The following is a 60,001-nucleotide window of genomic DNA, read 5'->3' as shown; positions in this document are numbered from 1 at the left end:
CACGTAATTTCAAGAAACGCCTAATATAAGTTTACACCATTTCCTCGAACTAAAAACGTCTGCCTCGTTTTTGTTTTTGTTTTTTCACTTTATGGAAGTATTATGCTTTGTAGTCGTTCTTTGAAATGCAAAAATAAGATTGCGTGGTTAGCACTGCGTGCGTATATGAAAGAGCCAGCTACGACTCCAATTATATTTTATATTGCCCTGCAATTATTTCGCAAGAGTGTTACGGGCGTAATTCACCGAAAGTATACACAGTACCAGTTAAAGTCGTGACACTGAAAGAAGTTCCTAAAACAATCTCTAGAAAATATCTTGTGTGCGGCAGGTATCTTCACAATAACCGAAGGTGGGACAGTGCCTCCTTTATGCTCAAGGCATAACTAGCTGAAACGGGCCGGGCCCAAACCTTTCGGGCCCGGGCCGGGTACGGGCCACATTTAAGAACACCGGGCCGGGCTCGGGCGGGTCGGAGCATGGCGTTTTCGGGCCGGGCCGGGCCCGGGCCGGAAAAATCGTCCCGTGCAGTGCTGTAAGGCACACACACCACGCACTCGCACACTCACTCACGAAAAAACAATAAATAGGTAGAATTGTACTGCATACGCTAAGAAAACGCGTTTAACAGCACAATAGAATGTGATCTCGAGATATGATAATAAGATTTCCTTATATCCCACGTCGCCATCCCACATTACTCTTTAATCAGTACCGTGGTATGGCTGGGAAGGCCCCCCTACAACAGCCATTACAGAATCGTTTACTAACCTCTAGTCCCTTTGGTTAGCCTCTGGACGCCTTCCAGCAACATGGGCGTGTCGTCGAGGCTTCTGTCTCGCTACCCCGGGCCTTACAAGGTCCTACGACACCTCAATGTGGTCACGTACGAGATCGCCCTTTCGGTCTAGTAGCTCGTTACTTTCTCTGCACTCTAGTGACATCGTCCGCATCTCCCGTCTTAAGCCCTACTTCACCGGGCACGATTTAAGCGCCGAGACGTGGCTCCCACCGGAGTGGGTTATGTTGCAAGTCATTCCAGCGCATTGAAGAACGTGTCATCCCCCAACATAATGGAATGCACAAGCAGGGCGACGAAAACGACGATGGAAGTGGAGCTCGTGTTGTTGTTCTTACGCCTTCTTGCTTGCAGCTGCCTCTCTGCACACAATTTGCAAATACATTTCTTGCTCACCTTTGACTACTCATATCATCTGCTACTCCTCCGTAATACATCGCGCATCAGTGTTTGTCATCAAGCACACAATATGCTTCAAAGGCGTCTCTGGCAAGTGGCCCTACAGCGAAGAACTCAGCGGTAGCCTCCTCCGAAATGATGACGCGCAATCTATCGAAGCGTCGCGCCAGTGGCTCCTTGGAACAGCGACTATGAACATCCATATCAAGAAGCAAGAAGATGAAAAGAACCACCGCTGCGAAAAAGGAAAGCTATCACTCGCCATGTAAAAGCATTAGTGATGCTTTGTCGTTGTATGCACTTGTCATAATTGCAAAGCTAGTTTTCCCGTGACTCAGTTTAGCCAGCTAATTTAGTCGTGGGTATTTCTTCAAACAACGTGCGCTTCAAACAACGTGTACAAGCGCTCTTAGCTTGCGCTCTGACGCGGGAAATGTAGACTCGGCTTTCGCGATATACGCATGCATAATATAACCCACATTTCAACTAGAACATTGTTTTTATTTGAACCATATGACTGATGTTGGCCAACAGTTTGGCGATTGTGCAGTGCAGAGAAGCGCACTTGCGTATAATAAAGAACATCTACGCGTATTGCATATAGAGATAGGAGTCTGCGTGCATAAAAAAAATTCGTACGCGTCTATTGTTCGCGAGAGAAATTTCCAGCCAATCGGGACGATGAAAATGTCATCACTGAAAGTGCCCAGCCAATAGGAAACAAGAATTACAAAATAAATGCTTCGTGATTTCGGCCTCCAGCTGTTTTGGCGCTGATATGTGGAGACGTGACGGGAAAGCGTTTCGATTTCCACCTAGCAGATGGGCGCTACAGAGTTAGCGTTATGCCGGAAATGACAGCATGATCTGAAAGCCTGGCCCTGTATTCGCAAAGCATCGTTACGCTAGTAAAGTTCGTACGTAGAGAAAGCGTTCAACACCGGGCGGGAATACAGCTGAGGCCGCCGTTCTTAAGGACTGAGGGAACCACAAACTGCAGGACCGAGAAGCTATAAGTAGGACTGATAACTGGGCGATTTGGTACGGATTCATTATTATGAAAGCCGATGCGGCGGAAACAGACGAAAATACTGAAAACACACGGACGCAAGCAGCGAACCGAAATTTTATTGAAAAGCGCAGAACATAAGGTATGTTCACCCACGCCATGGCTACACACAACAAAGCAAAAACCAAGCATCCAATAAAAACAAACAAAAGAAACATTTGCCCAATAAGATACGAGATTTCTTTCCGCTGCAACGCGACCAATGGAAAACTGGCGCAGGAATTTTTCTTATTCTGAATAAAGAAAGATGCATGCATCGGCGTTTGTGTTCGTGTGCTTTCAGTCTTTTCGTCTCTTTCCGTGGCGCCGCTTTTCATAATAACGAGAAGCTATATACCCAAGATGGCTTATATCGCGTGCTATTTACATAGTTTATTTTGCCTGTACACTTTTAAAAACTTCACATTTTTTTTAAAATTAAAGGAGAGAGAGAGAGAGAGTGAGGTACGCAGAACGGCACTGCTGTCGGACAAGAGCGCATTCCGCTGCTTACTGTGCCTAAAATTCGTTAATTATAGAGAAAAACCTTCTGTTGAAACTACAAACTTTTCCAGTGTTTTCGCATGCAATGCAAATGTCATGAATCTCAGTGCCGATTCTTCCATTATATCGCACAGGTCGGAGCCGGGGCCGTCGGCTGTGAGTTGCTCAAAAACTTCGCCATGATGGGCATCGGGGCGTCCAGCGGCTCTATCCGCGTCGCGGACATGGACGTAGTCGAGAGGTCCAACCTGAACAGGCAATTCCTTTTTCGGGCCGAGGACGTCGGTGTGAGTTGCACCTATCGCCGTTACCTTCGTGTGTATGTCGATCCATTGCGAGGCATCTTATAACCGACAAGAGATAGCGGGACAATGGGGGTTTATCAGAGAGCCAACAAAGCTCTTCGCCTATGGAGGTAGAGCCTTCCTAGTCGAGGAATCTGTTGGACCCTGACCATGTCCTGAGCACGGTACTACATCTCTCGCTAGTCTTGCGGACACGGGTACTGCTGTCGGATTTTCCACTACTCTTCGCCCATATGTCCTGGGTGCTTATGTCTCTGGGTTTTTCGAAGGAGGCGAAAACCAAGAGGCCTGTGTACTGTGAGATGTCTGTGCACCTCAAAGAACACCTGATGATCGAAATTTTCGGGGCCCTCCACCACGGCATGGCTCATAATAATTTCGGTGTTTTGACACGTGAAACCCCACAAATGGTTATTATGACGCTTAATTTCTCACTGCATTACCACACCATTGCATATAGGGGCACGTTGTGGAGTATAATATACAGAAAGCAGAAAGCGCAAAAGTAAAAAAAAAAAAAAACTGGGGTTTGACGTGCCAAATTTACGGTATAACTACGAGGCACGTCGTAGCCGGGGACTCTGAGTCAGCTTTGACCTCCTGAAGTCCATTAATGTGCACCTTAACCTATAAGTACGAGTGTGTTCTTGCATTTAGCTCCCATCATTTCCAATATCCTAGAGCTCAGCAGTGCGCCACGTTGCCTGCCAGGTACTACGACTGGTCAAAGTGTAGGAGGAAATTTGGCGAGTGAGATATGATTTAGTATAGGACGCGGTGCACGATGCGCAAGTGCGAAGATTTGTTAATTAATTGCAGGTCAGTCGCCGTTCCCTTCAGGTTTATGCTGACCGCACAGGTGCTTGTTAAATTGTGAAATTGGCAAATGCGTCGACTTATGAGTTTATTGCATGTTTAAACGAACCAGGAATGGTATAGTATATAGCGCCCAGATCTTCACTCGTTCGTTGGCGTGTGGGGCAAAGACGAAAGCGGAGGGGGGAGAGACTTTCACTGAGTGAGGACCTACTTTCTGCAAGCTTTCGTTATTTTTGATGACTTGTGCTTCGATATTGTCAGGTGGCACACCCTCATCTATGTTCTTGCTGTACGTCGTACCACAGCAGCCATACATAGCCAGACACTGTGCATTTCCTAAGGTTGCAGGTTCGGTCCCTGCCGGCAGCAAATTGTCTCAAAAGGTGTCATAGCGCTCGCAGTCACGGACGAGGAAGACACAACGGGACAAGCGCTAACATTGAACAGTTGAAGGTTCGCGTCCCGTTGTGTCCCGTTGCGTCTTCCTCACCCATGTCTGGATGGAAGGATGGATGCTATGAGCATCCCCTTTACGACGGGGCGGTGACATGTCTGCCACCAAGCTCGAAGAAAAAAGAAAAAAAAAACTTTCTTGTTTCATGTTGGCCTAATACCTTATCTACATTGATTAAATCTATGTTATTATACAAAAGAAATATAAATTCACGGTCCATCTCTCTGCCTCTTACGGCAGAATGACCCTATTTTTCCTCATTATTTATTTTTGTACTTTATCTCTACTTTTCTGCCACCAATACTCTAACCGTCTCTTACTTATTTCTATCGCGGACGTGTTCAGCTTTCCATTGTTGTCCCTAAAACCCAAGGCTTCATGTAGACTCGTGCCCACACGTATACCTGGGTGAATATCGCCACATTCAATTAGTACATGTTCCATCGTTTCCTTAGTTCCCCCGCAGCATGTACATTGTTCTTCTTCGTTACTGAATCTCGCTTTATAACTACGCGTTCTAAGGCAGCCCGACCTTGCTTCAAACAGTAAGGCGCTTCCCCTTGAATTATTATAAAACCTTTCCCTCCTTATTTCGTTTTTTCCCTTTCGGTAGTTACTCAGAGCCGGCTTCTTTTCCATCGCTGCCATTCAATAAGTCCTCTCCGCCTCTCTGACCTTCCGCTTAATGCTCCTTGTTGCCATATCGCCCGCACTGCTAGCCGCATATTTACTGGTGAGCCTCCTCGTTCTTTTTCTCCACTGCGTGTCAACGCTTTTTCTATACAAATACCTGAAAACCTTCTCTGCCCATCTACTCTTCTTCATTTTCCTCAGCCTCTCTTCGAATCTCATTTTGCTCTGCGCTTCCCTCACTTCAAAGCCTGTCCATCCCATATCACCCTTTACCGCCTCATTTGTCGTCTTCCCGTGAGCGCCAAACGCGAGGCGGCCCATCGTCCTTTGATTTACATCCATTCCTGATTGCACCTATGACTTCATGCACACCACTGAGTTCCCAAATGTAAGCCCCGGAACCATCACACCCTTCCACAGCCCTCGAAGCACCTCGTACCTATTGTATCCCCATAAAGCTCAGTGCTTCATAATTGCAGCATTCCTCTTTCCCTTTGCTACCGATGCTTTCTCTTGTACCTCCACATATCTATCCCCCTCATTTACTCATACTCCGAGGTACTTGTACTCACTTACCCTCGGTATTTTTTGGCCCTGTATTAAGACCGCAAGGTCTTCGTGATCATTGAATACCATCAATCCACATTTTGTTGCACTAAATCCTATTCCTAGAGCCTCACATTCCCTTCCGCATATATCTGCCAGTTCGCTGCATATCATCTTGACTGTCCGCAAATAAGAAAATATTATCAGCATCAAATAGACCTGGAAGCTTCTGCTCAACCATCGTGCCGACCTGTTTGTGTGACAAATTAAATCCAATGTTGCTACCTTCTAGCGCTTTTTCCATCCTCACCATGTACAGCATGAATAACAGCGGGGACAAAGGACATCCCTGTCCCAGCCCCTTGCTAATTTCAACGCTGTCTTTGCTACTTATTCCTTCCCATTCTATACAAACTGTATTTTCTCGGTATATTTCCCTCAAAAGCTGTATACAGTCGTCACCTATGGCCACTTCTTTCAATATATCCCACAAAATTTCCTGATTAACGTTGTCATACGCCCCGGTGATATCTAGATAAGCTACATATAAGGGCCTGTTTTTTATTTTTGATATTTCTATACACTGGGTAAGAACAAACAGATTATCGTCTAACCGCCTGTCGATTCGAAATCCATTCTGAAGTTCTCCCAAAATATCATTTTGTTCTACCCACGCTTCTATTTTTAATTTTACTGCCTGCATCGCCAACCTGTATAGCACCGATGTAATGTCGGTGCTATACAGGTTGCGTGATTGTCGTGAGTGTCGTGTGTGTTCCTCGGGTGGATGAGTGAGTGTTTGTGTGAGTGTTTGCGGGAGTCAAGAATGTTATCCTTTTCTCCCCTGCCTTTATAGATTAAGTTCATTCTACTTTTTCGCCAACTGTCTGGTATTTCCCTCTCCTGTAAGCACTTTTCTACGGCTTTCAGCAGTGCTTCTTTGGTGTTATGTCCGAGTTCGTTAATGAGGCTGACGAACCCCATCTAAGCCCGGAGTAGCGCGCTTAGGAATTTTTCCTTCGGCCTTCTTCCAATTGAAATTCTCTAGTAGTACATCTTCGTCGGTTGCACTCCTTTGCGTACTTTTACTCACCGGGGGAATACCCTGGGCGACCTTTTTAAACGAATCGGCTGTTATCTTTCGGATGTAACCTAGCGCTTCATACCCTTCCAATTGATTTCCTCTTTCATCTACCATATGTTGTTCCATTGTGACAGACTTTCTACCCAGCGCTTTTAGGTGGCTCCAAAATATCCTAGGCGCGGCCTTCTTCTTTTCGCGAATCTCTGTCATCCAGCGTTCACTTTCACCTTTAATTTTTGCCTCGACTAATTTCTGCACAATGGATTTTTGCTCTAAATATATTTCCCATATTTGGTTGACTTCGTCCTGTGGCCGCTTCTCCTTTTTTGCCTGTCTGTGCTCGCGTGATGCCTCACGTCGCTTCTTGATCGCCTCCCGGATTTCTTTGTTCCACCAACTTTTTGGATTTCTCTTTCCTTTCCAACAAATAGTTTTCTTCTCTTTTTCCATTTATTTCGTGATTACATGTAGCAGCTCACTATACTTCCAGTCTTTGCCTGGTAGTTCGTCTACTTTTTCCTCGACTCTTGCGGCTATATTTGTTATTTGTTTGTCATTTAGATACAAGCTGCCAAACTTTGATTCTACGTTCTTATTTTCAGTTTTATATCCCATTTGTAATATTATGCGTTTATGATCACTACCCAAGCTGTTAATGCCTTCCTCGTCTATTCTCATCTCTCTAAGTTTGTCATATATTCCTTCTGTCATGAGACAATAATCAATGCTCGATTGCCTGTATCCGACTTCCCACGTGATCTGCCCCTCACACTTAGGCCCCACGTTAACTATCTCAAGACTATGTTGCACGCAGAGATCTAGCAATAACTTGCCATTGGTGTCTGAATATCCGTCAAGGTCATGAATGTGAGCGTTCATGTCCCCTAGAAGGATTATTTCGGCATCATGACCAAATTCTTTATTATCGGCGCTTATGCATTTCACTATCTCCAGATTCTTTTCTCTGCAGTTATTCCCCGTCCACAAGTAAGCTACACCTAGCCACGTTTTCTTTCCACCTACTGTGCCCGAAACCCACATGTGCTATGAACACGTTTGTTTCACTCTATCCAATTTTGTTCTGCTATGGATTAGCATTCCAACACCCGCACCTCTCCTTTCTGATGTGATCCTGTTACATCCTTCCCAAATATAATTGTCAATATCTTGTGGCTCTTCCAAGTCTCTAAGGTGTGTTTCTGTAACCGCATAAACACCTATCTGTTCCTTGTTTAACTGCTCCTCAATCTCTAACCATTTTGCCTTTTTTCTGCCACCCTGCATGTTTATGCAACTAATTGAAACACGCGCCTTCTCCCTTCTTTTACCTTTTCTCTGGTTTTTCGCAATACTGCCTGTCAAAGAGTCCCCCTGGTTTTTTGCTCATTACAAGCTACCCTGGGCACCGAAGGGCCCGCGTGCCCCCCAAAAAAGCTACTGCGCGTCCTGCCAGTCACCAGCCCACCTCACGACCAAGCCTCTTATCGAAGTGAATTCTGTCTCTTTGGAAACCGCCTCACCTGTACACTTCCCTGTTTATATCCACTACCTCGAAGCCCTTCTCACGACTAATTCGCCATATCTCTTTGTTTGCGTCGACAACCGCTCTTTGCAAGTTGATATTTCGCACTGGTACTTCCGGTATTGTGCATACCACTATCTGCACCTGAGGGGAAATGGAGCGCATGTCATCGACCCCTTTCGCCAATGTGATCGCTAGTTCGGCTGATTCTTCATTCAAGACGTCGTTTAGACCTCCCGCGATTATCACGAGGTTACGTCCATTAGCCTTAGTTGCGAGTTTTGCGCTAGCTTGTCTCATCACTGAGTTTTAATAGGGAACTTCCCTATTAAAACTCGTTTGTCGCCTCTCACCCTTTCCTTGACTGCTTCTGCGCATCTAACTAAATTCGAGTCCCCGGCGATTATCACGTGCTCCGACTTTTCTGCTGGACTGTCCCACACCTGGCCACTGCCTCGATTACTAGCGCGTGCCACTGCTGCTTTTTTGTCCCCTCCCCTTCCCAAAACTACTTCGCGGAAGGTGGGTCTTGTGACCCTTGCACCTGTCTTTTCCAAACCTGTTTCTCCCTTCGCGTCTACCACTGTGGGGGTCGATGCCCCGCTGTTCCCGCTGTCGCTTGCTTCCTTGTTCACCATGACTACCTCTGCTAACCCCTCCTCGGCTGACTTAAGCCTTTCCCCCATAGCCATCGTTTTTTCCCGCTCTGTCGCCAACGCATTCTCCAGCTCGACGATTCTTACCATGAGCTCATTCTGGGCAGCCATCATTATTTCCATTTTCGCCTCTAACTCGCATTGCTTACACTTGGCGTCAGCTCCCTCTGTCTTCTCATCCGTACAAACCTCTATGTTCCATCTCATTCCGCACCCTGAACACTTTACGGTCTTTTTGACCATGCTAGATCGTTCACACGGCGGATTGGATACACTTAAAGTCAAATGGTATCACAAAACTCCGCAAGTATGCTACACTTCAAAGCACATGTGTGCCTTTCAGCCACGTGGTGGCCGAACAAACAAATAAAAAAAAAACCCAGGCGACTGTCACACAGGAAACAGTACAAAGTTGTAAGCCCTATTAAGCTTCAATCTAGTGGCTTATGTACTCATATAACTAAAAAAACAAGCTCGAATCATGAAAAAAAAAAGAAACTTATGTGACGCTGTCATTCCGGAGCCCACGAGAAACACGTCCGTCCTTTAGCAGAACCCTGCTAGCAGAACCCTGCTAGCGTTATATAGCGACACCTTTTGACGCATTAGGCAACTAGCCCAAGAAGCTATTTTGGCAAATTCTCTTTTCGTACACTTTAATGTCTTCACATTTATATCATTACTACAATTCAGTTAAGAGACTACAAATAACGTCTCCTATACCTTCCTTGCTTTCACTGTCTGCTGGTTTTCATTAAGGTTGCGTCATACAGAGTAGTGCACGCCGTACTACAGCAGCCAGACATACCCACACACTATGCATTGAAAGAGAATCGTGGTAATTCAATTGGTTCACTCCCCTTATAGCAGTGCGCAGATACGAAGCATAGACCTGTAGCGACCGCCCGTCGCTTATTTCTCTCTCAGGAGTCAAGTGCCAGTCACCATAACCCCAACGAACCAGCGTTCTCTTAGCAACTTAAGGGCAACTCGTGCGAAACCTTTCGGGTTCGATATAACCCTAATCTGTGGGTTCAATAGCTCTGAACGTTAGCCGGCCTTTTATTTTATTTTATCTGTCGCACCCCTCTCAGCGTATGAAGTCGACCGCTGCCGCGGAAGCTGTGGCGCGGATGAATCCGGAGATCAACATCATTGCTTACGAGGACAGGGTCGGACCAGAGACGCAGAGTGTCTACGACGACAAGTTCTTCGAGAGCCTCAACGGTGTGGCCAGCGCCTTGGACAACGTCGAAGGGCGTGAGTATAAGCGTTTGATTACTACGTAATAAAGCGAAAGCCTTATAAATATCATGAGTCGAAGAAGTTTTCGCGATTTGGCGAGACCTGACTATGATTCGCAAAACCGGCGTCGGCGTCAACAAGAATGGCGCACAAAAAAAAAGAGACTACGTAATAAATGTCGGTCAAAAGTCGCGTGATACTCAAATTAACGTGTGTGTGCAGTCGGCGTACCAAGTCACATGACCTCAGTGTAGCATGACGCCATCAATGACGCCACTCTGTGACGCCACCACAACGTCACGGATAGCAAGAACTTGTGACGTCATTAGGACGTCCGATGTTACTTGGTGACGTCATCATGTAACGTCATGTAACGCCGTCGTCATGATGACGGCGTTACATGATGACGTCAATGCACGACGTCTTCGCTTGGTCAAAGGCGGACGATCATGGAGGGTGTGCAAAACCGCGTGAGGCGCAGAAACTTGCAGTGCCTCAGATCCCGGAGGCAGTGCAAAACCACGTTAGGTGCAGCAAACTTACAGGAGAGGCGGGGGATCAATACAATACTCAGATAAAAAAGAACCAGAAAAAGAAGATGGCTTTCGCCTTCCAGTCGTCTTAGGCAAATGCGTATCATAGTCGTCTTAGGCAAATGCATATCATAGTCGTCTTAGACAAATGCAATCGTCTTAGGCAAATGCAATCTCATAGACCACGCCAACCGCGCAGGCTACATAAGGCATTTCGTGCTTCATGCCACACACCCCAGGACTCTTCTTAGCCGAAGGTATTTTCTGGCAGAGCTTTACCAGCTTGCGCGGGGCTGCAAAAACCATCGGCACATCGTGCCTGCCCACAACCTTCTTCACATTGTGAGAAGTGCGGTGAATGCAGGGCAATAATACAGGGCGGCTCCTGGATTGCGGCCCTGGTGTCTTACCGGAACGGGGTGCTTTTGACTCTCGCAGGAGAGCCTCTGCGACTGGCGTAACGAACGTGCAAGGGTACCCGGCTTCCAACACTCGTCGTACTTGATTTCTAAAGCTGTCCTGCATAGCATGTGGGCATGGCTTTCCAAGCGCAGACCCCAGACAAATCTTCACTATCGCCCGCTTAACTAGTTTCGACTGAGCTGAATCATATGACAGCAGTCCCTTCTGCGCAAGTGGGCTGTAAGACCAGCACACGTGAGTGCTTAAACAAAGCATTAAATCTAAAAATTGCGACGAGTTATTGCAAGGGATTTCATGGGTAAAGGTCAAACCCTTCCCGCACTGCTGAAACGCGTCAAGGATAGAATGAACGGACTTGTCAAGATTAAAATCAATGGGTTTCTTTAAAAGCATTAAAAAGCGTCTACATATCTAAAAACTTTGATAACGTTAGTTGTCTCTAGGATGCTAGACAAAGAATTATCCACGTCCGCTAAAAATGTTACACAAAGCAGGTGCCACACAGGACCCGATGCAAATACCTTGTCGCTGCAGATAAAACCGGTTCTCGTAGGCTACTCGTTGCAATAACTCGTTGCAATTTTTAGATTTAAGGCTTTGTTTAAGCACTCACGTGTGCTGGTAGTACAGCCCACGAGCGCAGAAGGGACTGCTGCCATATGATTCAGCGCAGTCGAAACTAGTTAAGCGGGCCATAGTGAACCTTTGTCTGAGGTCTGCGCTTGGAAAGTCATGCCCACATGCTATGCATGACAGCTTTAGAAATCAAGTACGACGAGTGTTGGAAGCCGGGTACCCTTGCACGCTCGTTACGGCAGTCGCAGAGAGGCTCTCCTGCGAGAGTCAAAAGCACCCCGTTCCGGTAAGACACCAGGGCCGCAATCCAGGAGCCGCCATGTAGTGTTGCTCTACATTCACCGCACTTCTCACAATCTGAAGAAGGTTGCGGGCTGGCAAAGCTCTGCCCGAAAATATCTTCGGCTAAGAAGAGTCCTGGAGTGTGTGGCATGAAGCGCGAAGTGCCTTATGTAGCCTGCGCGGTTGGCGTGGTCTATGAGATTCCGCTTTCATGTGGAAAGTCTTATGTCGGGCAGACCGGAAAGTGCACCAACGTTCGTGCAAGGGAACATGAATTGACCATAATTAATAAAGAGAACGCGCATTTATACCAGCGCATGTCCGACATTGCATGTGCGTGCCGAATTTCCGAGCGATCCGAGTTTTGGGCCGAAGCCAAGATAGCACCGCACGGGAACTTTTGAAAGCCTTTTTTATCTCAGCTAGAGGAAACGCGTGCGTTAGCCAGTCTTCTGTTTCCTTATTGCATGGTGAAAAGGAATTCTTGCGTGGCTCTTGTGAACTGACAGTGAACATGCGATTAGCGTTGTGACCACGTGATTGATGGCATATATTGTTGACACGACGAAAAATAAAGGTAGTTGAAAGTTTGCGCTCGTCCGAGTCTCCTGAGTCCGTGTTTTATGTGTGTGCGCATCAATATTTTTTCCTTCCCTGTGATTCTTTTTACTGTGGGATGGCTTCAGTACTAGTTCATACCTTTTTTTCCCCTCTAAGCAGCGCGACGCGCCTCGGCATAAACCGAGACGGTGAAATTGACCTCGAATTCACTTGGTATCCACCTGTCATGGGCTGGTGTCAAAGCGGAAGGGCTGCTGAGAATACAACGCCTATAGCTATTTGAGCAATATAGTCGTACATTTACCATCGCTTGAACACCGCTGTCAATGAACCGCATGCAAGCCCTGTCCTTACCTATGCGCCATGCGCAATTAGCAATGGCGCAAGTGTTCCAGACTTGCACGCACTCAGTTATTCTAATTGATTTGTAATCACTTTTACTTACCTATATTTTCGTAACTGATCGACCTCTTTTTTTTTTACTCGCGAAATGTCACTGTACTCGTGATTCAGTTACTTTTTTCCGTAATCAGTTACATGTACTCGGTTTGCCTCATTTGCAAGACACGATTATGTATTTTTTGTTATGATTATCTTAGTTAGGAATACTGCCAATCTCTTCAGAAATTATTGCAGGGAAGGCGCAAAAAAACATATTATTTGTTTACACGATATCATACATGGTTAACGTTATACATTACTACATAAGAGCGAAGCAGCTTTTCGCGATTGTACTTGGCACGAGAAACTGCAGCGTGTCTGCAGCCGTAAATCTCGACAGCCTGATGGATGCGCCTGTTTCAACCTTCCAACCTGATCGCTCTGAATTCGCTTCCTCCTCTTGAAGGGGTAATCACGAAAGGGACCTCCCTTTAAGAGGACCTCCTCACAAAGCGAGGTCCTCCTAAATAGAGGTGATGACACGAAGGCGCGTTCTACGTGCTTATTCAACTTCAGCAATGTAGCAAGTAGCGCAATTCAACACGCTACTGTAGTAACGGTTGCCCAAACGGCGCCTTCTTTGGGATCACTCGCGCATTCGAATTACCCCGGGGTATAGCAGTTGGTGACACGCTGCCAGCAGTCGGCGACAGCGTGTGTCGTTACAAGCGTACAGAACGTCGTGCAGGGCGGTACATAGACCGGCGGTGCGTGCACTACTGTAAGCCGCTGCTCGAGTCCGGCACCATGGGCGCCAAGGGCAACGTCCAGGTGATAATCCCGTTCATGACCGAGTCCTACTCGTGCTCCCAGGACCCACCCGAGACGTCTGTGCCCGTCTGCACCATCACGCACTTTCCCTACAGAATAGAGCACACTCTCGAGGTATGCTCCTCTCACTCTTCAAGGCAAAATAAAGCGAACCACTGAATTAGTTTGGACTGAAAGACTACTCTATCGCCGTTAGTTTCGGCGACAAGGGGGCAACTTAGTTCTCAATTGTTCTACTTAATTATACACCACATCATATCACACGTACTGCCAGTATTTTATATGTGAATCCCGCCATCTACGTAAATGAAACATTAAAGCAAGAGGTTCGCACAAAGATTTGCCTTCCTCTTTATGCTCCACCGAGCCCGGCCCTGACCTACTTTTCGCTCCTCGTTGGTTCCCCTTTTTTCTGGAGCCTAGCTCACACCCCTCTCGGCGAGGCAGTCTGTACCCCTTTCCACTGAGCCCCTCTCGGTGCAGCCATTTCCTCTTTCCGCCGAGCCACACTCTCGCCCCTCTAGTCACATGACCAGCGATACGCCAGTGACGTCAACGGCACAGGGTCGATCAAAACGGCTTCGCTGTAAAATACTAACGGCTACTGAACTGTACTTGGAACATTATGACCCAGGTTTCCTTCGCGTAACACAGTTTCTCATGTTTAAAATATTCGTACTCGATAGCTTGGGCACCCTGTAGAAATATGCAGGACCTAGCAGAGGCCATCACAAGCTATGACGTCACGGCGTGTCGGTGCGCGGAATTAAGGGCGGCGTGGCCACCTGCATTTTCATTTCGCGCGTTTTCTCGCTTACCAAGCGCCTTCTCGCGCAGAGCCACGGTGGTTCTTTCGGTATTGCGAAAGCGTAATTCGCTACCACGAGAGAAATTCCTTTTTCTTCTTAGTATCTAATACTACGCGTCGTTTGCTTACGCCATGCACTTCTCGAGGCCGTCAATAAGCTCAGGCTGCCTCGCTAAACACTCCACGACAGAAATGCGTAGCCGTACTTCATAGCAGTTCGGTATGAAAAAATCAACAACATCAGTTTCGCCGCAAGAGCGAAGCAATGCGATAGCAGCATTTTCGGAATGTTATACGAAGTAAGGCTAGGAGCTAACTCTCTTGTATCCTATGTCGCGTAACTCAACAAAACGCTGGTTGATGGGAATACGGCCGCTCATCGAACCGAAGCGGTTTATCGTGCTATCAGTCCTCTAAACGCGAAACGTTGAGAGCACAGAAAATTTACTAACCGTGTCCTGATGTCTGTCGAGATAGGGCACGCGCCCGCCGGCTCGCGGCTCTCGCCAACACCTTCAGCTCTCGCTGACCGACGAAGAGGGGTGCGCGGGAGCGGAGAGCAAGCCGACACTGCGCATGTCAGTTGCTATGGCAACACACGTATGAGGAGAAAGATGGGAAAATTGTCGTTGGCTGAGCTTCAAGGTCAAACACATGCACAAAGTCGTTTTCTGCGTATGTACCTGGATAAATAGATCTATTGCTCTAAGCAGACAAATGTCGTTGACACGCGCAGGGCGATGGTGAAAAAAAAAAAACATGTCTGCACAGAGCCTGTTTCTAGACACTCGCACGCATGTACCCTCATAATATATTTGCCGATGCGACATCGCCTATATCAGACGCAGTGATGTTTGTCCTAACATATGCGGACATTTCGCGCGATCGCTCTACGTACAACTCGCCGTGAAAGAAAGACAGCTAAAAGGAACGAAAGAAAGAGCAGTGAAAACGAAGAAAAGTGAAAATTGAAATTAATGGTTGTTGTTTTTTTTTTTCCAGTGGGCCCGTGACGAGTTTGAAGGCCTCTTCAAGATGAGTGCGGCGAATGCTGTCAAGTACTTGAAGTGAGTGAAATGCCTCCTGGCTAGCATCACGTTGTGGCTTGAAGCTGTTCTTTGTTACAGGCTTTGAGCACCTTTGGAAAGCGAACTGACACAATTCCGTTCGTATGTAGCATAATTTAATTAGAATGTAGCACCTGGAACTCAAACGAAGTCAAAAAAAAAGAAAAAGGTGTCGCAAGCAAGCAAGCCGCGAGCTACTGTACTGGTCAATGTTGGGATCCATATTAGACTTTTGTGACGTGACCGTTGTTTTACGCCTTGTCTGTATAGGGTGTTTTTTGTTTAGGCAATACTGAACTCTCGAAAATCTTCTGTGACAGATAAGCATTATTGCAGTCCTAGAAATCGATTACTGGAAGCGGCGTAACTGCAGCTTTGCTTGCACGAAAGGTCGAAATATATAATCAAATGGTTAATGTTCACCACTTTCTTCTTCATTATTTGCATTACGCCACATGTTTAATTGACAAATTGTGATCGAAGGTTTGTCAAGGCACATACACGAAATGAAGTCGGGTGGTAACGCAAATTTAGAGATATGCGCAATGAAATTCGCGGTAAAGATGCACTATTCTGCTAATTATTTTTCTCTCATCGGTATTTTTACTATTTATTCAGAGCAGGGGTCTCAAACTCACCTCAGGTAGCAGGCGGCAGTCACAAAATTTGGTTCCGCGAGGGTCTGGACAGCGAAGAATGTTGGAGCGGGAGCAGGGGGAGGGAGGGGTGAACAAAATGCCAACTACTGTTTGAAAGAAGGCCTTTCCCATAGCTCATATATGGTTCATTTCTGAAGGGGATACTTGCGTCAGGATTCGAGATACGTATCGATACCTGTCTCCAGAATGACTCAAACTGGACTCTGATTCTGATTTATCGAGCCTTTGTTCCATGGTTATGTTTCAAGACATGGTGACGGCATGAGCTGACTCTCGAGCAAATGCTTCAGAACAAGCGGTAAATGCTTCAGAACAGTCACATCTGCGTAGCGTATCCGCACGAACCGTTATTATTCGCAATAGGGGCGAAAACTATGCTAGTACCATATAACAATGTCACAAAACTTCTGTCACAAAGTAATAAAAAATAAGGGACGAACAGAATTATGTGTGGGCCGGGCCGCTAACGAAAGATCAGCGGGTCGCATGCAGCCCACGTGTTTGAGACCCCTGCTATACAATCGCTTACTTCTCTGATACGAATGCACCATAGCATGTATTCTCTTTTAATGTGAGCAATATCGGTGTATTTCGCCTTGTGATCCACCGTACTGCCTTGCCGTTTTAGAGCGCAGCTCTTAGGCGCCCGTTCCTGCGTTGAGCGGCGTCGCCGTCGCCGTCGCCGTCGGTGGCGTAACCGATAGACATCAAAAACTAACCGATAGACATGAAAAAATAAAATGAAAAAATGCTACCCAGGATAGAATGGGATTTGAATCCGGACGCTCTGCGTGGCAGTCGAGTATTTATAACGTACAGCCACGCTGGTGCTTGAATCTAATTTGCAAAAATACTCCATACAGGCGTCATGTTGGGCCAGTAATTACGTTAGCCTATGTGATATAGCGTGGCAGAAGAGTAAAATAACAACCAGTCATCACACAACGCTAATTGCGCAACGAGTCTGTGGTTTAATTCTTCCCACCCACTGCAAAGTGCTCAGCCATAATTCATCGTCATCAGCTACATGCAGCATCAACAAAGTGCACATACCTTACAGATGTGTAGCGGGTACCTCGCTTATCCGCAGAAAGACGAATAATAGCGTAGAGGGTGCTGTCCTACTTCACAGAAATTGATTTATGGCGTACAGTCGATACCTTGCGGGAGGAGGGGAGAGGGGAGTGGAGAGGGAGAGGAGGTGTGTGGAGAGGGCTTGCGCATGCGCAATAAGGGTGGTCACGCCGCACACCACCACCGGATTGAACTCCGCTATAAGATGCTTCATATCTAATAGACAGTATTGTCTAAATAGAAATGCGCCAGACACGGTTCCGCATGCTCGCATAGCTCGTACTGCTCGACAGTAGACATAGCAACAGGGGCATATGTCTGACGGACATAAAATAAACGAGCCTATAAAAATGGACCATTTGTAAGTTCGTCCGCCACTTCTCTGTAGGTGTTTATTTTTCCCAGCAACGTGCTGGCGAATAAGCAACTGCTGGGATGAAGGACGCCATGTGCCTGTCGCGTCGTCCCATGCCACACGCAGGCGCTTCGGAAATTAGAAGGGGAAGGGGGATAGTCAGGACATCCGGACGTGACCCCCCACCCCTTCCAACGGGGATTATCTTGATGTCTTGAACCCTCATTGGATCCACGTTCGTGAGCACCAATTTATGGTTGACATTAGCACTCAGTTACTACTTGCGTTTACTGTACGAAGCTAGTTAACTTCCCATATGTTACGCTTGGCTTCTGCGTCTGTATGTAATTATAGTACAGTTGCGCGTTAAGAAAATCAGCCTTTCAATTTCATGTGATACTTCTGAAATCTTTAAACATGGCCTGATTGATCTCCGAGTCGGGCTTGGATTCCGCTGCTGCCTGCGGCGTTTTGTGACGGGCCCTATAAACACGACGAATAAAAATTTAGGTCGGCACTGAAGTCGACACTTCAGCAAATTAATACGGCACACTAAAGAAATTGAGCATCCTTGATGTGCGTTTCCTTCTTTTACTGGCGTCGTATTCACACAAACATCTTACGATAAAAATATTCGTGAGAGAATAGTTTCTGCCAGTCTTGACGCTGGACACGACTAGCGGAGCCGTCCAGCCAGTGGCAATTTAAATTTACATGGGTTGCCAGGTTTCTCTACTTTGCGCCAATTTGGCTACGTTTTTAGGCCGGTGGCCGGCAGAAAAAACGTCTTGGCTACTTGGCTACTTTTTGGCTAGTTTCGGTGTTGTCTCTATTCGAACCAAATTATCAATATCTTGGGACGTCCAGTAAAACTTGCTGCTGGGCGAGTTGGTTCATACTTGCAAAAGAAAAATGGATGCGCACAAACTGTAGACAAGGACGCAGAAGACACCGGGAGCAGTCGGTGTCTTCTGCGTCCTTGTCTATAGTTTGTGCGCATCTATTTTTCCCTTGCTTGGGACGTCGCAGCCGCTGGCGTTCGAGTATGCGCTGTCAAGACATGGTGACGATGGTGTGCTTTTAACTCCCAAAATTGAATTTGGCGCTGGCATTTCACAAAAAAAAAATCACAGCATATCCACGGAGTGAATGATGATGAGTGGGCGAAGCTGCGGAGGTTCATCGGTAAACCGTGAATCTTCCGTGAATTCTGCCCAGTACATCATCACCGACGTGAGATAGGGCGCGTTTATACTAAAGGTTCGATGAGTTATGACGACTTGCAGCTCACTTTAATTTTACATGTACGCTGTGAATTTTCATTGTTTAGAAAACCATTGCTTTAGAAAACATCTGGCGTCTTTCGTTAAGTAGCTGGCGTCTTTTCCTCTTGCTTTAGAAACATCTGGCGTCTTTCGTTGGTTTATTTCATCAATCAACAGCGTTTTGAACAAAATTGTTATTGATTAATCACGCACAGGAGAAATCTCACCAGGCACTACCTTGGAGGTAAAGAATGGCTGCTAATGGGAATGAGAGACAGAAGTAGTCGGCTTTTAGCTACCGCTGCGAATTTTTTATTGTTCAACAACGCACAGGAAAAATCTCCCACCGGCACCACCTTGGAGGTCAAAGCGTAAGACTGGTTACGGACTACGACTACGACTACGAGGGACGAACGGGTGCCGCCTTAAGGAGCTTCGCCCCTAAAAAAAAGCCGGCAGATCCCACGCACTGTGGGAATCGATGTAATGCGAAGCAGCCAGCAAAGAGCTGCATACATCGTCTTGTATGTCATTGAGGAAAATGCGTGTCATGGTTTTCATGTTAACTCCTATTATTTATGTTCGTCACACAGTAACGTCGCGTAATACCAACTTCGGGGTCGATCAAGCTAGAGAAACGGCCTCCAGCGCCCCATGAGCGTGGCACGCAAGTCATGCTGTACATGACATGCGTGTGATGATTTTCATGTTAACTCGTGTTTTTATGTTCGCCAGGCAGTCACGTCGCGCAATACCAATTTCGGGGTAGAGCAAGCTAGCGAAACGGCCGCCAGCTCTCCGTGAGCGTGGCACGTAAGTCATGCTGTACATGACATGCGTGTCATGATTTTCATGTTAACTCGTGTTATTTATGTTCGTTACACAGTCACGTCACAAGATACCAATTTTGGTGTATATAAATCTAGCGAAACCGCCGCCAGCGCCCCATGAGCGTGGCATGTAAGTCATGCTGTACATGACATGCGTGTCATTATTTTCATGTTAACTCGTATTATGTTCGTTACACAGTCACGTCGCAAGATACCTATTTTGGTGTATATAAATCTAGCGAAACCGCCGCCAGCGCCCCATGAGCGTGGCACGTAAGTCATGCTGTCCATGACATGCGTGTCATGATTGTCATGTTAACTCGTGTTTTTATGTTCGTCACACAGTCACGTCGCGCAATACCAATTTCGTGGTAGATCAAGCTAGCGAAACGGCCCGCCAGCGCTCCATGAGCGTGGCACGCAAGTCATGCTGTACATGACATGCGTGTCATAATTTTCATGTTAACTCGAGTTTTTATGTTCGTCACACAGTCACGTCGTGCAATACCAATTTCGGGGTAGATCAAGCTAGCGAAACGGCCGCCAGCGCACCATGAGCGTGGCACGTAAGTCATGCTGTGCATGACATGCGTGTCATGATTTTCATGTTAACTCGTGTTATTTATGTTCTTCACACAGGCACGTCGCAAGATACCCATTTTGGTGTATATCAAACTAGCGAAACGGCCGCCAGCGCACCATGAGCGTAGCATGTAAATCATGCTCTACATGACATGCGTGTCATGATTTTCATGTTATGACTTGTCATTTATGTTCGTCATACAGTCATGTTACGCCATACCAATTTTGGTGCACATTCGATGAACCAAGCGACCAGGAGAGCACAAAGTCGTAGGCGGCTAGATAGATAGATAGATAGATAGATAGATAGATAGATAGATAGATAGATAGATAGATAGATAGATAGATAGATAGATAGATAGATAGATAGATAGATAGATAGATACGCTCAAAGTCGCAGAAGTTCGCTAAGAAATGCTTCGCATTTAAAAACACTTTTGGATAAGTGGCTGGGACTCTGGGGGAAAACTTGCGTGGCGCCTCCTTTTGCAGACCACCTATTGCTGAAGGTGACTTCAAACTGTAACTGAAAGTCAGTAGGACAACAGAAAGCGTTTCGCATCAAGGACGCTCTGCATTCATCGACATTAGAAATCGCACATCTAACGAATTGCTTGAGCTGTTTCTTAGCATTAGATTCGGGCTTATACTCGATAATATTAATTGCTCGGATTTGTCATCACCCGAGAAACGATTGCGGTAGTGACTACAATTTACGCTTCAATTACAACAACTGTGATTTCGAGCACACTCATGCAGTACTCATTTTTTATTGTCACTCGTACTTCTAGCCCTTTTAAGAAAAGTCACGCATGAACAGTATGTCATTTCTGCAACAGCGCAGGAAACTTCGTCATCGTTCACAAAACGATTGCTAAAGTCAACAATTTATGCTTCTATCTCAGACATTATGATTTTAAATGGTTTTTGCTGTACTTATTTACATTTACAGCTTGAATTCAGTCACTTGAATAACAACGTCGCATGAGTTAGGCGCGTGGCTACCTTTGGCTACTTTTGCTACCCTTAGCTCAAGTTGGCTACTTTTTGGCTAGTTTTCCTGATTTCTTGGCTATTTTTTGTCTTTTCGACCTGGCAACCCTCATGGCAAAGAACACTTACGAAAGACAAGTTTTATGAATTCGGCGCCTGGTCTTCCGCCTTTTTTTTTGCACTGGCTTAAATGGGCCCTGCAACACTTTTCCTAGTAATCGTCCAATCGCTTCATTAAGAGAGCTTATTGCGTTACGAATTGAGTGCCGCAAATTTTTTTTTAGAATCCGTGAACTACGAGTGGATTTACAAAATTTTTTAAGGGGAAGCTGAAGAGCTTTTATAATTCTATAAAACTTCGTGGTTAGCATGAACCGATATTACTGTCGACGACGTGGTAATTCTTTCCGCGGTTGTTGCAGCAGGAGCTTTATAATACGCGAACGAAAAGACTGATCTTGCTCCGCCCACGCGAGCGTGCCTAAAGTGTGGGTGTGGAAACCTATACGTCATCTTCGGTTCCCTTGGCGGCGCCGTGCTGCACTCCGGCGGAAGGATCCCGCCGCTCACTGATCCGAACTGCGAGAGCTCTGTTCATGTGACGATCGCACAAATTAATATAGCGAAGCGGAAAGTTCTACAGCTGGATTAAAATACCTGGAGTAACAACAAACAGCCGAGCGATACGTATCTTCAACCTCTCGTATCTTCAACCGTGGCCTTCGTGACTAACTCAAGACGTGCCGTTCTCGGAGACAATTGAGGAGGCTACGCTTCAGCAGTGCTTCTGTTGCAGATAACGCGACATGTACCGAAGAGGACGTCACGGCGCTCGCTCAACATCTCAAGAAGCCCTGCGACCAGCAGCCTCTGTTTTTTGCCGAAAAGTGCTATTTGCGTTCACATTTGAAAACTCTCACATCGCTTTTCGAATACAGTGGGGATCCAACCGTCCTTACACGCTCCAAAGAAATTATTTTTTAAGTGCTTCAGCTTCCCTTTTAGCGCTTTCTCTCACCTTTCGTGCTAGCGAGCCGCGCTGAAAGATAGGCAAGGAGGGGGATGACAAAGGGGGCAAGGAGATGCATCCCTTCGTCAGCGCGCGTCACCACCTTTAGCACTTTCCTTTCATTTTTTTTTCTTCAAACGCGCGGCTTACTTTGAGTGTGATCGCGAGCACGTGCGTGGGCACGTGGCGGCATGCCGCGGCATCCACGGTAACTATGCAGCACACGATGCTCAAATCAGCCAACGACCGTGGACATTGGATATACGGCGCAGTAATTGGGGTTTATCGCACCATTTGTAGAGATAGGAGGGAGTGATTTCTAGCCGACTGTGAGAATTAATTTATAAATTCCAGGCCGCGTCCTGCGCTGTAATGTTTGGCTCGCGTGTTCTCGGGAGCCTCGACTACCAATCGGCAGCGTTTTCTGACCATGCTCAAAAAGTGTTGCAGGGCCCCTTCAAATATCTAAGTGTTTCGGGACGAAGACGCATAGGAAAGAAATAGAGAGCGCCTAAGCGTGAGTGAGTCGAAAGATCTGGCGTGTTTTCCTTACGCCATTTACTCGCTGATCATTTCCAGAGACTCCAATTTTCTGCCCGAGGCGCTGGAGACGCTGCCACTCAACCAAAAGGTAGGAAATTAAAAAAAAAACAGCCAAAGTAAGCTTTTTTTAAGACAAACATTCCCAGGGCCTCTCATTATGTAAACGGGTGGATATTTCTGACATAAATGATGCACCACATTTATTCGCACACTACCAGAATTGGTCAGCGTGGCATAATTTAGTAATATAGGCTAAATGATGGGGCTAAGTAATGTTTTCTTGTGCCAAACAAAGAGGACTAAATGATTGCTGATGTTGTGCAGGAAGTTTTCTAATTATAATGGCAAATATATGCATAGTAGCATTGCTTGACGATGACTATGCAAGGATGGCTAAAGGTTGCAAAGGCTACACGCTGGCATTAGAGCAGCATTGTATTCAGCCAATCTATATCCAATTATTGATTTTATCTACTAAACTTCACATTTAATTTTCGTGATATCGCAGGCCGTACAACCGGACGTGATAAATGCAATATGCGCTTCAAGCATACGCTGTCGATTATGCGAAGTGTACGACACGGATATGTGCGGTTGATCTCAAGCCTTCGATGTAGACAAAAGCTGAATATGACTGTGACAGGGGCTGGTTGTTGGCTGTTCATTATATTTTCTTCTTGGGCTATGTACGGGGGCACAGGAACAGGAAAACGCGGATGAAGAAATAGCACCGCCACATTTTTAAACATAACGTGACCTCTGTTACAAGCACTGTACATTATTGTCCCGAATATATTTGCATTTACCGTAAATTCTTTTTTTTTTCTCGCTTCTTTTTTACTGTGATCGGATCTTTAGAGGTCTGCTAAAGTCCTGTCTCACAATGCACCCATTTTATCTGCGTATTTTTGCGCGAGATGTACTGTGCAGTACAGTATGTGATAAACTAAAACTAAAGTATCGCCGAATCTTTTGAGGCGACAGCGCAGGAAGGGGTCGTAAATACAGCGCTAAAACGAAGACTCAAACACTTGGGAAGGTAAGCACACGAAGACGCACTTATTCGTGTCTTTACCATCCTGTGTGTTTTGCGCCTCAGTTTTTGCGCTCCATTTGCGATGAATTCGTACCAGCTGACCTAGCTTACTACACCTCTAAAGGAATGTGTCCTGTAAACACATTCTAAGTGCATGCATACGAGGCAATGTCAAAATTCCGGACCTGCCCACATGCTCATTGGTAGTTGAAAATGAATAGAAAAGGAATGAAATATAGATTGGCAGACTAACTGAGCAATAAAACATTATACGTTCTTTACTAAATTTATTTATAGGGTCCTGCATACCAAAAGCACCGTATAAATATGAGGTGCACCGTAGCGAACGACTCTAGAATCATATCGACCACTTGGAGTGCTTAGCCTATACACCTTGGTGTACAGTGCTCGGTCATTGGAACACGATACTCGAAGCGCGTGGCTGCTGGCGGTTAGGTTTACGCTGAAGGCTAGAGCGATCGTGGCACAAGGTGACTGCATCCGGTAGGCAGTCATTCAGTCTGTAGTACTCGGTGGCGCCAGCGGAGCGCTGCAGTCCTTCGAGACGCCCCGCCACGGTGGTCTAGTGGTTATGGCGCTCGACTGCTGACCCGAAGGTCGCGGGATCGAATCCCGGCCGCGGCGGCTGCATTTTCGATGGAGGCGAAAATATTTGAGGCCCGTGTACTTAGATTTAGGTGCACGCTAAAGAACCCCAGGTGGTCCAAATTTCCGTAGCCCTCCAATACGGCGTCTCTCATAATCATATCGTGGTTTTGGGACGTTACACCCCAGATATTATTATTATTAGTTGTACTACTTCGAAACGCACGCCTGCCAGCTCCAGCCGATTCGCGCGGCCCGGCACGTAGCGCCAGTGGCGTTGCAGGGGAGGGGGTCGGAGGTTGGAGGACCTATCTATCTATCTATCTATCTATCTATCTATCTATCTATCTATCTATCTATCTATCTATCTATCTATCTATCTATCTATCTATCTATCTATCTATCTATCTATCTATCTACGTGCATGCGCGGTTTCCTTCGTCTCGTCTATGTTTTGCGTTTTCACCGAAATGCAACCACCGTGGCCAATAGTTAATTAATTGTGGCCTGCTTTTCAGCAATAGAACGCATGACTGTGAGGAACTCTGCGACCGCGCCTCCATTGCAGGTAGTCTTGCTGGAAGAACTCAAGAAGATTCTCGTGGACGAACGGCCGGCTGTCTTCGACGATTGCGTTGACTTCGCAAGGCACCGCTTTCAAGAGCAGTACAACACCGCCATCAGACAGCTACTGCGATCTCATCCCGAGGAACAGGTGCGCATAATCCGGCTATTGTGAATTCCCAAGTTCGTAAATATCAAAGTCAGTGGACACAACCACAATACAAACCAGCAGATAATGAAGTCAAGGAAGGTATAGGGGACGGAATTTCAGCAGCCGTTAAATAAGTGGTAATGCACCTTGCGCGTCAATGCGGCGATTATGGGCTGGACTTCCATCTGCGGCAACTCATTTTTTTTCTCTTGGTCGACACTGGTTTTCTCTTATGTCACGGTTACTACACCTCACTTAAGTGCTACAAATAACGTCAGCTATGCTTTCCATGGCTTTGTTAACGGTCAGTTCAATATGGTTGCCTCTTGCAAAGACGGCACTTGGATCATCCCCCGTATTATTCCTTTCATGTATTTAACAATCTTAAGAGCGCAATCTTTTTACTGGAGATCTTCGATTTCCGGACTTCTGGCAGTTCGCTGGCAGCCAGTGCTAGCCAGAGGGTCAGCCGGCTAGTTCCGGTCGGGACAGGAAACAGCATCTTGGTCACGTGTGTGGGAAGCCCGAGACAACCCGAAGCTGCCCGAAGATTGCAAAATCGAACGCTGGGACAGCCAGCGTAAACGTAAAAAAACGCTACCGCCGTGGCAGCAAACGAAACCTTGCGCCGCGTGCGCGTTGTTTTTTTCTGCATTGCCCGCTTGAAAATATGTGGCTAGGTTTGCTGAAGAGCTGAACTGACATTCTCGGGCATACGCATTTGGGATACGATCACGTATGTTCGCAAGATCATGCGCAACTCGCCCCGTCCGCGAAAACAGAAAGCTGGCGCACGGCGCCACGAAAACGATGCAAGGTGAGTTGCCGCGTTGCTAGCGGCTTAACCAGCTCATGTCTGCTTAGTACATGTAACAGTCGCTGCACAACACGACGCGAAAATCTCGAGAAAATGATCGTGTCCCCAAAAGAGCTCGAGGATCTATCGCGTACTGTGTCGCACACACGCGTTGACCAGCTTGCGTTTTGTCATAACTTGAGACATGCGGCGGTATCGGTACCACGAGTGCGCGTTATATCTAAATTAAGCTTCTGTGTGACGCGTGTCGACTCGTTTTGACAGATGTTGCCTGAGCCTCTTTTTCAGTCCTAAGTGGCACTCCAAAAATCTCACGTAGCTCAGCTTTTATTTGAGCTACTAGGTGATAACCGCGTACATACTGCATGGCATTAATACTAAGAGGTGGAAAAAGACAGAAGGATGAATACATTTCTGAACTCATCTCCGTTTTTTCACATCGACGCGTCGTAGCATAACATAATGCCATACCTTATATATACTGGCCCGTATATCGAAGTACGCTCGCACGCCGTTCGCGACCAACCAGCATCACACAAAAAACAATGTCGCGACCGCTTTTATTCAATCAGTGCATGTTATCAACAACGAAGAGCTAGTTGAAACAATTAGGTTCTGACGGGGTTCACGCACGCAAACATACGGCGGAGCGAAATAGCTAGTTCCATCACAATCGTCTTCGCTAAGTGCACAGAAAGCACACGCGACACCACAATCGAATAATACTAGGAAAAGATAAACTCGAAAGGGGTCTCCATGCGTGCGTACGAACGTGTACATAACTTTTGGGACATGTGCACGACGCAGTTAGAACGCGACAGTTCGCCGCGTTGTTCACGGGACACATAAGAAAAGCAACAATTAGCTCTAAATGTTCACCGCCACTCGTAATCGCGCGATCTCGCTCGGCGGAACGGCGCCGAGCGTAAGGACAAGCGCATGGTGTAGTCCCCAAGCGCCCGCACTGCAATCCGTCCATTCCTCACAAAGATGGCGGCGAGCGCGTATCGTCTCTTTTCGGCGTCTGCTAGCCCGAAACCTTCCAGAGAGCTTCCACAAGTAAATTGTCCTGGAAGCTTCTGGCGACCCTCGGGCTCTCCGCGGGTCGCCAGGACCGTCCAACCAGAGAAAAAAATTACACCATCTTCCGCTAAAGGGGACCATGAGGCGACGCGAAGCCGGAGCACTTGCACGATAGCGTTCCGTTGGTGTTCGTCGGGTATGCTACCGACCTCGGGCATGCTACAGACCTCGTGGAACGCAAAGAGGTGCCTTCGCTCTAGCCTGGCCGTTAATTCTCACAGGGCGAGCGGGGAACGCGGTCGACAGGCGCGCGAGAGGAGGGCAGCGTAGGTGAGGAGAGAGAGGGGGAGGGGACGCGCATGCGCTGGCGCTCATCGCGGCGTTGCGCAGGAGAGAATTTCGGCATGTCAAGCTCGCATTTCAGAGGAGTCAACCGAAGCAAGCGCTGGACTGAACGCGCGCAGTGCTCTACCACTTGAAGGAGAGGAGACTAGAGGAGGAGAGTACGCAGGAGAAGCGCAAGCAGGTGCTGGGAGAGAAGTGGAGAGAGTAACGCGCAGCTGTTAGAGAGAGGGAAGAGTTGCGCATGCGTAGTGTGAGTGCGGACGCCCACGCCGTGGGACATACCCCAGAGCAAGAGATGCTTCGCATCTAAAACGAACGCCAACCGCAAGTGCGCCGCGGGGGGGGGGGGGGGGGGGTCGGAGCAACCCGAGAAAAACGAGCGCGCTCTCGCTGGCTCTGGCAGCCCGCGGGCAGCCAGAAGTGGAAAATCGAAGAGCCCCACTGTATCCGAATTCGACTATACAAGCGCTTGTAATTGAACCTTATTGCTTAAAAGTTAAACGTTCAATTTGTGTTCTTCGGCGGACTTTGTTCCTCCGCTTTTTGATCGCCTCACTCAATTCACCGTTTTATTTAAAAGAAGCCCTTGGGTTAGCGCCATGGTTGGCCCCTATGACGTCGGGTAATCCTCCGTTACAAAGTGATAGACTCTACCAGGGTTCTCAAACTTCTTTATTTACAGCTCACCGCTACGGGTATGCCTTTCTGGTCTGGAACGAAGCGCTGCCCCCATCCGATCGAGTTCGACCCTAACAACGTAAGGATTCGCACGCGCAGTGCAGACGCCTTTTGCACGCGACACGGATCTGCATTATACGTTGCTATCTCGGCAACGGCATTGATTGTTTCGTATTTTCATGCTGAAGATGATAACTTAGGCGCAAGTCTTAGATGCCTCATGAAACCTTCAATGTGGCCGTCGGCTGGGTTGGGGTAAAAGAATAATGGTACAACAAAAAGAAAGTCACACACATGGCTCTATGCGAGTGTACAAAGGTGACTTCATGATAACGTAATCTGTGATCTGTGACGTCGTGATGACGTCATTACATGATTGCATGATATCATATCAGAACGTAATCGCATCACATCGTCGCTTGGTCAAAGGCGTGCCGATCACGGAGGTAGTGCAGCAGCACGTAAGGCGCAGGGGTGCTATGCAGGATGGCCCGAGTTTGGCGAAACTCGGAATCTCTCCGAGCTCTGGCGACATCTCCTTTTGAAGGAACTGATAGTACGAAGAGCTCAAATCCAGCCCTCGGCACGCACCGCGTTCAATTGGTTACTGTGTGACGTGGCGTAACGTCAAGGGCGGTGTAAGAAACTTTTACTGGTTATATTTTTTAGAGGTACGGACTGCGTAAATTCATTTTCAAGCGTTTATTGCTTGCACTAAATATTCTTTCAAATATTTAATACCGTGTTCTCCGAGATTAGCTCCAGCCGAGCGCCCTTCACCAGCGCGCGGCCGGAGCTGATCGCTGAGGCCACGTGTAGTCTTTAGCTTTTGGCAATTTACCGCTATGGAACGCAACGAATGTGCAATCAGCCAGCTAGATAACATGGTGGTGTTTTAGATGCGAAGTATCTTAAGGCGCAGCTCAATCCGGTGGTGGTGGTGTGCGGCGTGACCACCCTTACTGCGCGTGCGCATACCCTCTCCACACACCTCTCCACTTCCCCTCTCCCCTCCTCCTTTCCACTCTTTCTGTGAAACGCGGGCTAGACATGCCGAAATTCTCTCCTGCGCAACGCCGCGACGAGCTCGAGCGCATGCGCGTCCCCTCCCCTTCTCTCTCCACTCCTACGCTGCCCCCCTCTCGCCCGCCTGTCGACCGCGTTCCCCGCTCGCCCTGTGAGAATTAACAGCAAGGCTAGATGGAAGATATAACGCGCGTAGCGTCCCTCTTCGCGTTCCACGACGCGAGGTCGGTAGCATGCCCAACGAACGCCAACGGAACGCGATCGTGCAAGTTCTCCGGCTTCGCATCGCGTCATGGTCCCCTTTAGCGGGAGATGGTGTAATTTTTTAAATAGAGTGAACAAAGCAAAGGTTTCATGGAACAAAGTGAAAAAGCGCAATGTTAGCAATACGGAAGCGGGCAATAGAATTCCCAATGAGGCTAGTGAAGCCAAGCTCCGGAGAATACTAATTACTACTTGCAGAGTCGAGCCTAACTAAGCCTAACTAATCCAAATTATGCTTTTAGTGCTAATTAAGAGAAATCATAACTAAGACTAAGCTGAGTGAGATCGAATCGATCCCGCCCGAAATACTTCAGTTTCATGCAGCCTAATTATGATAATTAATCCTAATTAAGCTGTGCCAAGGTAAGTGTAGTTAACTCGTATTAATCACGCTTGTGCGTGTTATCACCCAATTAAGGCAAGCATATAAAAGTTTAGTTAAGCTTAATTAATTCAAACTATCGAAGTCGAATTTCCAATTAGGCTACTGAAGCCAAGCTCAGGAAGATACCTATTACTACTGAACGAGTCGAGCATAATTAAGCACAATTAAGTCTAATTGACGCTAATTAAGACTGCGACTAATTATAACATGTTAAATTGAATGCAATCAACCAATCCCACCTGGGATACTTAAGTTTCACGTGACCAAATAATGCTAATTAAGCCTAACTGATATTGAGCCAAACCACCAGCTGAAACAATGCAATCGACCGAAAACAAGGCAAACTAATGCATGCCTCTCATACTTGCTCGCTATAGTTCAACTGCATTACCAAATGTGCGGCCGTCTTTCGCCTTCAAGTGCCAACTTTTTTATTCATCCTGATGTCTGTCGCATCTCGCTGTAGACGCTGCACATGGACTACATCGTCGCCGCGGCCAACCTGCGGGCTGCCATGTTCGGCATCCCGAAAAACACGGACCGCGAAGCGATTGCCCGGATGCTCGAAGACGTCGAGGTTCCAGTCTACGTTCCGCCGACAGACGATGACGCTGTCGCCAACGATGACGCCTCCAGGCCGCCTGACGGTAAGTTAGTAAAAATAAGATCAGCGAAGCTAAATAATGTAACAAGAGCACAAAAAACAATGTGCACTAAAGGTCGAGCAATAGAAGAAGAACAAAAAAAAAAAAACGCAAGTGAGACTTGGTGGTTATTGTGGCAGAGAAACTTCACACTTGACAGATCGAAACTTCATTGTTTGGCTAAGCATGCACGCGCTGGCCTGAAATTTATTGTCGCGGTGTAAGTGGGTAAGGGCGCTGATATAGGGTGAGCTGATAGCGTTCAGATTTCTACAGGCTTTTTGCGCACAAGCTTTTTAAAGACTGCGCGTGGGTAGCTAAGCAGGCTAACCGACTAACGAGGGAGATAACTGACGCTGCACAAATGAATCACCTGGAGAGAAAATGCATCATTGTGGAATATCAACAGGCTCATCGCTAAAGAGTTGAACTATCCATCACAGCGTTGGAGGTTAAAAAACCTAAGGCTATGGCCGCGAGATGTGAGGATGTGTAAGTGGTTGCTGCATGTACTACCGTATTTACAGGATTGTAAGTAGAGTCGAAGGTAGGTCGCCCCCCCCCCCTGAAATCGCAGGGAAAAAGCGAGACCTCATTTCTTAAAGGAAATTCATTTACAATGTCGCTGAAGAAAACAAACTGGAATACCGGTATTCAAAGGTGGCTTCACGGCAGTGTTTTACAAATAGAAAAGCTAGCTTCGCGGACATACACCGGGGATCATTTTTAGGAAGCTTTCCGCGAAAGTTTTCTCAAGAAAGTTTTCAGAAGGTGCGGGTTATGCACCAGCAAATACGGTATGTGTTACAGGTACAGCCGGCACGTAAACATAATATCGTAACCATGCGCAGCGTGCCTGATGTCCCGTTTGTGTCGGTTTCGGTTATAAGTCAACCTTACCACCGAAACTAGTTGAGGTTTCGATTGTAAGTCCACCCCCATCCCCCATTTGGATTTCAAATTCAGATAAAATGGGTCGACCCAGAAGCGTGTAATTACAGTAACTTTTGTAATCCTCTTCACCTGTTACTATACTTATTGCATTATATTTTCCGTTTGGAACACGGAAACACGTCACACACCATCTACGTGCAATATGCCTACATACAATTCAGTCGAGAGTTAGCGCTCGTGTCTGTCTGCTCTCCGATTTTTGTTGTCCTACATGCGTGCAGGAAGTCTTCAGTTGTCGTTGAGGGCTGTAGGCTTACTGTTATGCTTGCCACAATTTATCGTCGCCTTCACCCATCTACCTCTCGCCTTAACTTTCACTCTAAGAAAAAAGAGTATTTGGGGAGTACCTCTGGCACACAGCTATAATCGTCACCTGGCTTTCTTGCGTTTCTTTTCTTGAAAACGCGGCTCTCGCCATTTTCCTGTCAAGAATGCTATGTAACGATGATAACGCGCACGCCGTTATCATCGTGTACGCGAGGTAAATGGCGATTACAGTTGTGTGGCAGAAATGCTCCCCAAATACTCGCTTTTTTTCTTAGAGGGGCACAGGTGCCCCAAATGTAAAACTGAGCGCGCGAGCTGTGGCCGAACTGGGCAAAACTGCATGCCGGCGTGCTCTATCAGCAGATGCGCTGTAGATAGCGACACTGCATCGAAACATCCGGCTGACCCATCCCAACATTCTGATGCTCGCGCTATCACGGGTACGAGCAAAGCCGCCCTGCTACCATCACTGCTCGTCAGGGGCGAAAATGATCAGGCCCATTCCGAGCGAAGCAGAAAGCGTACGCCTCCGAAGTTTTCTTCGCGGCGCGGGCAGACAAATGCATAAAGCCTTGAAAACGCCCCTGACGAGCAGTGATGGCAGCAGCACGGCTTCTCTCGTAGCGGCGATAGCGCGAGCATCAGAATGTTGGGATGGGTCAGCCGGGTGTGCCGATGCACTCTCGCTATTTGCGGCGCATCTGCTGATAGAGCGCGCTGGCATGCAGTTCTGCCCAGTTCGGCCACAGCTCGCGTGCTCGGTATTACTTTTGGGGCACCTGTACATTACATGGCAAATTCCGCGCAAACTTCACCAAGACTGCCACAAGGAACACGAGGCACAGGCGGTGTGAAGGTGTGCGCTGTATTTACCTTGCGACGACTGGAGAACCAACTAACTCGAGATGGGTTATTCACTTATGCAGACGAGCAGCGCATGCGCAAGCTACTGGAGGAGCTTCCGGATCCAAAGGATCTCGACGGCTTGGCCCTGACGGTGCTCGAGTTCGAGAAGGACGATGAGTCCAACTTCCACATGGACTTCATCGTGGCCGCCTCGAACCTGCGCGCTTCCAACTACGACATTCAGCCGGCCGATCGGCTCACGAGCAAACTGGTCGCGGGCAGGATCATTCCTGCCATCGCCACCACCACGTCGCTCGTGGCAGGCCTCGCCTGCCTCGAACTATACAAGGTGAAGAGTGCAGCGCTATATTGCGAGGTCACACCGTCTTCGCTGAAACGGACGTATACGCTACAGAACTGCTCGCACGAGGAAATCCCAGCCAATCGGGATGCCTAAATATGCCTTATTGTCTCGCTTATAACCCGCATGCACAAAAACGAGGAAAATTCGGAGCTAATGTCGTAGTGCGAGTAATATGTAAATTTTGGTGTACGAGGAGGCTTCACGGCAGTGCTTTGCAGCGAGTACGGAAAGATAGCTTGCTGCAATACACGGGGACCTTCCTCTTTCTTTATTTTAATTACGCTGTTTGTGTTGGGAGTGACGAGTCATAAGTGAGAGATTACAGCACTGTTAGCGAAGGTCACCGGCCAATGAGAAAGCGCTAGTACTTGTGCATGAAGAGTTTCGTGAATTTGGTCCCTGCTTCACTTGCGAGAGCATGTGTAGCCTACCCTAACGGCTTAATGTTTCGTATTTGCTGTTATAAAAATGTAACAATACATGTTTATTGACTACAATGCCCTTGCTTCACTCTGTGAAATGCTTCCCACGTCACAACAGTTACGTTTAAGTGTTTCTCCAATTATGTTTGCCTCTTTCGTATTTCTGATTTAATTTTTTTTAATGTGGACAGTCTGTTTTTAAAGTGTATCACGAACATTTCGAACTCCCCGATTGCCTTATCGGAAAATCAAGCGACAGTCGCAATGTGACATCGTCTCCCTGCTTTCCGTTCGCAGCTAGTTCAAGATCACGACAGGCTCGAGCTCTACAGGAACAGCTTCGTCAACTTGGCTCTGCCGTTCGTCGGTTTCTCAGAGCCCATTCCACCTGTTAAGAAGAAGGTGCGCTTCCACTTCGTTGCTTTTTTTTTTGTGACAGCGTATCATAGAATATACAGCCCCGCAATTTGTGAATGAGTGGTGAACGGTAAAAGGCGAAAGACAGCGGCGACGGGCGGAGACCTGAATTGTAACAATTACTCGCGTTCTACCAGCATTGGTTAGACTGAATATTGTCAACTAGTGATGGCTAAATGCAAGCTTTGGCTAAGGTAGGTTACGCCGCTGTCATAACAGTGACACTGTGCTCACTCAATTTCACTCCAGTGAAGCTCTCGCACAGATGACCTCAGCATGTTCTGCCTGAATAATGTGTTCAATGCGACAGTGCTTTAAAAGGACACAAGCAGACAATCCTTCCAGACGTCGACGCTTATTCAAGTAAGCCTAACCTAACCTAACCTAACCTAACCTAAAGGACATAGGTGGTGCAGATACCGATATTGTCATATTGCGTTACAGTCGCTCGGGTGCAGAGTGTGGACCTGCGTGTTTTTTGCGATGGGAATGTATAAAATGAAACAGGGCGAATGGCCTTCCTTATGATTCGGTGTTTTTTATCCGTATTATTACAACGAATACATTAAGAAATAAGGACAGGAAAAAGCATCGATCGCTTTGCACAATGATAAACCAACTAGCCCAACGACACGTTTTGATAAGCTACATTAATAAAAGTCTCCCGCCTGCGATAAACTGATTTTAGCAAAAAAAAAAAAAAAGCCTTGGCGATTCCACACACCATTTTATTAGCCTCTTAGTAGTGCACGCGTTACCCTGTTATAGTGCGGTTGATTCTGAATTAGAGATTTGTACTTCCGATTGACATATACAAATGAAGCGCGTCTTGTGATTGAGACGAGCCACCTCGTTATTATCTGTAGAATCAGGAGAAAACGAGGGGCACAGGGTGAGGGCATGTGAAAGCCACGGAAGCTTACTCAATAAAACACTTTAGGCGTGTTGTAGAAGTTCTGGGTTCGGTTCCCATTTATTACAAGTTATATTTCCGCGTCCACTTTCATTTACAGTTTATTACTTCTAAAGAGAGCTGTTTCTTGGGCGAGTTGGAAATGCATTCTGAAAAGGGTAACGCTTGTGAACACGGACTACAGGAAGTAACACGGACACAGAGACGGAAGCGCTTCCGTCTATGTGTCCGTGTGCCTTGCTGTAGTCCGTGTTCGCAAGCGTTACTCTTTTCGAAATATTACTTCTAGACTTAAATGTAACGAATACTTCTCAGCGTACATTCCGTGGCATAGTCGCGGCACAGGGAACAAAGGCGTGCAGGTCAAACACGAAAGGAACGTTTAGTCGGGGTTTGCGGTCGCTTTTATCCCCACGAGTGGATAGGAGAGTGGGAGCGGGGAAGGTGAAAGGAAACGCACTGCGCATGCGCAGTCCTCGAGTTGGTGCAGGGTGCACCTTCCTTCTCCTGGCAGTCGTTTCCTGTTTCTATCAGTCATATCGGCTGCACATATCTACGCTAGCCTTTTGTTATTCTCCAAAATAATCACCGTGCCAGAAAGGAACCCCCTCTCCTCCCCACCCACATATACACGCGCACACACTGTCTCCTCGTTTCCAAGCATTCAGCAACCTCTCTAAATCCAGTGACGTCGCTGATTCGTATGCCTCATACACACGGCCGTAGTATTTTCTTCGGTTATCATTCTTTTAACAATCTGAGAACAACAATCTACAAGAATCTAAAGTATTGATGAGAGACCGCGGATGCAATCAGTATTTTATCCGTTATGTGTCCAATAAACCTCATCATTGTGAATGGCGCTTTCTGTGTTATTGCTGAAAATAAACCAACGTGGCCTTTTTCAAGCATTCAGCGCTGCGACATTTTTTTTTACTTTCTCAATAGTTCCGCAACCGTGAGTTCACGCTCTGGAACTGTATCGAAGTCGAGGGGGAGTTGACTCTTGCGGAGCTTCTAGACCATTTCCGGGTGAGTAAACTGTGTTCTATTCAATACCTCTGAGTATTTTTTGTGCTATGTGGCTTTTTAACAACAGACGGACTATTGTAGCAACCGCTGTAGTGCGCACACGCGAAATTGACGACATCAACGAAACGCGGTGACGCGACAGAGTTGTCTCAGTTGGAATCATTACTGCTAGGTATTTGGGTGAGTGAGTGAGTGAGTGAGTGAGTGAGTGAGTGAGTGAGTGAGTGAGTGAGTGAGTGAGTGAGTGAGTGAGTGAGTGAGTGAGTGAGTGAGTGAGTGAGTGAGCGGATGAGTAAGCGAGCGAGCGGATGAGTGAGCGGATGAGTGAGTGAGTGAGTGAGTGAGTGAGTGAGTGAGTGAGTGAGTGAGTGAGCGGATGAGTAAGCGAGCGAGCGGATGAGTGAGCGGATGAGTGAGTGAGTGAGTGAGTGAGTGAGTGAGTGAGTGAGTGAGTGAGTGAGTGAGTGAGTGAGTGAGTGAGTGAGTGAGTGGAGTGAGTGAACAGAAAGCTCATTTGGCTAAAACAGATTTTGCACTGGAGGGCCAGAGGCGTCTTCTTTAAGCGGTCGTGAGTCTTCAAATTAGAGGCATCTTCTGTTCCTTCAACGACTCTGTGCGTGTATTTTATGCTTAGGGAAAACGGAAACGACTTAAGAGTAGAATGCATCCTACTTCAGGAAAATCGTGTACCCCCGTAAGTTCGACTACGTGGTAGTAATTATTTCTTCCCTGACGTCTCTGACGCATGTCCAGAGTACGTGTAGTAGCTCTGCTGCTCCTTAGCATTTAATACGCAAGATGGGGCATTGATGCGGATATATCTTGGATAACAGATTAGAAAAAAAGTTAGTTTGCAGTCCCTGCCAGGCGACTTGCTGTTTCGTGCACTGCCGAGTGCAGTGCCTTCGATAGTCAGTACTTAGTGTTGTAAAATACTGCAGTATCTAACGGGGGGTTCAGTCCGCGCATTTTCAAGTTTGTTGGTCATAATTTAGAATATTATCCGCGTTCTCGTCATTTTGACGTCACGGGTTTTTGCGGTTTCCGGGTCGCTGCTCTAGGGAAAAGCGAATTGCTCGCAGGCGAAAATTTTCGACCTGTTTCAACCATTCAGAGAGGGTAATGGCGAGCCCGGAGCATAAACAAAACGGTACAGAGTTGCGTTATGCCACACCTTGGCCGGTATCACGTATAGAATTGCTCACAACGCGAAAGGCATTACGTTCGCCTTAATTTCTCTATGTTCGTGTTTTCCTTCTCTCCAGCTCGAGCACCAAGTCGAAGTCGTCAGCCTGATGGAAGGACCCCGAACTCTATACGACGCCGACACGCCCAATTCGCGCAATCGCATGGACCTCGGGTAAGCGCAATGCTTTAGTTTCTTTAATCGGACATTGAGCCGTGGTTCAATGTCGGGACCACTGCTTTAACACTGCGTAACGCATAAGCCGCAGCGTAAGATGTAAAAAAAATTACACCATCTCCCGCTAAAGGGGACCATGAGGCGATGCGAAGCCGGAGCACTAGCACGATCGCGTTCCGTTGGCGTTCGTTGGGCATGCTACCGACCTCGCGTCGTGGAACGCGAAGAGCGACGCTACGCGCGTCGTATCTTCCATCTAGCCTGGCCGTTAATTCTCACAGGGTGAGCGGGGAACGCGGTCGACAGGCGGGCGAGAGGGGGGTAGCGTAGGAGAGGAGAGAGAAGGGGAGGGGACGCGCATGCGCATGCGCTCGAGCTCATCGCGGCGTTGCGCAGGAGAGAATTTCGGCATGTCTAGCCCGCGTTTCAGAGGAAGAGTGGAAAGCGGGAGGGGAGAGGGGTGTGGGAGAGGGGACAGGGAAAGTGGAGAGGGGCAGTGGAGAGGGAAAGTGGAGAGGGGAAGGGGAGATGGGAAGTGGAGAGGGGTAGGGGAGAGGGAAAGTGGAGAGGGTGAGTGGAGAGGAGGTGTGTGGAGAGGGTATGCGCATGCGCAGTAAGGGTGGTCACGCCGCACACCACCGGATTGAGCTCGGCCTTAAGATACTTCGCATCTAAAATATAGAATCTTTAGCTGAGGGACACTGCGTGGCCTGATTGCTAGCAGCGATAGAAGTACCAACGGCGTGAGCCGATCGCCCACTGAGGGACCTACGCCCTGCCGCTTCGCGTTTCTCACTACCTTGCCTGCATCGCTACTGCCACAACCAGAGTCGACAGCGACGTGCCGCTCTGTCGCTTACGTCATACGTGAGGTTGCTGCTCCGGTCACAGGCCTCTTTTCTTGGGACGGCGACAGGAAAATGGCTGCACGGTTAAACATTGTGTAGCGAAGCCTTTATTGAGTAATTGGTTGCGCTCTCTATAGCCTTCTAGTGGGTCGTCGCCTTTGGCTCTTCGCGCTCGCGCTCTGAGCCCGTGTTTGTGCCTTGACTGTCGCCATTGCATATCGTCGCCGACTACCGTCCAATAAACGCCTCAACCAATTGGTGGAGAGTGCTGTGCTCCTATTCGATGCCCCTGGAGCTGAGATCCCGTACCCTACCAACTACCATGCCTCAAGACGCTGCTCAGCAAACGTCTCCTTCCTCAACAACCGCATGCCCCGGTGTCCCCCGCATCCGCGACCCTCCTATCTTCACCGGCGCGGATGGGACCGATGTTGAGGACTGGCTTGCGATGTACGAGCGTGTGAGCGTACCAAACAAATGGGACGAGGCAGGCAAACTCAGCAACCTGGTTTTCTACCTCGCGGGTGTGGCGGGCCTGTGGTACAACAACCACACCACCGAGTTCCCCACGTGGTCTGCTTTCAAGACCGCCATCATCGATGTGTTTGGCCGCCCTGCCGTACGTAAACTGCAAGATGAACAACGTTTACGTGAACGAGCTCAGCAGACCGGTGAGTCCTTTACGAGCTACATAGAAGACGTCCTGGACTTGTGCAAGAAGGCTGACGCGGCCATGCCTGAGTCTGACAAGATACGCCACGTTCTGAAAGGCATCGACGAAGATGCCTTCACTATGCTGCTCGCCAAGAACCCTCGTACTGTGGCCGAGGTGATCACGCTCTGCCAAAGCTACGAGGAGCTGCGCCGGCAGCGACTGCTGACCCGTCGACCTCCATCACGCGACGCCGATCTCGCAGGCTTGTCGGCCATTTCTGATCAGTCCGCCTTGCTCGCCGAGATCAAGTCATTCGTACGCGAGGAAATTGCCCGCCAGTTCTCCCTACTGGCCTTCCCTCACCCGCAGCATGTTGAACAGCCGTCGAACACGCTGCTGGCTCCCTTACGCCGCGCTATTCAGCAGGAAATCGCGGAGGTCATGCCGGAATACCACCAGCCCCCTCCGGCACCTGCGCCGCTCAGTTACGCGCAGGTTGTAGCCAGGTCACTCCAAGCGATTCCTGTGGCTGCCCCACTTACGCCGAAGCCGTCGCCAGACCTCAAGTTTTCGAAGCGAGTGGGCCGGCTGCGTTTGCCGACGCCATACCTAGGCCACCGATGCAGCCCATCATGCAGTCGTATCAGCAGACGCCTCGTCCACCGCGTCCTGCTCCATGGATGGGACCTACCCCGGCGAACCGATGGCGCACTTCTGACAACCGCCCGATCTGCTTCGCTTGTGGTTGCGCCGGTCATGTCGCCCGCTATTGCAATCGCGTGCGCAGCCGCCTCGTGTAGCCTCAGCCATCCCCAGCCAGTCAAGCCGCCCGTATTACGATTCACCGCCGCCTATGTCACCGTCGTCTCGCCCAGCTCCATCTACCCACCGTTCGCCGTCACCACGACGCCGATCACTGGCCCCGATGCGGCCGCGGCCGGTCACACGTGACCAGGAAAGCTAGTCGTCGCAGTCCACGAGGCAAGGGCTGCGACGCTATCGAACTGCGAAAGCCCTCAGCGAAGCCCATCAAACGTGTTAGACGTGTTTGTGTGGACGGTGTGCGCGCATCTGCCCTTATTGACACTGGAGCCGCCGTATCCGTTATTGACGCCAAACTTAGCCGACTACTGCGAAAAGTGACGACGCCACTTCCCGGGCTCTCCCTCCGTACAGCAAGCGCCCAAAGTATTCACCCTACAGCGGTGTGCACAGCCCGCGTCATGATTAAGGATGCTCTGTACGCCGTCGAATTGATAATAATTCCAGCATGCTCTCACGACGTCATCCTAGGATGGGATTTTCTCTCCCACCACGATGCCGCGATTCATTGCGCACCCGCCGAAATAGAGCTCTCACCATTCTCTGATCTGACGCCGGCTGACATCGTCTGTGAGCAAGGTACTCGTCAAAGACGACACCAAACTGCCTGCATACTCGTCAACGGCCGTGTCCGTCTACTGCGCCAGTCTCTCCGACACCGTCGCCCTCCTCTCGCCATCCGACCGTGTTTGCACGAGGAAAGGCTTGCTGGTGCCCTTCGCGATCGTGCAAGTCACTCAGGGCAGCACGTCAATTTTTGTTATCAACCCATCTCCGTACAGTGTTACGTGGTGCGAGGAGAATGTCTCGGCAGCGTGGACCCCTCGAAGACGCACAAGTTATGGACGAACCAGATGGCACGCACTGCCCCAGTTCCGGCACGCTCAGTTCTGTTACCACGTCTGGTTCATCGCCCGCTGATGTATTCGCTTCTTCCATTGCTGACAACCTTACGCCGGTCCAGCGTTCCCAGCTTCTAGACCTCTTGGAAGAATTTCGCGCTTCTTTCGATATTGCTCAAACTACTCTCGGCCGCACGTCCACCGTTACGCATCGCATCGACACTGGCGCCCAACCACCACTGCGGCAACGTCCATATCCCGTATCTCCCACAGAACGCCGCGTAATCAACGAGCAAGTCGACGACATGCTTCGACGCGATATTATTCGACCATCTAACGGCCCCTGGGCGTCTCCTCTCGTACTTGTTGCGAAGAAGGACGGTTCTGTGCGGTTCTGTGTGGACTACCGACGACTCAATAAGATCACTCGTAAGGACGTGTATCCACTACCGCGAATAGACGACGCGATTGACAGCCTACAAGGAGTCGAATTCTTTTCGTCTATCGATTTGCGCTCAGGGTACTGGCAGGTACCTATGGCTGATGACGCTCGACCGAAGACCGCCTTTGTCACGCCTGACGGCTTGTACGAATTTAACGTCATGCCGTTTGGGCTGTGTAATGCGCCCGCCACCTTCGAGCGCATGATGGATACTGTTCTGCGCAACCTGAAATGGCACACGTGCTTGTGCTACCTCGACGACGTCGTCGTTTTCGCTCCAGACTCTCCACGCATCTTCAACGCCTCCGGCATGTGTTGCGTTTGAGCGACGCTGGTCTGCAACTGAATTTAAAGAAGTGCCGATTTGCAGCACGGCAGCTGACAATACTCGGCTACGTCGTGTCCAAGGACGGAATTCTCCCCGATCCAGCCAAACTTCGGGCCGTGACCGAGTTCCCGAAACCTACGTCCGTCAAAGAACTGCGCAGTTTCGTAGGACTGTGTTCCTACTTTCGGCGCTTCATTCGAAACTTTGCGACTATCATATCACCGCTGACGAAGCTCCTCGGAAGTAACGGGCCCCTCCATTCGTGGTCGTCAGAGTGCGACGACGCTTTCGCAAAGCTCCGTCGTTTGTTGACGTCGCCTCCCATACTACGCCACTACGACCCTACGGCCCCTACAGAGGTACACACAGACGCCAGCGGTGTTGGCCTTGGCGCTGTCCTTGCGCAGCGCAAACCAGGATTCCCTGAATATGTCGTGGCTATACGCAAGTCGTACGCTTACTAAAGCCGAGACCAATTACACCGTCACCGAAAAGGAATGCCTGGCGATCATATGGGCCCTTACAAAGTTCCGACCCTATTTATATGGCCGCCCATTTGATGTCATCACCGACCATCATGCACTATGCTGGTTGTCGTCATTGAAGGATCCCTCAGGCCGCCTCGCCCGCTGGGCACTTCGCCTACAGGACTCGATATTCGCGTGCTGTACCGCAACGGACGCCAGCATGCTGACGATGCGCGCACTCTGGGGTATCAAAACTTACCACCGCATTCGACAACGATACTTCTGGCGAGGGATGTACCGCTACGTGCAGAAGTTCGTTCGCTCCTGCCTCGATTGCCAACGCCGAAAACCTTCAACGCACGTGTCACCCGCCGGTCTACAGCATTACCTGCCCGAACCGTCCGTTCGGGCGCGTGGGCATCGACTTGTACGGACCACTTCCTCTGACATCGGCTGGTAACCGCTGGGCCATCGTCGCTGTTGACCACCTTACGCGATACGCCGAAACCGCCGCTCTCCCAGCGGCTACAGCGCGCGATGTTGCCTCCTTCCTGCTACACCGATTCCATGCTGCGTCACGGTCCACCCCAGGAGCTTCTCAGCGATCGAGGCCGTGTCTTCTTGTCGGAAGTAGTCGAAGCCATTCTAAAAGAGTGCCGTGCTGTTCACCGCAAAACTACTGCTTACCACCCGCAGACGAATGGGCTCACCGAACGCTTTAACCGCACGCTCGGCGACATGCTCTCAATGTACGTCGCCGCCGATCACACAAATTGGGATGCCATTCTGCCCTTCGTCACCTACGCCTATAATACCGCCCCTCAAAGCACAACTGGTTTTTCACCCTTCTTCCTATTGTACGGAAGGCACCCGTCGCACACCATCGACACGATACTCCATACAAGCCGGATTCAACTGAGTGTGCGCCGATATCTGACACAGCCAGGCTTGCGGAATGAGTGTCGCGAGCTTGCCAAGACGTTTACAACGCAGGAACAAGAGCGGCAGAAGAGCATTCGCGGTGGAACCACCACTTCTGGAGTCCACGTTCCTACCTGGAGCGCTCGTATGGCTCTCGGTCCCTACCACTGCAACTGGCCTCTCTACAAAACTACTGCCGAAATACGAAGGCCCCTACCGGGTCGTCGAGCGCACATCCACGGTCAACTACGTGATCGAACCCATCGAACCATCTTCGGACATGCGCCGTCGAGGGCGCGACATCGTCAACGTGGAGCGTCTCAAGGCCTACTATGACCCACTCATAGTGACGAGCTGTTAGGTCGCCGGACGGCTCCCTTTTCGTACCCGGGGAATTGTAGCGAAGCCTTTATTGAGTAATGGGTTGCGCTCTCTATAGCCTTCTAGTGGGTCGTTCGCCTTTGGCTCTCGCGCTCGCGCTCTTGAGTCCGTGTTTGTGCCTTGACTGTCGCCATTGCATATCGTCGCCGACTACCGTCCAATAAACCGCCTCAACAACACACATATATATATATATATATATATATATAGCTATATATATATATAATATATATATATAATATATATATATATATATATATATATATATATATATATATATACACAAGGGACGACCCACATGGTGTGTCTGAATAACACGGGTTGCTCTGAGAGCTATTGCGTCAATTTAAACGGCACAATTTCACAACCACTTATACAGAATCGTCGTGTTTTATGATTGCGTGCCACACACAGTGGCACTTCGCTTTTCAGTATGGACAGCACGATGTTCCATATTGTCATGGAACTGGTAAGGTATTGCTATGGAGTCAGTGTTAAAAAAAAGGTGTTTGATATGACTGCCAACATCAACAAAACAAACCTGAGCCTAACCATAAGCAGTTCACGAAGGTGCTAGGAAAGCTTGCAGGAGGCATTTTCGGAACAAGTGTCATAACAAAGGCTTTTAAAGACGACACTTCAAGAGCAATTTGCAACAGCAATTGCATTGTACATTGCAGTTAAGCTGGAATGTGAGCGTAGAACGTTCAATAAGGTTACGCATATTTCATCAGTTAACAAAACAAAGGAACTTCGCAGAAATGTCAATTGTCGAAAATTGTAATTACTGATGCGTTCGGTATATGGCCTTAATGCCATTGGCCAGTTTTGTAGTTTTGTGATAGCGTTTGAACATTCATTGACCTACGTAGATTGACGCGTTGTATACATATGTGGGATTTCAGAGGACGACAGAATGCTCGCCGCTGCTGATGCACCATAATCTATTCTTCTTCTGATCGTGACTAATTCACCAAATAAAATTGGACCATCTCCCCAAAGGGAACGCTGATCGGATGCGAAGCAGCAGCGTTGCGCACGGGTGGCGTCACGGGTTGAACAGCGCTAACGCGGGTGCTACGGTGAGCGCTAGAAAATTCGTTTGAAGCGAAACTCGGTGTAGCGTTTACTGTTGTAAATGTTTGTTTGAAACGCAGACACGGGAGGCGAGTGGGCGTTGGAGACGGCAGCTGCGGCGCTCCGGCGGGTGAGGGAGAGTGACGTACGCGCGCACCTGCGAGGGAAGTGTGCGAGGGGTTCGTGACGTCAACGCCCAGCTGCGGCATGACCTACTTGGCACCGCTGCAACACCTGCGCCGAGGGAAGCGCGTTGAATCGAGTTTGTGCGGACGGACGGACAGCGTCACAAAGTCTAGTCAAAGAGCTGCTACGCATCTAAAAGATTTCCTTCTGACGCTTTGGAATTCCTTTTTATGTTGCATGCAAATAAGCACCATGATGTTTATGTATAATAGCCGAAGCATCAAAGTGCCCAACATTGTACATCGGGGGACTTTTACGCCCACAATATGTAACGTGTTACGATGTCTACGATATCAATAACCCCTTTTCAGTAAACTGCTTTCCAAGGAATTCCATAGCTGTGGTACAACCAAAACTCAAGCGGAAATCGTAATGGGAGTATGGTACCAGAAGCAAAGTAACTCTGAAAGTGAATCAGCGAAAGTGTACTAGGCACACCAGTAACAGCACAACGCCAAGCGTCTCAAAAGAAATGCTTCGCTTTATTATTTAAAGTGATATATAGACAAAGGGAGAGACACGTGTTTAAGTGTGCAGTGGGCCGTCCAGCTGATGAGCTTGAGGCCCAATGAGCTTTACACGTGCTACGACAATAACATGGAACCATACTGAAGAGCACTCATTCTGGCATGCCACTCACCTGCAAAAGGCAGTGTGGTCCAATCTCCAGTAAGATGGCGTCCTTAGGTACATGAGCGAGGGCCTCACAGAACAACACGGGGTTTAGGAAGTTGTTGACGTGGTATTCGGCAGAGCAGAGCTGCGCGTCCGGCTCTCCCCAACGGCTCTCCGGCGCTGATGTGCTAATCCAGCGCTTGCTGCGTGCCTTTGGTTGGGGTATGGCCTGCACAAGGGCCAAAAGCGTCAAAGCATGGACGAAGCAGCCATAGCTTCTGAAGGCTTAGAACTATTTTGGCTCCAATCATGATATAAGAACTCACTTATACAATTGCAGATTAAAGACAAACGTTATTTAGTGCTTTATAAACTTATTTAAAGTTATTGACACACAAACAATTGTGGTCCGCTTAGGCAACGCACAGGCGAAAGCCTCCACTTTTACAAGACACTCATTAAATCTGACCTTCTTATTCTACTGCATCATCCACGCACCCTCACCTCTTAACATGTCTGCACCTGACGCTGCGATTTACTACCTCCGCGATCTGCCAACCTTTGACCAAGTGGCGATGCTATGCGCTGACGTCATGTGGTGGAATCTTTGTACCCTAGGTTGCCGACGCCACACGCCAGAGTTTTCGACTAGTGACACACATACGGCTTTTGCCACATTATTGTTAGGAGTAATGACTGTCTAGTTATCGCACAAATAAGGGACCGCTGGGACAACGAGTTGCAGTTGGTCACAATAGAGTTTGTCATCCTTCACTTCTATCGCTTCTTCCTCTTGCCAACTTTACAATCCCTGTTTCGCCGGTGAGCGCACTGGGAGAGTCATTGTTCTGTGCCGGCGTAACGGCGTTTAAGACAGGCAACTTGTATTCAATAACGTCGATCGGACGACAAGAGGCATGCGAACACGTAAGTTACGTTATTCAAGCGATCCTAAACGACAAGCAGATCCACGTATAGTGACAGAAACTTGCTGCAGCACAAGCCACGCCTATATTGTGTAGTCCATGGCGACACTAAAGTACCCTTTTCAAATGAAATCGCTTGATGAGTACTTGAGAAGGCGCGAAAAGACAACGAAAGATGAAGGGTAGAAAAACGCTTATCCCAGGGAACCCTCGCCATGATGGTCAATAAAAGACTTGGGCAGCTACGCTTTAGTGGTGCGAAGACTGAGGAAGCAGCGGAGTTGTCCTCTTCCTTTGCCCCTCCTCACCCTCATTTTCCTTTCCAACCCCTTACTATAATAAACTATGCAAGACTATCTTGTGCTCTACCCTCTCACCGGCTCCTTCCCCTCCTCCATATCATCACTTCTCTTTCCCACCCCATGCTATACTATACTATACATGATAAGGGCAAGCACGGATCAAGCATATTCTACAACTTCTCAGTTATTGGTCAATTATTCATTGCACTATCGACTGGTTGTCACAAGGTATTGTCATGCATTTGGGTCAGGCTAAGGTCATTCAAGCATTTTCTAAAATATATTATTTATTGATCGATTATCCATTATCGATTAGCTATTGATTGGTTATCGACTGTCTATCACTAAGATTTGGTCTGGCATTTGGACCATGCTTAGCACATCCAAGCCTTTTGTAGAAGTTTTTGGTTATTCATCGATTATCGATTGGCTATTAATAGGCGGTCGACTGGCTACTGATTGGCTATTTATTAGCTATCACTAGGCTTTAGATATGTATTTGGGCCGTGCTACGCACATACAAGCGTTCTCTAAAATTTATTCTTTATTGGTCGATTATCGACTATCGATTGATTGGTTATCGACTGCCTATCTCCAGGCATCGATGACTACGCTAGGAAGTGCTTGGCGCATGTCCGCTTTCAGTGCCACATACCCGGCAAAGCCAGACTGAATTTTTCCGAATGCCGCGCGAACCAACGGCTCGCTTATCCAGCTTAACGTACTGCTAGCTTAACCAGCTTCCCTTTTCAAAACATCACTAAAGCTGTGCGTCTTCACCTGGCACGTGTCGTTGAAGGAATGCTATCTCGGTTTCTTGTAAGCTAATGGGGGGGGGAGGGGGTGACTTATGCACCTAGAATCTTCCCGGCGGATAGGAGAAGCTTTGGTCATCTCCCTCCCAGTTTTCCCATGGTGCTTGTCGACCACTGTTGTGATTTCAAACAGGGACCAGCATTCTCTCTTTTTCCAGTCCTTGCAGTGTATGACCAAGTGCGTATAATACCTGCCAATCAAGTAGCTATAGTGCAGCCGTAATAGTGTATTCAGGAAAATTCCGGTCTGCCCGACGTGCACCTTCCCGTAGATAGGGGCAGTCTGTAGACGACGCCTATTGCGCAAGGCACAAAATACTTGGCGGTGTTTCACGCTGCGTGCCTTCTCACTTCATGCCGGACCTTCAGCAGGCCTGCTGATAGCACAGCAAATGTGCCCCACCTCTCGATTCGCGAAAAACACAACTCTAATGTCGTATCTTTACGCCGGTTTCTTGAAGACATGCGATAGCCAGTGGATGTATGGTGCCTCAGCCACTCTCTGGCATCCTGAGAGGCAACGACGGAGTGCTAGTTCTAGTCCGCTGCTTGATGACGTGGGACTTAATTTTTCTCACGTGGCTGCGATGACACCATCAGTAATTTCTCTTGTTTTGACTCCTTATCTGTGTGTTAAATATGGTGTTAATTAATGGCACGCATGACTTATCGAGAGCAGATTTCAAGCAGGTTGACGCAATTCCGTGCTAATCAGTCGCAAATGTCGCGAGCGTCAGTCGAAAAGCGGTTTTGCCGTCCTGGGGTAATGCATCCAACATACGTGCTCAGCATCTCGACTATCGCTCGGGACATTCCCGACTGGTTAAGGAGGGAATAACGTGCAAGCCGTGCTGTATATGAAAGTTGCGAATAAGCTTTCTGCTGAGGACCTCGACGAAAAGAGGCTCCAAGCTGACGTTGTTTTGCTGACCCTACAGAAAGAAGGTAACATTCGGAAATTCAGGAGAAATAGCGTTCCCACAGGCGTCAAAATTCTCTTCATCGGAATATGTGGTTTCCAACGGTAAGAGCAAAAGACAATACGCGTCAGCATGCTGGCGGCTGCTTCTGTACATGAATACAAAGTCATATTGTACGCGTACGGCCCACCGAACCAGATGACCACATGGATCTGGAAGGCTCGCCAGCCAGCACGAAGAAGGATAATTAGTTACTGTCCTAAATGGGCGCTTTAGATGTAAAGGATGAAATTTCTGAATGGCAAGAATGGCTGCAAGGCATACTGGTTCGTGAATGTAACTTCACTTGGCATTCCTTAGGCAGCAGCTGGCGTAGGCAGCGACGTGTTCGGCACCATTGCGCCGTTGAAGGAGCACTGCCCCGATACCGATCCAGCTGGCGTCACTAATAATTTCACTGGGGGAGCTAGTGTAGTTAGCTGGGCGAGTTGGTAATGATCCATGGAAGTGAGCAGCGTGATGTGTATATGTTTTACTTCTGATTAAAGAAGCTTAGCTGAAAGTCAGCGCTTGTTCTTGTCATTCGTTCCTGTGTGCGTCGTCTTGCTTTTCGCGCTGCTTGCTTCCATGGAGAGCTAGTATTGAACTGACAAAGGGTGGGCCTGACGTAAGCAGAAATTAAAGTTGACGGAGCGGTGAGCCGCATTCTGGTGCCACGTGGATCGATACATCCTTCTCCAACAGATGTGTGAAGGGTTGCACAACATCAGCGATGTTTAGAACGAAACAGCTAAAGCAGAGCAAAGTCAAAGGTAACAATGAAGTTCCTGCGGATATTGCCAAGGCTTTAGGGCACTGTCCGCTTCAATCTACGTCTTTGCTGACTAGATGACCCAGAACAATTGTCAGTCGCTCCGCAAACCTACACTTTGTAGAATTCAGAATAAAGCCTGTTTTCCCTACGTACTCTAGAACCAGGGTAAGATGCTCGTGATGATGTTCAAACGGGAGGCCGTATAAAACATCACCCAGGTATTAAAGGCATATCTACCACTTTGTTCTGTGAAGAACTGTGTCTATGGCTCTCTAGACCATGGAAGGTGCGTTACAAAGCGCGAATGGCATAATGGTAAATAGGAATATACCGTTCGGTGCAACCTGTGCTGTGATCTCCCTGTCGACGGTATCCATATATATGCGCCATTAGCCTGTGCGTAAATCGCGTACACCTTCTTGCGAGCACCGTCGTCGCACACATTTTTGATCGTTCTCGAAGTTTCGACCAACCGGTCAGGTGTGTCGGGAAAAAATCTTCGGAATTATTGCACCACATAACGAATAACACAGATGACCTTCTCAAAAAGCAATGGTGCGGCTAATACATGGGTTGTTTTTAATTATATTTAACATAGTTCTGGGTGCGACTTTTACATGGGTGCGGATATTACATGAATATACGGTACCTTTTGAAGAACTTCTCGAAAGGCAGGTCCGATGCTCTCGATGTGCTTGGTGTGAAAAGCCACTCCCATGCTATCCACCTTACGGGCGAAAATTCCCTCTGCTTGGAGTTGCGCAACCATCTTTTCGACCGCTTCGGCTGTGCCGGACACAGTGACAGAATCTTCCGCATTGTGGCACGCAGGGTACACGTCCGGGGGACAGCGCCGTTTGGTCTCTTCCCAAGTGAGCCCTAAAAAAATATTGCGCGTCAGGGCTTAGTTAGAACGAATAGAAAACTTGACGTGTTGGTGTACCATTACATGGCATTTGTGGTATTATCGCGCGAGCGTTCACCCAACACACGGTAACCACTAATATGTGCGAAAGGTAGCTACATCTCTCGCCGGATGCAGAAGCGCGCAGAGCACACTGATGTGTCACCTCCCTCTTATACGCTCTTGAATAAAAGGTGCATATGCTTTGTCGGCGTTGTCTGCGCAAACATGTGTTCAGAAAACCGGGGTGAAGGTCACAGTCGTGTCGCTCATCTCGTTGCTTCTCGCCAATATTAGACACTACCGTATTCTGGCGTTTACGCTTGCTTGGTATTTGGATAATTGCAAGGGTACCCTCGCAAGTAAGTGTCTGTAAAGCGAGAAGAGAGCGATAGGCCGAGGGGGCTTTGTTTCAGATGTACTGCTCTGTGTTGTGCAGACTAAGTTAAATTAAGGTACAAGACAGCGAGTGATAACAAATCATGAAGGTGTCTAGTGAGCTACGTACAGGAATGCACAGTTAATGCGTACGTCACAATGCGCAAGCGCTTGTTGTATAGCTTGGACGTCAGGGAGATATTTGTTAACGATGTTAGGAGTGCTCTATGCTCCAAGAGCACTTTCACTGTTGTTCCGTGGCCCTAGGGTATGCTCCGAAGGGGTTAGCAACAATCTGGCGTTACATGTTGCATGTGCGTTAAGGCTGTCGAGAAAACTTGCGAAATTGTATCTACAGTTGGAAGCTTCTTCGTGGCCGATTGTGTCAAAATAAGCTGTGTGAACGGCTAAACGTTTCTAATTCTGCAAGCCTCACCAAAGCCCAATTAAGTGAACGCAATGGGAGCACCCTGAACCTGAAGCGGATCCATGCAATATGGTTTTGAAAGCAAATTTGGTTTACAGGTTTTTAATGCGACAGCTGTTATGAGATCACAACAAGGGCCGTTTTTGGCGCCGTAGTTGTCCGCCGCCGCCACCGCCGCCGCTGTACGTAACCACTATCGCTCGAAATAAAAAAAAAACGAAAAAAAGAAAAAAATATCCGGGACGGAACGGGTTTTGAAGCTGGGACCTCTGCGTGGGAGCCCAGTAATCTGCCTCTGAGCCATGCCGGTGCTTGAAACGGCTCTGCAAAAAGACCCTACGCAGGCTTCATGTCGGGAAGGAACCACAATTACATATGTGATGTAGTGTGGTTGAAGAATGAAATAACAACCAACGCAAACCAACACAATGCAAATTCTGTAACCAGGCGTCACGCAATGTGAATTGCGCAACGAGTGGGTTGTTGAATGCTTCCAACCCATTGCAAAGAGCTCTGCCATATTTCTTCACCGTCATCAGCCACAGTATCAACGAAGTGTAAATAATGCCTCACAGGTGTTTAGCGGGTAGCACGGTTCTCCGCACAATGACTATTAATTTCATAGTGGCTCCTTCCGTACTTCCCAAAAATTATGATTTATAGCGTAGTCGGTTCCTCGCAAGTGCACCTCTATTGGTTGTCAAGGAAGCCCATAAGGCTCCCATGATTCATTTCCCTAGGGTCTCAATAAAGTTAATTCCCCTCTCTCTATCCCTTTCTTACGTTAGCGTCTGTTATAAAGTGTGGTGGGAGAGTTAAATAACGACCGGGCGTCAGAAAATGCGAATTACGTAACTAGTGGGTCGTTTGAAACTTCCAACCCATTACAAAGGGCTCAGCCATAATTCTTCATCGTCATCAACCGTCGCATCAACAAAGTGCACATAATGTCTCACAGATGCTACGTCGCTTCTCCGCAGAATGACGAGTAATGTACGTGGTGTGGGCATCCCAACTTCACAAAAGTTATTTGTGGCGTAGTGGGTACGTTCCTAGTTTACTTGTATTAGTAACCACAAGAGAGTGTATAGCGGGCTCTCGAAATGCCGCTCTTCCAGCTTTCGCTGTGACTGTGCTGCGCTTTCCGCGCAGGCCTGGCGTTTTTTTTTCACAATATATCACACGTAGTAAACCCTGTAGGCTTTGCTGCGTGTAATATTGTACTGTACGTGCATGTTGATTGCCCGCTCTGTTGTTGTACGTTCTCAGGCACTTGCGAGTATTTGTAAGGGTCACTTTGCTTCTTTTTGTCGTCCTCCACCATAGCTAGTGCTTGAGTGTCCGGTGTATTGAATTTTGCGACCTCGGGTTATTCATGTGCGACTACATAGAGCTAGGTTTACAATAATGTAGCATTTCGTGTGAACGGTACGCTACCTCCGCTGTCGGCAGTATAAGTTGCGGAATTGCTGTTTAGGGGAACGCCATTTCAGTGGCCCTTCGCCGAGAGTGGGTAAAATGAAGTTACAGATTACTATGGTTGTGCATCAATATTTCACCAAGTGAGAAGTGAGACAATGCTCCCCAGAGCGAATAAATTGACACTTGCCTACTGCAGCCATGGCACCATCCAACGCATAGGCCTCTTCTATGCAGCGGCCTCGCCAATAGCCGGAAATCAACACCTGTTCTGCGGTGAAGCCTCCATCCGCATAAGCACAGCCCACCTCGCCAGCCGAGTGACCCAACATGCCGTCAGGCTGGATCCCCAGAGCTTGAAGCGTGTCCACTAGGGCAAGCTGCGCATGAAAGACACGTCTAGAGTGTGCAAGGCACTCATTCAGATAGCAAAACACATTCACTTTTTTCAAAAAGCCCGTTTGGCATGGTGCAGAATTTTTGAGATCACAGCTGCACTAAATTAACAATATATAGGGCACGGAGCTTTACCAGCTTGGATCACAGAAGTGAGCAGATGAGACAACGCTAGAGCAGGGACAGTATACGCTATTCTTTTATCGCTATATTGTACGCCACGTGGGAAGTACAAAGAACCTTCAAATAGATAATAAACAAAATTCCTAGGGGTCTTTTGCATGGGAGCGCAAGGAAACGTAAAGGCGGAAGCCATATTATATGAACGAACAGATCGGATAACGCTAAAGAGTTCGGAATCTATACATTATTCATTTATCGAAATGATGTAAACTACTGAGAAGTGCAAAGAGCGTTTAAATAGATAATAAACAAAAATGTCACAGGGGTGTTTTATGTGGGTGCCCAAGAGACGTAAAGGTGCAAGTGATTCGCTGGGTATCGTCTTTATATTCTTTAGCGCCTCGTTCCTCTGATTACGGCTGAGCGCTTTGTTTTTATTTAGTGGGCATCTAAACCGCGAATTCCTCAAGCAGCTCACATGGCATGACGCGTGGGGCTACTCTATACGTTTGTGACACGCAATGAGTTTTTTATTAATGCGAAGCATTTCTTAGTGAAGGAAACACACTAAGTGCTTGTATCTATCTATCTATCTATCTATCTATCTATCTATCTATCTATCTATCTATCTATCTATCTATCTATCTATCTATCTATCTATCTATCTATCTATCTATCTGCCTACGTCTCGTTGGTCTCGAGGTGTCGTCTCGTTAGCTTGGTACAGTACATACGGTACATACCAAAACTGGCACAGGAGTAAATGAATGTGCCATGAACAAAAAAATTAAGGCACCTTCGCACTAGCCGTGCGCAGCCTCAAGGAAGTGCGCAGTTTGTGGCCTTCTTTTAGGTGCGAAGCACCTAAGGGTCTTCGCATGTCAGCGTGCATCCAGCATCGTCGTCTGCTGTCGAAACGGTCCGATTGCTTGAGCGCAAGAGAGGGCGCCACCGCGTCAGGGCTCGCCGTGTGGCGAGAGACAGCTAACGGCGCGCGTTGACTATGGAAACGCACTTTCTGCGATGAACGCTCAACTACCAGCTCGCAAGGAACGAGAACGCGCCCTCGCCTGCGAAATACAACGCCGACGCAGGCAGTGTCCGCTAGCGAGCTTCTTGATTGAAAAAAGCGACTGCTCACGCTGCACAACCACTAACCGGACACCCCTTTCATATAAAGGCACTGGAACTTGACCTACAATGTATTGCCGGTGGGAGATTTCTCTTGTGCGTAGTTGAATAAAGATTCACAGCGGGCACATTAACTAAAAGCGAACGGCGGGTCTCTCTGTCTAATCTTCCTTTTGTCTCTCATTGCCCACTAGCAGTAGTTTTGCTGTGGGAAAGGCCGGTGCACACTGCATGCTTCACCCATCCACAGGTTTAACGTTAGTGGTGCTGAAACACCCTTCCCTACATGTTTCGCCTTTCCCCAATTTTTTTTTTCATTTTCTGTTTCTTCATCTTTATTTTCCCTTCCTTTCTCCTCTCTATTTCTTCTATATCTTTTATTGTCTGTTTCTACTTCTTTCTTTCTCTCTCTCTATACATTTTTCCTCTTTCTCGCTCTTTCTATGATCTTGTCTCAATTGCTCGCTTCCTCTCTCTTTGTATATCTTTCTCTACCTGTCTGTATCTTTCTCTGTCTTTCTTTTATTCTCTCTCCCTCTCTTTCTTTTTATTTCTTTCTGCTATGCTTTACTCTCGCTCCTCCTCCATTTTCTCCTCCTCAGAGTGAGATCTCTCCTCACCCTCGCTTCCTTTTCCTACCACCCTGCCATACTATGCTATATAAGTCTACGTTTCGGTCTGCTAGCGTGCCTGGATAGACAAGTGGTTACGATGGTTCCCTTCGGAACGTGGGTGGGCAGGTTCAAATCCCGCCTCGTCAAGATATTCTTTCGCAAATAAATGTTTCTTTTCCTCTTCGTTTCTGTCTCTGAATCTCTCTCCGTATTCGTTATCTCGCTCATCCGAGCCATAACACACCTTCAGTTGGGCATATGTAACGAGCATACGTACGCAGCACGGCTGCGGGTGAGAAATGCGCGTGCGCAGAACGTAACGCACCTTTCCCATGGATGCGCGCGTACGCCCGTAACAAGACGCTGCTTACGTAAAGAAACTCTTATTGCGTTGCTCTCTCGCCGGACCTCGAAGAAAGGAGACACGATCGCACATGAAGGTTGCAGTGGCGCACGACGCAGACAGCAACAGCGAATCCGATGCAAGTCGTGTCTACTTCACATTGAAAGGTCATGTAGCCATGCCAGATAAGGTACAAACAAGCGACACATTCAGGGGTTCTTACGAGTTGGAGGACATTGCGTTGCGTCTTCCCTAAATCCTCAAAAAAACATCGTCGACAGGTTGTGTGCGGGAACGCGTTAACCTCTTTCTGTCAGGACACTCGGCGTATGACCTCGAAAAATGTAAGTAAGCTTCGTCGGTACTCTTATTGCATGCTGCAATGTTACGTGTGTTGAGCGTTGTGCGAGCTTTAGCTCCTTGCAGGGGTGGTGGTCGTAGATCGTAAACTCACGAAATACCTTCATTGCAACCAGTTGCTGCAGGACTTACTCAGCCTCATCCAAGGCCGCTCTGGAGCGAACGCTGGGTTCCATCCAGCGTGGCCGTGCCTTTTCGAAGGACCTTCTTATATAGTGCGCTCAGCTTCAAAGCTGTGCACTCATAGTGAAGTTTAACGGACATGGCAAATGTCAACGCGCGTAACCAAGGCACGTAGGAATGACAATAACAATGCACACAGCCAACGCCACGGCCTCACTCACATGCTGGTGGCCGTTATCATGACCATCAAGATGGTGTTGCGCGCAGAACGCGGAGACCACGTTGTTACTGGCGCCAAGTATATTTCTGACGCCGGTGGCGCCGATAACCTTTCGAAAACACTTGCGTCTCGCATCTGACTTATCTAGCTGGGCGAAACGCATCGCAGCACGGTTAGAGTGCAGTACAGCACAGTAAGCTAAAAGTGTTGTGGGGCGCTTCGCTTGCAGCGTACGCAACGTAGTGCGCACTGCGTACGCAACTTCTGCGTACACGCAACTAAATGTGTGTATTGTACCCACGCCGGAGAAATCGGCGCAGCGGGATAGCGCGCGCCGGGCGCACATGTTCAGGGAGTGAAGCAGGAGATGAAGAAGAGGAAGAGAGCGTGCGTCGGCCGAGTTATTGCGTTGCACGCGCTAGAAAGGTAAAGGCCATTCATGACGATCATAGTTAATTCGAACGCGTAACGGCATAACGAATAGCATAACATCTCCGCTATAAAATTCGCAGGTCGCATGAATAACCTGACTTCCCTGTCCTGTGCGTCCTGAAATCCTTTCTACCAGTTACGTGCGGCACATACCCGCACACCGCAGCCTATGGTGTGGGTATAGTGAACTAGAACATATGTTTTTTTCTAGTTCACTATAGGTGTGCGGGTATGTACCATAGGAGATTCTCAGCCTATATCATCCCAGACTGTGGAAATCTAACCGAGAGCATGGTGGAGCCTGTGTCACAGAAAATGCGGCGCCGGGGCCGGCGGTGTTGTCCATGGGGTATATATCCGGATGTAAGCAAAGAAGAAAAAATCCGGCCGATTCCACGCATTGTGGGAATTGATTTTATGGGAATCAATCAGGGAGTGGCTGGCTATGCCCCATATTTTCTTCTTTGCTTCTTTGGGAAAAAGGCGTTTCGAGGTTGGTCAACGTATTTCTGTAGATTGTGCAGTTGTGGGCATATCGATGGCTTACCAGGCACGTTCACCTTACTAGTGATTAAAGACGTAGCTCATGGTCTAACTGCCTTGGTCAGATTAAACGCCGCCCGCAACTGCCGAGGCACATCTGAGTGGAGCTTTGCGCCAGTGCTCACCGTCTTGCATTCGTAATCGTGAAAATCGCAATTAAACTTTCCAGCGGGATATCTCGGGGCACAGACATGCTTGAAGAATTATTCCAAGTGGAACTGTGCAAAAACGCTTCTGCCTCCAACTTTTCAATACAAATATGCCCGCTTACTGCACTCATTAAAATTAACAAAACGCCAGGCCTGCGCTGAAACCGCCGCACAGTCACAGCGAAAGCTGGAAGAGCGGCGTTTCTAGAGCCCCTTGTAAGCTCTCTTGGGGCTACTAATACAACTACACTAGCAAGGTACCCACTACGCCATAAATCACAATTTTTGTGAAGTTGGGAAGCACCTGCTATGCCATTATTCGTCATTCTGCGGAGAAGCGAGGCACCAGTTACTCGTTTGTAAGGCATCATGTGCATTTTGTTGAAAGGACGACTGATGAAGATGAAGAATTATGGCTCAGCCCTTTGTAATGGGTGGGAAGCTCTAAACGGCCCACAAGTTACATAATTCACATCGTGTGACGCCCGGTCGTTATTTTACTCTCCCTGCATGCTATATAACATAGGTCATCGTGTGAAAGAGAGAGACAGGGAAAGATCTTTATTGAGACTCTGATAAAATGCGTCATGGGAGCACTATGGGCTTCCTTGGCAACCTATAGAAGCGCCCTTGCGATGAACCCACTACGCTATAAATGATCATATTTTTTTAAAGTAGGGAAGCAACCACTATTTCCATTTTCTTCATTCTGCGGACAATCGTGGTACCCGCTAAACATTTTTAGGGCATTATGTGCACTTTGTTGATGATGTGGCTGATGACGATGAAGAATTGTGACAGAGCCCTTCGTAATGGGTTGGAAGCATTCAACAACCCACTCGTTGTGCAATTCGCATTATGTGACGATTGGTTACAAAATTCGCGTTGTGTGACACTTGGTTGTTATTGCACTCGTCTACCACGCTACATTACATGTGTTAATGTGGTTCCTTCGAGACATGAAGCTTGTATAGGGTCCTTTTGCAACGCGGTTTCAGGCACCGGCGCGGCTCCGAGGTAGAACACTGAGGTCCCACGCAGAGGGCCCGGGTACGAACCTCGTTCCATCCTGGAAATTTTTTCTTATTTCGTTTTTTTTTCTTATTTCGAGCGATAGTGGCTACGGACACCGGCGGCGGCAGCGGCGGCGGCGGACAACTACGGCGCCAAAAAGGGCCCTTGTTGTGATCTCATAAAAGATTTCGCTGTAAAAGAATCACAGGCGTTCCGCTGTTAGAAAAGCGGAAGACGACGATCGGTGGCTGCGGTGGTCACTCGTACGCGCCACTAGCCTGACCTGCCTTACAAAGAGCCTTCCGCGGAGCAGCGTCTCAACCGGCTTGAAGTACAACACCCCCTTTTAAAGTGGTGGGGGCGCTGGTTTAATGGTTGTAGCGTTATATAAGCATTATAGAAACTCTCACGCCGACCCGATACTGCAGACAGGTACTTCGAGCACGACGAAGCTTTCAGCACAATATATTCCGACGTTTCGACCGTGGGACCACTGCCGAAACGGCGGCATACAGTGTGCTAAAACGGACGTCATGTCCGAAACCCCTGTATATATATATATATATATATATATATATATATATATATATATATATATATATATATATATATATATATATATATATATATATATATATATATATATATATATATATATATATTAGACCAAATTTCATGCGTGCATCCTTCTCTTCAATCATAGATAGATAGGTCGATGGTAGATCGACAATCACAATGATGTGATGTTTCTGGGCTTCATTTCAACACTTAAGTATATGGAACGTACCTGTACCGAAACAATGGAGACGAATGAACCCTTAAGTGATTTGCATCGAGGCTCGTCAGAGGTCACCAAATCCATCAGGTCTTCTCCGAAGTTGTCCTGCAGAAGCGCGTGTGACTTGCGGATGGATTCCGCAAAAGGGCCAAACTGCATCATCTGGCGTGCCATGCTGTTCCACTGGCAGCCGACGCCAGTGAACACGAACCAGAGGGGTCGTTTTTCGGGCGACGCCCGCTCCACTGCCTTCACCACCTCCTTGTTGACGCCGTCCACTGGCACAATGGCAAATCCTCGATACGGAAACTGCTTGACGCTTCGCTGCCCGACGCGGTTGAGCAGGGTGTACGCGGAGTCCGGGTACGGTCCCTCGGCCTCTACTCGATCCAGTGTGCGCTGTAAACGTAGCAATAAAAAGGAACAAAAAATGACCGACTTGTATACTACAATAAGCGAAATTTGTGGTGTGTGATAGTGGCGTAGCCAGCGGGAGTGGGGGGGGGGGGCACACCGGGCCCGCCCCCACCCCCCCGAATTTTTTTTCTGCATTTGTGTTACAGAGCACGAAATGACACTCAACCATAATTACCTGCCCGGACCCCACGTCAGATAAGGGCGTGCCCCACACCCCCACCAAAGAAAAAAAATTCTGCCTACGCCACTGCATTGTGAATATTCACAACTGTGAGTACTCAATACTGTGAGTACTCAATCCCTTATTCTAGGAACCCTCTGGGCTGGACCACCCATGTAGGCATTGTCAAACGTAAAATGAACGCGTGTATATAAGGACACCTAGCGTTGCCCTTGGTTAACCTGCTATGAACATTGTAACACTCAATTTCCGTTGCTCCGTCAAGTCGAGATCGCATGCTTCGAGGAAAAAACCATGAAGACCATCAAGACACGTTGGCACGATAACATGTAGAGAGCAGCTGTTGTCTTTGTCTGGAGGAAAAGTGGCACGCAGAAGACTTTCTGTTCCCAGAAAGTACCGAACGGCTGTTTTTCCTGCATGATAACATTTACACCTACAGATGCGACACTTTGAAGCAGTAGCCTTGTTTAATGCATGATTATCTTGTAGATTATTTTCTGTAGAGTAAACTTGGTCATTCATCTGTGGTTCGTAAAAAGGAAACTTTTATTGCTATAAAGTGCGGAATGTGCAAAGGTCGGAGTGTAGGCTCGCACGTCTCTTTTACAGCACAGCTGTTATGGTCGTTGTTCGCCGTGTGTCGTAGATAAAAAATTATCATTATCATGAACTGGCACGCGCTCAATCGCGTCCCCATGGTGCGAATGTGAGTGTCGTAAGAATTCGGCTATCCAGGCAAGCTAACAGAGCATAGCATAGCCTTGTATAGTTTAGTGTATAAGGGGGTGGGATATAGAAATGAGGACGACAAGGACAGACGTGAGGTTGAGAAGGAGGAGAACTGGAGAGCGAGTACATTAGAGAGGAAGGAAGAACAAAAATACAGAAACAAATGAAAGAGAGCCATAGTCCTCCATAAAGAAAGCTACAGAATTCCAATATCGGAGGGTGTAAGGCAGGGAGACCCGACATGCCCAATGCTATTCACCGCATTCTCACAGGAGGTTATCACGGCCCTAGATTGGGAAGAGTTATGTATACATTTAAATAGAGAGTACCTTAGTAACCAGCTATTCACTGATGACATTGCATTCATGAGTAAGTCATAGGACGAATTGCAACTCATGATAACTGAATTAAACAAGAAAAGTAGACAGGTAAGTCTGAAAATAATATGCGGAAAACTAAAGTAATATTCAACAGTCTCGTAAAAGAACAGCGCTTAGCGATAGGTAATTAGTCACTGGAAGTGTTAAAGGAATACGTCCACTTAGGATAGGTAGTAACCGCGGAGTCGGGCCATGAAACTGAAGTAGCTAGAAGAATGACAATGGGATTGAGCACATTCGGCAGGCACTCTCAAACCATGAATGGTAGTTTACCACTATCAATCATGAGGAAGGTATATAACAGCCGCATCTTACCGCTACTTATCTACGGAGCAGAAACCTACCGGGTTACGAAGAGGTTTCACCTTAGACTGAGGACGACGTAGCGAGAAATGGAAAGGAAAATGACAGGTGTATCGTTAAAGGACAAGAAGAGAGCAAAGTGTATCATAAAACAAAACGAGTTTTAAGGACATTTCAGTCGAAATACACCAGAAAGGGGCATGGGCAGGGCATGCAGCGCCATTTAAAGAGAGCCGCTTATCATTAGGATTAGCTGACTGGATCCCAAGAGACGGCAAACGCGCGAGGTGGAGACAGAAAGTGAGGTGGGCAGAGGAGATTAAGAAGTTCTCGAGTGTAACGTGGCCGCATCTAGCACAGGACCGGGTTG

General features: G+C 48.0%; 2 protein-coding genes across 2 annotated transcripts; one reads left to right on the top strand and one right to left on the bottom strand.

Moving 5' to 3' along the window:
* Positions 1-2,884: 2,884 nt before the first annotated feature.
* LOC119378784 (ubiquitin-like modifier-activating enzyme 1) lies at positions 2,885-36,904 on the top strand (the record flags this gene model as incomplete). Its single annotated transcript, XM_049411817.1, has 12 exons — positions 2,885-3,037; positions 9,864-10,029; positions 13,519-13,715; positions 15,412-15,476; positions 22,823-22,874; positions 24,997-25,143; positions 28,011-28,085; positions 30,148-30,328; positions 32,452-32,741; positions 33,476-33,580; positions 35,457-35,540; positions 36,806-36,904. Coding segments are annotated over 12 exons (1,614 nt in total), but the record flags the coding sequence as incomplete, so codon positions are not given.
* A 7,587-nt stretch (positions 36,905-44,491) lies between these two features.
* LOC119378783 (fatty acid synthase-like) lies at positions 44,492-58,017 on the bottom strand (the record flags this gene model as incomplete). Its single annotated transcript, XM_037647807.1, has 4 exons — positions 44,492-44,716; positions 48,914-49,143; positions 51,583-51,772; positions 57,628-58,017. Coding segments are annotated over 4 exons (1,035 nt in total), but the record flags the coding sequence as incomplete, so codon positions are not given.
* Between the last annotated feature and the right edge of the window lie 1,984 nt (positions 58,018-60,001).

The sequence above is a fragment of the Rhipicephalus sanguineus genome, unplaced genomic scaffold (assembly GCF_013339695.2).
Source record: "Rhipicephalus sanguineus isolate Rsan-2018 unplaced genomic scaffold, BIME_Rsan_1.4 Seq98, whole genome shotgun sequence".
Classification (NCBI taxonomy): domain Eukaryota; kingdom Metazoa; phylum Arthropoda; class Arachnida; order Ixodida; family Ixodidae; genus Rhipicephalus; species Rhipicephalus sanguineus.
Note: the sequence above shows the minus strand (reverse complement) of the source record. Positions and strands in the feature narration are given on the sequence as shown.